This window comes from Crotalus tigris, unplaced genomic scaffold (genome assembly GCF_016545835.1).
Source record: "Crotalus tigris isolate CLP2741 ecotype Arizona unplaced genomic scaffold, ASM1654583v1 scf7180000024339.11422700, whole genome shotgun sequence".
Lineage (NCBI taxonomy): Eukaryota > Metazoa > Chordata > Lepidosauria > Squamata > Viperidae > Crotalus > Crotalus tigris.
Genome location: NW_024100509.1, coordinates 723,474 through 784,421, shown reverse-complemented (window position 1 = coordinate 784,421; position 60,948 = coordinate 723,474). Strand labels below are relative to the sequence as shown.

General features: G+C 36.5%; 2 protein-coding genes across 4 annotated transcripts; both read right to left on the bottom strand.

The window, feature by feature from the left end:
• Positions 1–1,122: 1,122 nt before the first annotated feature.
• On the bottom strand, positions 1,123–16,643 carry SLC25A31 (solute carrier family 25 member 31). The gene is made up of 6 exons (XM_039326029.1): positions 16,329–16,643; positions 13,806–13,933; positions 9,704–9,821; positions 8,586–8,740; positions 3,454–3,579; positions 1,123–1,949 (listed from the first exon to the last, which is right to left on the bottom strand). The coding sequence occupies exons 1-6, from the start codon at positions 16,543–16,545 to the stop codon at positions 1,749–1,751; spliced, it is 945 nt and encodes a 314-aa protein (XP_039181963.1). The 5' UTR covers positions 16,546–16,643; the 3' UTR covers positions 1,123–1,748.
• Positions 16,644–19,407: 2,764 nt separating this feature from the next.
• On the bottom strand, positions 19,408–40,868 carry INTU (inturned planar cell polarity protein). 3 transcript variants are annotated; one of them, XM_039326092.1, is made up of 16 exons: positions 38,945–39,147; positions 36,716–37,299; positions 35,464–35,549; positions 34,090–34,290; positions 33,036–33,154; positions 32,252–32,341; positions 31,861–31,938; positions 30,719–30,899; positions 28,341–28,394; positions 26,809–26,871; positions 26,151–26,369; positions 24,456–24,746; positions 23,468–23,565; positions 20,861–21,050; positions 20,487–20,635; positions 19,408–20,155 (listed from the first exon to the last, which is right to left on the bottom strand). In XM_039326092.1, exons 1-16 carry the CDS (start codon positions 39,079–39,081, stop codon positions 20,044–20,046), a joined length of 2,652 nt encoding a protein of 883 aa, XP_039182026.1. In that variant the 5' UTR covers positions 39,082–39,147; the 3' UTR covers positions 19,408–20,043. The 3 variants fall into 3 exon arrangements, with proteins under 3 accessions (XP_039182026.1, XP_039182025.1, XP_039182024.1); XM_039326091.1 differs by lacking the exons at positions 24,456–24,746; positions 38,945–39,147 and adding an exon at positions 40,607–40,868; XM_039326090.1 differs by lacking the exon at positions 24,456–24,746.
• Positions 40,869–60,948: the final 20,080 nt, after the last annotated feature.

Below are 60,948 nucleotides of genomic sequence, written 5' to 3'. Positions count from 1 at the left end.
GCAAGTGATGCATGAAGATTTTCTTTAAGCTTGTTGACTGGCGTATATGACTTTTCTATCTATCAAACAATCAAGATTTTCTTTCCTCATTGCCATCCTATTTGATGTTGAAATTAGAAATCAGACATCCCAGTTATAATGCTACATAATTTTTCATACTAAATTTAGGAGAAAACAATCCCAGCCCTTATTAAAGTGAGTTCTGCAATATTATTCTCCCTATTTGATATAGAGGTAATGCTTAGCCTGATTATTTGGATCTATATAATTTTCCTACATTATTAAACTCTACATAAGGGAGTTTACTAAAACGTGTGGATGAAATTGACCAAATTAATATTATTTCCTAATATTTGGCTAAGAATTTAAGGAATCTTTTCTGGCAATTCTCTCATCAAGTCTGATTCAATTAATCTATTCTATTAATATCCAGGCTAATTTTTTCCAGATACTTGCTTCTGAAAAATCTGGTGCAGAAGTTAACAGTAAGTTATTTTGTTGAATGAGTATATCATCAACAGATTTTAAATGTTTTAAGTTTTAAACTTTAGAGGCTCAGTTAACTACTTAAACAATGTTCTTTATTCTTTTCATAAAATCTTCTGAATACCCTTTTTTTGAGACCAGCATAAATGGACATTAAGCAGGATGTTACTGAAAAGATAACTTTGGTGACAACAAGCTTTCTCTGCAGATTTCTTTTTATCTGCTCAGAAACCTTTTTTTAGCATTGGTGAAATACATTCTTTTTCAATAGCCTTATAGATTTACTAGTAGATTCTTAACAGAGAATAATCCTTTTAATTTCCTTGCCTATGGTTTTTAGATTTTAATATTCGCTTTCTCTCTTTTGTTCTGATTTACTGTCTTTTTCTCTGTTTATTACATTTTACTGCTCTCTGTTGTAAATCACCTGACAAAAGGCACACTGTGGCTTTCATTTCTACAATGTATATCCTATTAACAAAATCATTAAAGAATAATAGATTTAGAGATTATAATCTCCTGTTTTACACTAATGACTTTTATACACAGAGTTAATTTATTGCTTTGGAAAGACATAACTGAGATTCTTACATAATATTAGATTCCTTTACCTGCCCAGTTTTTGCTTCAATACACTTTTTTTTTTTTTTTTACTTCTGTGATACTGGAAAAGATTAAGAAAACAGTTTCCTAGCAAGAAACTCTTATTATTACTTTGCTGCAGAACATTACAGTACATTCATTCCAAGACACCCTTAATTCAAACTGTTGAACAAAATAATCTGAATAAATTTGCACTAACTGGGGCTATAAGCTGTCTAAATTTTGTTTAGCCTTGCATGGAAAAGCTCTTATTTCTTGCTAATAAAAAAAGTTTAAACTCTAAAGTAAACTACTGGGTTTGGATTGGAGCAAACTGGATTCCAGTCCAAGCTCATTTATCAACTATGATATACATCTTTGACTAGGCAATTCAATGTTTCTCTCTCCCTCCTAAAGAATCGCTTGTCTTCAAGATGAAATCCAGGTATCTTGATTTTGAAGGTAAAGACAATGAATGACTCAAGGAAAATGAAATAATAGGCAGAAGTCTTTTGAAAGTAAAAGTTAAGTAAATGTAATCTTTAAATTGCTTTAAAATCATAACATTAAATACTATTGACTTGTTACAAAGTAGAATACTAAATAGTAAACCAATATTCAAAACAATAAGACTTTTATCTCTACATGGGCAGCGCAAGTAAAATAGATTATTAGTGCCTTTAGTCAGATGCTTGGCCTATTGAAGGATCAATATGAAGAAATTCCTTGATTTTGTCATAAAGGACTAGCACCAAGGCACCTCCTGTCCCACGAAGAACATTTGAAAAAGCCCCACGAAAAAAGGCCTTTATTCCTTCCTGGCCATATATCTTGATAAAGCAGTCAATAGTTCCTTTATACTGACGTTCAGTCTCTCCACTCTGAATTCAAAAAACATTCGAATATAACCAGAGTTAGTGCAAACTATATACATTTGATATATAGTAAATAATTATTCTGTAATATTTGTTTTACCAAATTATAGCTATACTACCTCAAACGTTGCCACTGCTAAGAACTTAAGGAGGAAATATTTTCCTGATGTAGGTCTCTGCTATTACGCTTAAAATGATTTTCCCATAAAGTTTCCTGTAAACTTCAGACTTAAATGAGGTCACTTCAAATGATATTTTAAAGATTGCTAGTTTTTAAATGTCAGGTTTTGGTGCAATGTTCTTTACTGAATCTGCACTCTAAGGTTTCTCATTATCAGTAAATATCAGTCTGAGACTGACTGTTTGAATTATAGATTCTCATAAATTTCTGTTGATATAAATGCAATTATTTGAGGGGCTGCCACAAAGAAGATAGAGTCAACCTATTTTCCAAAGAACCAGAAGGCAAGACAAGAACCAATGGATAGGAACTAATCAAGGAGAGGAGCAACCGAGAACTAAGGAGAAATTTCCTAATGGAGACAACAATCAACCAGTGGAATGGCTTGTCTTCAGAACTTGTGGGTGCCCCATTACTGGAAGCTTTTAAGAAGAGACTGGACAGCCACTTGTCTGAAATAGTATAGACTCTCCTGCTCGAGCTGGGGGTTGGATTAGATGACCTCCAGGTCCCTTCCAACTCTGTCATTCTATGTTCTATGATTTTGCACCAGGTGATTATAATTCTACAACATATATTAAGATGTTTTAAATGTTGGCTCTATAGTAAATAAATAAACTAAAAAAGACAGTCCTGTTCTTTTTTCTTTTACAAAAACAGATTTCATCAAAATTTATGTATTTATGTATTATGAATCATTCATGCAAAATACATATACATATATATCCTTAATTTCCTTCTCTTGCATACTAGCTTAGTCCCCCTTTCAAATATTTCAAACATATACAAAAAATATTGAGGACAGAATTTACCAATTCAATAACATGTATTATTTGCTAATGTTTACTCCTATTGCTTTTATCCCAACACTGTTGATAAAGAATCTAATAACTGCCAACATAATTGAATACAACACATGACAGAACATCATATTTTATTTTGCAATTTCAATGTTAACTATGTCAAAATTGTCTAGAAATCCTAGTTAGTTATAAATACCAATATCCCCATTTGAAATTGTAATTGCATGCAGGGTATAAACCAATGGGTATCTCTTATACAGAGGCTACTTAATAACAGAATACTTGCTTGTAGAAGGTTCCAGAATCTCTGTATGTGTAGAAAAGATTACTAGCTGAGATTCTGAAGAACTGTTGCTCAAATAACTAGACAATATGGAGTTAGGCCAGTGGCTTGATTCAGCATTATATTCTAAAATCACATTTTCTGATTAAAGAAGAGAGATATGAAACAAGTAGTATCAAAACAGAACGATGTAGCCCAGACAGTCACAAGGACACTCACATGTTTTCTAGATGGACTGCTTACCTGCATCATCATACGTCTTCTGACAGTGTCAAATGGATACGAGAGAATCCCAGAAAATACTGTCACCACTTGAGCAATTGCAAAAGATAAAATGAATGGGGTTTCTTTAGGATTTGGTAGCATTCCCTAAGAAGTGAAAAGAAAAATTAGTCATTGACTTGTCTTCAAATTTAAGCATGAATGAAGTCATGAATGAATGAACTTTTTCCATAGAAAAATTTTCTATCTGTTCAGAATATTTTGATGAATCATTTTACATTATTGAAGTAATTTACAATATTTTTCATCTTATGTTTTAGAGTACACATGTCAAACTCAAGGCCCACAGGCCAGATCTGGCCCATGATGTGTTTAGATCTGGCCTGCAAGCAAACTACTAGTAGGAGGTGATTATGTAGTGTGGGGGGGGGAAGGGAGGGAGCTGAAGCGAGAGCAGTACCAAAGAGGCCTAGGGGAAAGTTAGCTGGAACTGCGGTATTGCTGGGATTCTGCTGAGGCCCCAGGATCAGCATGCGTAGCTCCAGCTGATTGAGGCTTCTGGCGGCCAAGGGGGTGGCCGGCAGCTGCACGCAGTCTTCAGGGAAAGAGTCAGCTGGAGCTGCTAGACTTCCGGTGCTTGGTGGGGACCCCAGAATCAGTGCATGCAGCTCCAGCTGATGAGCGCTGCAAAAAAAGGCAAGCTGGGCAGTGAGTGAATGCATGGGGGAGGAGAGATATAAAGGGAGGGGTTTCGGCGGGAAGGAGGAGTGAGGGGGAGAGAAGGCAATAGTGAGAAGAGGAAAGATGTCAGTGGGGCAAACCTGAGAGAGAGAAGGGGACAGGATAGGATAGGCTTCTGTGGGGCAAGCCTGAGGAAGAGAAAAGGACAGCAACTGATCCTTTGAGGACAACCATAATGCTGATGCGGCCCACAACAAAATTAAGTTTGACACCCCTGTTTTAGACTAGAGTATCAGACAAATTAAACTGGAAGAATATTTCATATAAACAATTAAGACGCAATATAACTAGATGCCCAGATGGTAAACTGTGGTCCACTGGTGAGGCCAAATCTATAATCACATTTATCCAAATGCAATAATCTTGCCAATTAATTTAGGTAAAAAAATAAATATTCATCAAGAGTAATTTTAAAGGTTGAATCAATTTCTTCTTTTTTTTTTTTTTTATTAAAAGTTTTATAAATTTTACAAAAAAAACAAGAACAATACAGAACAAAAAACAACATATACAAAAGAGAAAAAAAAATAAACAATACATATAAAAAAAAACCCCACCCCACACCCCTCCCAAAAACCCTCCCTTCCCCCCCCCTGAGCTTCCCAGAGCAGAATATAGGCTTAAGAAATAATAAAAAAAAAATAAAAATTAAATTAAAAACTCTATATTTATATATATAAAAAAGATATCTATAATATATATAAAAATAAAACTTATGAAAAGGCTATATAATATTTTTGTATACCCAATCTAAATTGTATAAATTTTATCCATTTGTCCCAGATAGCAAAAAACTTCTCTTGCGTTTGTTGCTTTAAGAAAGCCGAAATCTTTGCCATTTCCGCCAGATAAGCTACTTTAAAAAACCATTCCTGCAATGTAGGCAAAGATTCCTTCTTCCAATATTGTCCAACTAACAGCCTCGCGGCTGTGATCAAGTTTAACATCAATACAACCTCCTTTGTATCACAATCTGTAACAATACCTAACAAAAATAATTGCGGAGTGAATTTTACCCTCCTTCTAAAAATTCTCTGGATATTCCACCATATTTTGATCCAAAATGCTTTTATCTCTCTGCATGACCACCAAATATGATAATAGGAAGCCTCCTTGTAACCACATCTCCAGCATTTAGGTTGCACGTCAGGGTACATGTAAGACATTTTTTGTGGATCAAGGTGCCATCTATAAAACATTTTATAAAAATTCTCCCTTAGATTCTGTGCTTGAGTAAATTTGACATTTCTCACCCAAATAGTTTCCCAGGTGTCCAATGAAACTGGCTCACCAAAGTTCTGCGCCCATCTAATCATACAATCTTTAATTAGTTCCGTTTCTGAGTCCAATTCAACTAAAACCCCATAAATTCTCTTAATGTGGGTTTGTCTTTGATCCTTCAGTTGCTTAATAAGATTTTCATCTTCTCTAAGAAAACCCACCTTACAATCCATCTTCCATCTATCTAGTAGTTGCCTATATTGGAACCAAGAATAAGTAAAATTTTCTTGTGCTAATTCTTCCCGTGATTTTAATTGCCAGTTTTGTCCATCCCATTTAAGTAACTGTCTGTAAGACACCATATCCATTTTAACCCCTCTTTTTATTCCTTCTATCGCATGCCAAGGTATAGCCCATAATGGTACTTTAAAATCACTTTTATAATATTTTCTCCAAATCCTAAGTAAAGAAATTCTTAAAATATGAGATTTAAAAGCCCAATCTATTTTTTTATTAAATATTAAATAGGCATGCCACCCATAAAGTAAATCCCATCCCTCTAGATAAAGTATCTCAGAATTTGTCAAATTTACCCAGTCACTAATTAATGTTAAAACCACCGCATCATAATATAATTTCAAATTTGGTACCTTGAGTCCACCCCTCTCACGGAAGTCTTGCATAATTTTGAACTTAACCCTTGGTTTTTTCCCTGCCCAAATAAATTTATTGAGACCCTTCTGCCACTCATTTAAATTAATCTCATTTTTCAAAATTGGTAACATTTGAAACAAAAAAAGAAACTTGGGTAGAATATTCATTTTTATCACTGCAATTCTTCCCATGAGGGATAATTGCAGCTTTTCCCAGTTCTTCAAGTCTTTCTGTACCCCGACCCACAACCTTTCATAATTATTTTTAAATAATTTTGCATTAGAAACAGACAGCATCACCCCCAAATATTTTACCTTATTAACAATCTCAAAACCCGTCGAGTTAACCAAAATCTGCTTCTCCTGACTCGACATATTTTTAGGTAAAATTTTAGTCTTATTTACATTAATCTTAAAACCCGAGACCAAACCATAATGGTGAATCAACTGTAATAAGTTTACTACAGAATAATCAGGTTGCGACAAAGTAACAACCAAGTCATCCGCAAAAGCTCTCAACTTATATTCTTTTTTATTAACATATATTCCTTTAATTTCCTGAGACTCTCGAATTTTAATCAATAATATTTCCAATGTTAAAACAAACAACAATGGCGATAAAGGACACCCCTGTCTAGTACCTTTCTCTATTGTGAAAACCTCCGACAAACCTCCATTAACAATAAGTTGTGCTGTTTGTTTTTGATATATTACCTTAAGGGCTTGTAATATGTTTTCACCAAAATTCATTTCTTCCATTACTCTTAGCATAAAATGCCAATTCAGTTGGTCAAATGCTTTTTCAGCATCTAAAAATATGAGCCCTGCAGGAACTTGGTTGTTCTTATCTAAGTATTCTAATAAATTAATAATTTGTCTAACATTGTTTTTCATATACCTTCCTGTTATAAACCCTGATTGATCTTTATGCACAAGATGATGCACCACCCTCATAAGCCTATTTACCAAAATTTTTACAAATATCTTATAATCCACGTTTAAAAGAGATATAGGCCTATAGTTTTTTGGTAAAGTAAGATCTTGATCCTCCTTTGGAATCAATGATATAAAAGCACTACGCCATGAAGGAGGAATCTCTAAACCCTGTAGGATACCATTAAAAAGATCATTTAATGGTTGAATCATCTCCTCCATTAAGGCTTTATAATAAACAGCTGTTAACCCATCCGTACCCGGTGCTTTCCCTAATTTCAATTGTTGAATTGCTGAGGCGATTTCCTCCTTAGTGATTAAACCATTAATTTCATATTTCTGATCCTCAGTCAGTTTAGGAAAACTTGCCTCAGCTAAATATTTATTTATATCTAACAGTTGTACATTAGTAGATTTGTATAGGTTTTGATAATAATCCAAAAAAGATTTTTTAATTAATTCCTTCTGAGAAACTAGTTTACCCTTATAATTTATTTTCTCTATTATTCTCAGTCTCTGTTTCTTTCTTAATTGATAAGCCAACCATCTCCCCGGCTTATTAGCATTACAAAATGTATTTTGTTTCATAAATAATAAATTGGTTGCAGCTTGATCTGCTATCAACATATTAAATTGTGACCTTAATAACTTTACAGATTCTTTAGTACTTTCATCAGAAGGATTTAGAATCAAAGCCCTTTCTTTTAGTTTAATTTCATCTTCAAGTTCTCTACGTTTCTGAATCTGATTTCGCTTATAAAGGTTGAATCAATTTCTATACCACACACCCCTAGAAATGCTTCTGATATATTTTGGGATTCCTTACAAAAGTTTGAAATAACAGCAACGAATTATGCATATACACTATAATTTTGAAAACCCAAGTTTTCTCACCCCCTAGAATATTGTCTCGTACCCCCGGTTGGAAACCCCTGCCTTAGAAGAATCTCTAGAACAGAAGAAGTTAGATCAGTTCTCCAATTGTTACCAAATCAAAAGGCTAGAGGAAATCACAAAATATCTACAGAAATATGACAAGCAGCAGCGGAAGAATTAATCCAATTTTAACTAAACTATGCCAGAAAATATGGACCACAATCCAGAGACTAAGAGATTGGAAGATGCTAGTCTACATACCATATGTCAAATAAAGATTTAACAAAACCTGCAAACCATCACATAATATCCTTACTTAGCAAAATAATGCTTATGATTCTTCAACATAGTTTAGATCATATACTCAAAGGGAAATATCAGAAATTCAAGCTGGTTTTAGAAAGGTCTGGGGAACATGAATAAGCGAAAAAGCCAAAGAAAATGAAAAAGAAGTCAAGATGTGAATAATTGATAATAGATGTGATTGATTATCGAAAGTCTTTCAGTTGTGCCAACTACAATATATCAAGCTGTTGAATTCTCTTAGAAAATAGGAATGTAGAATATCTCATGTAGAACTAGATTGAACATGTGGAACAGATTGACTCCAGGGTGGCAAAGGAATAAAATAAGGCTGTATATTTTACATAAATTATGATATAAAACATGTATAATAAATATAGCATATCAATACTCAATATTTTTGGGAAAAAAGTTCAAAAAACTTACTTTTATGGTGTCATAACATCCAAAATAAGATGCCCGATATACAATAATTCCCTGTACTGAAACACTAAATCCTTGGTATAGACCAGTAATTCCATCTTTTCTGGCAATTTTAATAATACAATCAGCTAGACCTCTGAATTGTCTCTCGGAGGGACCTTAAAAATGAAGTAAAAAAAGCAAGTTTTCAAAAACATGTTAAAATACTTGAAACATAAGTAAAAACATTTTGTAAACAATTTTCTCAGTAGATGTTTCTGTCTCTATCTGGACAGATTGCAAAATATGATGACAAATCAGAGTTAATTTTGTAGATGAATCAAGTAACTATAATTTGTTTGGTCAATTTGTGGTTTGTTTATTCCATCTGTTCTGCCAATTTCCAGAGGAAACATGTTGAGCACAAAAACAAATCAGAGGTAATTCAGAATTTATTTATTTATTTAATCCAATTTAAAGGACAACCAACTTCAAGGTAGATTACAGATAAAAGAAAAAAAGAATACCAATGATTGGAAGAACACCAAGCCTTAAACCAAACCAAACCAAACCAGGTTCGATAATCACTCTTTCCACAACCACTCAATCCCATTTATTGTTCAGATCTAATAATACAAAATGAAACAAGCCATAAAACAAATTCAAACCACCTATCCCCAAATTAATCATGTTGTTTTTTTTCTTAGAATGAGTTAACATGCCATGGTAAACTAAAAACAAATATCCTATAATATTTTACATAATGTGTAAATGAGGCAACTAATTTATATTTGGATAATATCTTTCATTTTTAAAGTGACTTGGCACTAAGTCATCCAAATTTAATATAGTAAATAGATTATTCCACGGAATCTCCAAGTCCAGAGCAATTTGTCACAGAATGCTTAATAGTAGGAAAATATTAAACATAATGCATAGTTGTGAACTTCTTAGAGATATCTATTGGTTGTTGAAGAAAGTAAAAGCTAAATGTGCTTTATCTAATAAGCTTTGTGTACAAACAATTCAAAGTTTAAAATACAAGTTTTGATTATGTCTTGAATATTGATAGTAGAGCATATAGAAATTAAAATAGCCAGGTGAGCACATCTTTAAAATATTTTTAATATGTAGCACCTTACCTTTGCCAATGTCAGCACCCAATCGAGTTCGTGCAAAGTCTAGTGGATATACTACACACAATGAAGTAGCCCCAGCTGCTCCACCAGCAGCCAGATTTGAAATGAACCATCTCATAAACTGTAATAGAAATAGTGTGCTCTGTTCAAAATCAAAGTTGCCTTCAAGCTCTTTTTTTCCTGATGAATATCTCAACTATTGTAAACTAATGTTGAGATGACATTGATTTTATATATGATCAAATACTAATAAAAGCAAATTACCAATTTTTTAGGGAGTTTGGATGGCAAAATTACTAATTATACATACTCACAATATCCTCTCACTCCAATCTATGTCAATTGCTATAAATAGAAAATGGTGCCCAAAATAATTTGGAGTGTAGGTAACACGGCTTTTACCTTATAACACATTTTCTTAAAGAAACCATCCTGAACCTTATGTATTAAAGTGTAAGTAATCTAGTTGTTTACTTGTTTTGAAGTATTACTAATTAACATTTTTGAAAAGTACTGTGTTTACAATTTAGATTCAAATGTACATTTCATTTATGCTGTTAAACAAGACAACTGTTATTTAATTCAAATGAGTGTGGTAGTTTTGCAATTATACATATATTTTGTTAAAATATAGTGTTCAGTGATTTTATTTATGCACTGAAGCTTAGTTATTTTAGTTTTCATTCTTATATTATGGAGTAAATGGCAACTTGGCTGATCTCAAAAGCTAAGCAGTGTAAGCTCTGCCTGTACTTAAATCTGAGATCAAGAGAAAACTAAGGGCTGAGAAATCAGAAAAGCATTTTGTAAGAAGTCAATGATAAATTGCTTCTGTGTTGTTGCCAAGAAAATAGCATGGGCATGTTCATATAGGAATCAAGAGTTCTGTTCACTGGAAAGAGACGGCGCCACAAGGTATTTTAAAAAAAATATCACGTTCTTTAGCATAATGCAGTCCTCGAGGTACGAGTGTAATGGAGCCTGCCCATTCCACTTGTAACTCAAAAACTCGTAGAGTGAATCTCGTTCCTTTAGCGAGATCACTCTCTTGCTCGTTAAAACGGACACGGCTTATTAAGTAAACATGAAATATCTCAGGGTGGCGAAGGCCATGGAGGGCCTAGTGATGGAACAGGGCCCCAAGGCCCCCCAACCCATTAAGATACCTCATGTTTCCCCCTCCCTTCCTGCCACGTGGGACTCACCTGGAAAAGGTCTGTCTCCTCTCTGCCGCAGTTCCTGCTACTGCTCCAATCTGAGGCCAGGGGACACGTCCACAGCCCCCCGTGTCCCGATCTGGGCTCCAGAGGCCAAGGCCTCCGGAGCCTGGATTGATGGCTGCAGAGAGATTTCGCAGCCCCCCAGCAGCCCAATCTGGGCTCCAGAAAACTTTTCCAAGCCTCCAGAGCCCAGATCCATGGCTGTGGAAAGACTTTGCGACCCTGGTGACCCAATCTGGGCTCTGGAGGCCTTTTCCGAGCTTCCAGAGCCTGGATCAATGGCCACAGAGCAATTTTATGCCCCCCTGCAGCCCAATCCGGGCTCTGAAGGCCTTTTCCAACCTCTGCAGCCATAGATTCGGGCAGCAGAGGCCTTTTTCAGGCCTCTGGAGCCCGATCCAGCGTCCGGAGGCACATCAAAGCGTCCCCCAGCTTTGGTTTGCTTCTCTGTTGCATGAGATCATGTGAGAACAGTAGTGTGAGATCTCACTCCACTGATCTCGCATCATCTTGCGTTATTTTAGGCCTCCATTCTCTGCAAATGCACTGAAGGCCTAGAGCAGCCAAAGTGAAGATTCTGCATCTTCGCAGGGTGAGTCCTGAAGGCCTGCTGCCTAAGTAAACCTGCAGTGGGGACGGGGAGGGAGGGAATAACCCGGATGAGTGTTGCAGAGCCACTCCGGTCGCTCGTAAGGACAAACGACTGCTTTGGTGCTACAATACTCATAATTTCGGGAGTTGCTTGTAAACATTAGGGGGCGCTCATCATGTAACTTTCAACGAGCGTTCCTAACTCGGGGATTATCTGTAATTCAAGAATTAACTTGTCTCAAGTTGACAGAAGATGAACATGTAATATAAAATACGGAAGACTAAATAAGGTCATTTGCAAGTGCTCATAAATAAAAGAACCTTAAATGTGAAATAGGTATTTGCTAATTCAGAAGATATTAAAATAAATGTAGACAAATTGCCTGCTGGTGAAAGGAAGTTTTAATTCTCCATGACATTAATCTTATTCATACATTTGGGGCACTTATGTAAATAAATATATGTCTTTTTTAAAACATCCTTTCCTCAAAGATTGACGAGCTCAATAGATATAAAACTTTGTATACTTTCTCTCTATTCTCCACCATATAACTTTTAAAAAATAACTAAGAATTTATTTACTGTATTTATATCAGCATAATTTAATCAAGATTCCCAGTGGTTTACAATTACATTACATTAATTAATTACATTAAAATGAATCTAAAATATTTGGAAAGCAAATTACTTTCCACTATTGTACTGCACAATTGTACAGTAGATTAAAATTATTTATTTTTATTATTACTTCCTAAGGAATGGAATGGTGTTAATTGTTAAGTGCCTTTTCGAAATATATTCATTTAAATATTTACAGATTGAAAAGACAGTATAGGGCAGTGGTGGCACTCAGAGCCCTCTCTGTGGGCATGCGCGCTGTCACCCCAGTCGTAGCCCTTCAGCTGGGTTTTATAAAACCTTTTTGCTTTAGGCGTCCGCCGCCGTATGCAAAAAAAAAAAAAAAAAGGTTCAACCAATCAGTCAATTTCAACTTCTTGCAGGGAAAAAAAAGATCTTGCAAAGTTGAAATTGATTGATTGAACTTTTTAGTCCCACCCAGTCTGCCGTTACCACCACAGCAACGCCCACCCAATGGGCCACACCCACCCGGCACCTGATGATGAATAAGTGGGTTTTGGGTTGCAGTTTGGGCACTTGGTCTCTAAAAGGTTTGCCATCACTGTTATAGGGGAAGCAACAGCCAATAATCTATATTACTGCAGATAATTATTTTTAAAAGCATCCATACCTTCAAGTGATTGATCAGTCAGGTTTCAAACGATTAGATAATGCTGAAATTTGTTTGCTTAATGTAACCTAGCCCAGGGGTTGCCTACCCCTGACCTAGCCAAAGCAAATACTTTCCAGATAAATTTGGACTACAGTTGTTGGAATTTACAACCTGGGCTGGGATGATGTCACAGCATAAACATTTCAAGTTATGAGATTGCATAAGACTAACTGAAATTCTGACCCCCCTTTTTTTGGGGGGAATACTCATGCCTACATACTTTCTCACAAATTTCCTTCCTTCATTTTCAAGTGGTCAGCAAGTATGCTATCTGGGATTTCTAGCTTGTTGACATTTCAACACATCTAGAAATGATTAAGTTGAGTATTGCTGCCTTAATACAACAAATAGTAGAACACTGAAAAAATAAATATTGGGTCTTAAGTGGAGGCATTACAAGCAATAAGCCTCAGCATTTCCTCATGTAACCATTGAATTAATCCTTCATTAAATATATTTTGCATTTTTATGCAAAAGTCAATGGTTTGAATCCTAAGCAGGATTCCACAAAAAGAAGCTAGGTTCAAATCCAGTGGAGAATCCTGCTGATGATAGGAATACAATTAACTTTCAATAGTTCTCCTTTCCTACTATGACCCTTCTCTATAGTTTCAAGGGATCCTTCAACAAAGGTATTTGGTTGGCACAAAGGGCTGCAGGAAAAGACAATCACAGGTGGGCTTGACTCGTAAGTGTTAATTAACTCAGGAGATGCTTACAACAGTAATAGCCAACAACAAAATCCAGCCAATGTCTTCTATAACACGGGTTGTCAAACTTGCTGCATCATATGACGTGTCACGACATATCACAACTTTTTTCACATTGCCGGAACTGGGGTGGGCGCGGCCTCTGCATGATGCAATCGGCCCATTGGCCAGCAATTTGACACCCCTGTTCTATACAATGCCTATAATCATCCAAAAGAATACCCACATTTCCAGTACTTAAGATTAAAACAAGGGAAAACTTTTGGAATAAATCTATATTAAATCAGACTTACCTGTGTATCTTTATCTACTCCAGACATGAAAATCTGTTTGTATTTGTCCTTAAAGGCAAAGTTTAGGGCTTGAGTTGGAAAATATCGGATAACATTGGCAAGATTGCCACGCCAGAAACTGACAAATCCTATAAATAGAAGATTTTAAAATATATAGGGTCCCTCATTTTAAATAATTTTAATTGCATGATTATACTTTATTACTGAAACTTTTTCAATTTATTTCAAGTTTAAACACTTGAAATAAATTTCAAAAATTAACATTACTGAATAACTTTAAAACTTATCATAGTGTTTTCCAAAGTCAATGCTTAACTTTCAAATTATAGATTATACCAGTGTTAACTATTTGATAACTATGCAGTGGAAGCTTAGGTCTAGGAATGAGATCAGAAATAGCAACAAAATTAATTGATAATTTGTTGAGATCAATTTTAGCTTTTTTTTTTTTAAAAAATAAAAGCTACTATAGTAAGCAGAGGCAGGTTATATGAATAAATTCTATGAAACGAAATGAATCCTTTTGATTTGAAAATGATAGCATATTGGTTCTGAGCTTCTTCACTTCATGCCTGGCAAGACAAATGTCTTAAACTATGGGAAGAATAGTTATGACCTAGTGGGTATTAAAATCCAACTACCATTTTTGTATAGATAAGTATTTTGGATTTAAAGTCCACGAGTAAATCTTCTTTGCGGGCAGTTGATTCTTCAGATGTGTAAAAAGGAAGTTTGCTTTATTTTGGCAATAACTTACAATGTAAAATTACAGGCTTTTAAAGAAGCATGTGATAATATTTAATATACAACATTGTTCATTAAATATTTTATTAATATTTATTGAAAATGTATAATTGCATTTTATATGTTTGAATTTTTAATAATTCCTTATCTCCTTCAGCTAAAAAAAGCAGCTCTCATCCAATTATATTTGCTAGCTTTCAAAAAGTACTTTATCCAACAAATTCAAGAGGATCAATCAGCAGAATAACAATATCTGTCATATATATATTCCAAGTCATAGTTGTCAGATGTTTAAAACCTCTATATAAATCTGTATAGTACTCCAGTATTTATTTCCCCATAAAATGTTACTGGATTTATTCTGCTGCAAATTACTCCCAAACAGCAGCAGCTCACATCTAGTCTATTTGATTCTGTTTGCATACTAAATTAAGACTACAGTCTAAAATATTTAGAATTTTAATTATTAGATTAAAATTCCACATAAGATAAAGACACACACACACACACACACACACACACACACACACACACACACACACAGAGAGAGAGAGAGAGAGAGAGAGAGAGAGAGAGAGAGATATGGGGAGGAGGGAATGTATTGGCTTAGACATGGAAAGAAAACCTTATTATGTTTCAAATTCAGTATATTCCAACCATGCAGATGAAATATTAGATACTATTTACTATAGCTTTAGATTTATTATTTTAAATCATCAATGCAATATGAAACTATAAAGACAAAACACTAAGCACTTAAGTATATATAATCACAGCATACATAGACAGACAAACACACACACACACACACACACAATGGCAGAACTTCAAAAAATTCCCTGAGGCCAAAAGATATTGTTTTCTTGCAGTCAAACATGCTGGATGGGATATTACTTGAGAATTTACATATTCTTCTTGAGTTCTATAATGGAAAAAATATACTAAATAACATATTTTAAAATGAATAAATTCACATTCTGTTAATTCTGTCACAACACTACTTGGAAAAACCAACTGGTAATTTAGATTGTAAGATCTAAAAGGGAAGAAAACACAGTTGTAGTTTTTAAAAAAAATCACTTGGTGGTAAATTTTATTGTACTTAGTGGGCCTAACTTTCAAACAGAAATGGCATCAGGTTATATGGATATGGCAATGGGAAATTTATATTGTTATTTGTAGAATTAAGTAGATCACTATATACTACTTAACAGTTAGCATACATACTTAATATACATACTTCTAGTACAGACTAGCAATCAATCCCATGCATTCATGGCAAAGATTCAGTTGAAAGCTGGTAGGTAAACTTAGATATATTTAGAATTGTTTCAATAAGATGACTGATGCTTAAAGAATTCATATACATTCAAACTAATCCATTACCACTAGGCTAAGATTATTGCCATTTGGAGAAATGGAATTGAAGCAAGCAAGTGTAGGCAACCTAGGTTTTGCTGGATGTTTTTATTATAATTTTCACCATCCCTTTCACAGATGGAGTGTTGTGTATAAATGACACTGTAATGCCAACTAACTAGTGGGAATCTCCTGCAAATATTACAATGCCTGTGCTACTCACTAGCCACTAATCAAGGATTCTGTTAAATTGTGGTTCAAGAATTGCCTTGCAGAGATGATGACAATTTTTTTTCATAAATAATAACATATCTAAAAGAAAACTAAAACCCTTAACTTATTGTCTTCATGGCAGAGAAGGATTTAGAACATAGGGATCTTGGCCACCATAACACTGAACTATTTCTAGGGCTAACAGACCTTGCTCCCGAGGAATGCGTATAAAGCAATCTATCATGCCTTTGTATTGCTGGTCAGCACGGATCTGTTTGGATGAGGCCTGAACCTGGAGTAGGAGCTTCACCCGTTCAATGGGTGCTACTGTTGTTTTGGAAATAGCAGCTGCCACCCCACCTATCATGAGGTCCTTTCCAAATGAGACAGGATCAAACAGCTGCTGCCCCTCAGCAGCCTGCATGATGTCAGTTGGGTAGAAAGAAAGATGTTGGTGGAACTAGGGCCTGCAAGCAGCATCACCCAGCACCAGGCAACACTTCTAACTGTCACTGCTCACAAAGAGCTAATGGAGTTCCCCTCCCCTCTCCCCCCCATTCTCAAGCCACATGATGCAGAAGCACCCAATCACAGCAACCGTCCTCTCCTTTCCTTTTATAGGAAATTTTGGGCCTTTTGAAGATGGAGGTAAGTTCAGTATAGTGAGATGAGGCCTAAAATGAAGGAAGAAAGTTTGCAATAGAGAACTTGATTCGAAAAAGGCCTTTCACAGAGCTTAGTTAATGCAATCAACAATTACAAAAGGTTTAAGTATTCATCCACATTTCACATTAAAAATATAAATTTGGCTGACTAAAAAGCACATGGGGGGCATTAATTTTAGGAAGAAAATATTGGAAACCACTCCTGCTCCCTCTTACACTGAATACTTGCATTCATGAGTGTCAATTGTAGTGTATAATCACTATTTATAGACATTTGTATATTGTGAACCCCAAAGGAATCAAGATACTTTATAGGAAAATAAAATACAAAAATATAAATATATATTCAAGACAAAACAAATGATCAGAATAAAAACTTTCTGATAGGGCAGTTTTATTACAGTTAGCACCCATAGAACTAAATGGTATTGCCCTTTTAATACTATAACTATTTCCATATACCAAATCACAGGAAACATAAACAGAAATAGTAATTTAAAAAACCTAATTACGAAAGAAGACAAAAGAAAACAAATGAGGCAGCCCATTATCACCATTTTTGGTGATTTTGATGAGATGGTGATATCACCCATCTCAAAAAGAATTTAGATTTACAAAAAAATAGCAGTGCGGGAATTAATTGCACCTGAGGTTAATGGTCCATAATATTTGATTTGCTGCCAAAATTGGGCTTTGCACTACCATTTCCTTCTTGTGGAATAGAGACCCTAAGCACATACACCAACACAGGGGTAGGCAACCTTGGCTCTTTTATGACTCAGGGACTTCAACTCCCAGAATTCCTGAGCCAGGAATTGCACAGGATGAGCAAATTCCTGAGCCAGGAATTGCACAGGATGAGCAAATTCTATTCAGAATAAATGGTCCAAAGGTAAAGAGGGGCTGAGCCATGTAAGGTTTACAGATTAAAAGTAACACTTTAAGTAGACCTGGGAGGTTTTTGCAACCAACGTAGCAACTATAGGTTATATTGGCAAAGTGTCTCTCAACTACCAGCATCCACACCATTGCTGTCTAAATGAAGTTTCTGAATTATCTTCAAAGGCAGCCCAAGTAATGTGCATTACAATTATTGTTTGGCAATAAATACATGAATTTTCCAAGGACCAAGTTGGACAAGATGCTGTTCATTAAAAGTAATAAAAATTGAGTCAAGGTGGCGCAGCAGTTAGAGTGCAGTACTGCAGGCCACTTTAGCTGACTGTGTTCAGCCGGTCAGCGGTTCAAATCTCACCGGCTCAAGGTTGACTCAGCCTTCCATCCTTCCGGGGTAGGTAAAATGAGGACCCAGATTGTTGGGGGCAATGTAAAAAATATATATACATTATATAGATATATATATTATTATATATATATATTATATATATATATATATACAACAAACTTTGCCTTACTTGGTGTAGTACACCGCTTAGAGAGTGCTTGCACTTAAAGCGGTATATAAGCCTCATAAATAAATAAATAAATAATAGGAATAAATTTACATTTTGTTTTTTGTATTCTCAAACCAATCTCTCTGATTGGTTGTTGCTGTTGGCATTGCAATAAAGTCTCTGTTTTACATAAGAAGACATCAATTTTCCAAAAGAAATTCTATGCATGAAAACTTTCCTGTATTGGAACGGTAGTGAGGAAAACCAGATTCCAGATTTAAAAGTCCTTTAAAAAGCCTACATTGGCTGGTCTATATATCATACTGAACATATTGTATGTTGCCTTTGGCTTAGCTTCTATAGCTGCTTTATAGCTTCATGCCCTAACCCAAGCCACATGATTGTTATATATGATGTTCATATAGTTTGGTCCTTACTTTCAAAAAGCTAGTGCTAACTATAGTTCTCTAATGTATGTTTATATGTTCAAGAAATTATCGATATGGATATGTGACATGATAGTTCTTTACCTTTTACTATAATATTTTTAAAAAGCATGTCTAACAATCAGGAATATAATGAATCCATAAAAAGATATATTTTAGTTAAAAATTAAATTAAAAAGAATTAAATTATATACAAGACTATATGAAGAATATTCCTTTATTGTAACAAAAGTCATATAACATTTTCTGAAATGAAATGGACAATTCCCCCATTTACTTCAAAGTACCAGGAAACATTCAGTTTTATTTTATAACAAATATTTTCTAAATATAAATATAACTTCTTTTTGTATCACAAAGTACTATATCCATTTAATGTAAGGTAAACTATCTCTCCTAAGAATTTGCATATAAATTTTCTGCAAGGCTTAAGGAATCCATTTTGTTAAGGCCACCAAATCTGGACTGCATAATCTGGACGGCTGCTGGAATTGGGTATGTCTAGTTTAATGAAGAGAAGGATGAGGGGGGACATGATAGCAGTGTTCCAATATCCCAGGGACTGCCACAAAGAAGAGGGAGTCAAGCTATTTTCCAAAACGCCTGAAGGCAGGACAAGAAGCAAGGGGTGGAAACCAATCAAGGAGAGAAGCAGCCTAGAACTAAGGAGAAACTTCCTGACAGTTAGAACAATTAACCAGTGGAACAACCTGCCTCCAGAAGCAGTGAATGCTCCAACACTGGAAGTTTTTAAGAAGAGACTGGACAGCCATTTGTCCAAAATGGTATAGGGTTTCCTGCCTGAGCAGGGGGTTGGACTAGATGACCTCCAAGGTCTCTTCCAACTTTACTATTATTATTATTATATGCCCGCAAAAACTAAGCTTTTTTTTTCTTTATCTCTGATAAAACAATGTTGATCATCTGAAGTTTTGAATTCTAGTTTTGGTATCTACCTATTTTGATCTTAAACTCCATACTAAACTGAAGTAAAACAGTTCCCTGCCTTGGACATAATATGCAAGCATTACATTGTACTCTTTAAATAAAGTCCAAAAAGGTGCATACATAATAGAATTCTCTGACCTAACTGCATAATGAATGAGATTGTTTGCAAATTCTACAGGTGCATCTTCCAAGGATATAGCTTTAAGGAAAAAAAATGTGGGTGTGTATATATTTTGATCATTGATTCTATACGTAATATTTACATATAATGTATAATTAATACATAATACCATAACACCCAGTCTTCTGAAAGGAATGACTTTCATAAATAGTGTTATAAATGTTTGAATTTTTTTCTATTAAATAACTGATTTTAGAGAATATTTCAAAGTGTACCCCAAACAAAACCACAATGTTAATACTTCTGTTTTGTGCGACGTGGAAAATGAAAAATTGCAGATATGTTTATCTATACAGCTAAACCAAATGATAACTTAAAAGCCAATTCAACAGCAACCTCTGTGACTGAGTCATGAAAACAGACATAAAATTCCCGAGGCTTTGGATCTAGGAACAGCCTCCTGCAGAAAAAACATAATTCAGTGTCAGCACAAGATTTAAAATATATTTGAAAAACAGTATTTTTGCAAGAGTTTACTAAAGGATTAAAACAGACCTATCAAAATTAGATACAATTCTAAAGGTCCAGTAGAGATTATTGAAACCTTCAATATGTATGAATTCAATCTTTGCTACATTTTTAGTATATTACAGATTCTACTACCACTTGTTGGATTAGGGAAGAACCTAAAAGACTATATAGATTATTTTTATTAAACAAAAGTGTTCTGAGAATTTGGACACTAAATAACAAGTATTTAGACTAAATTAAGAAAAAAAAGTATTACTTACCCTACCACCCAGTACATTATAGTGGAATCGGGTTTCTTTTGGTCAGTACAGCTATCAGGAACACACTCAAACAATACACCATGTTCTTTCACTTGATTTAGGTCCAAATTTGCTTTTTGGGATTTTAATCTTTCCCCAGACTTTTTATTCTACAGTAGAACAAGGGCAACAAAATTAATATCTGCACTGGCAATATGAAGAAGTATAGGAAAAATGTTATATTGTATGTGATAATTCTGAGATATCTGATAAATGGGGACTTTTACAAATAGAAATCTGTCTAAAGAAATATATGTTTACCCAGCTGTATCTATTATGTTGTTGTAACAAAAGAACTCCCCTCTGCCCCTTCCCCAAAAGATAAGGATTTATACTTCTCTCAGCATAGTTTGTTGAAAAATGGAACGGATGGAAAGACAACAGCGATGGAAGTTCTTGATGAGCTGAGGATGGATAGTTCCATTGAGTTGTGCTACTTCAGCATGTGTTGGAGTAATAAAAATTCCATGCATTGTTTCTAAACAAATATAATGAAAGAGGGTATTTTCTGGACCTGAAGTCAACCTTCAAAAGCAAAAGAAGGCAACCGGATAAATACCTAATAATAAACATTATCAGTAATAAATTATATAAAAAGAAAAAGATCAGGACTTTTGATTTTCTATATAATGTAATAGTAAACCTATGATAATTCTGTATTTTAATAACATAGTTAATAGTTAATTCATTAAAATTTATACAGAATTCTAATGATGTTCAGAAGGTCATCTAATATACCATATCCCAGCATTAGTAGACTGCATTAAAAAATTGAGTAACTTATACATCACATATGCTTGAAAGTATCATTAGCACTTATCATTAGAAAATAACTTACAATGTTCTTTAGTAACTAATATAGGTAAGAAATTACCAGTCTTAATATTCATGAGAGCTAGTTTGGACTATGACTTCTAGTCCCATTTAGCCACAAAGCCAGCTGGGTAACCTTGAACTGTTCACTTTCTCTCAGCTTTAGGAAGGAGGAAATGGCAAAACACTTCTGAAAAACCCTGTCAAGAAAACTACTGGGGCTTGTCCAAGCAGACTCCGAGAATTGGATATGATTGAACAGAAGAAAAAAAAACAATAGTTTATGTCCATATACTTCTCAGGTTCAAGATATATATTTACTATACTGTTGTGAAACATAATGGGATTGACTAAATTTGAAGAGAATTCAAATTACATTAGCAGTTATATAATGCTAATAATATGAACCATATATGTTTAAATTTATTTAATATGGGAATAATAAATACTAGAATTTAATCCCATGCACTAAGATAAATGTTGATAAGATTTTTTTTTACAAGTTTACCAGGCTCAACCAGCTTTGCAGTATGTAGTGATAGTTCAAACCCAATACTGGTACAATAGTAGACTTTTTATTTTATTTTAATAAAGGTAATAAAGAATGAAAAAATGTATCAGCTTCATGTGCAGCTTTACTTGTGCACGCGAGTGGGTGAATGCATGGGGAACTTTCCTCTCCCCCCCCCATCCGCAAAGCTGGAAAGGTTGGAGACCGTTGCTGTAAGTGGAGCAAATAAAGAAACTGAAAATGAGTACAGAACTTATATACATTACTGATTCAGTTTCCTGAGACTCAGGAGGATAGGGCCTGCATTTCAGGATCACATCTTACTTCTGTTACATCTCTAAAGATCTCCCTTGCCAACAATTGACAAGGTCCTTCCCCCCTAAATGCCAATCTCTACCATCCATACAAAGAGGACAGTGGCTTTAGAGTTATAAAATAGAGCTGCTACTAGCCAGCAAGACCTATCATTAAGGATCACTATCTAGCCGCAGACTCCTCATTCTATTACAGTGTAAATTTATATCTTGATTCAACACTGAAATACATGTAGGTGAAAATAATAGAAAAAGTCCTTATGCAGCATTCATGTTCAACATGATTTGAGGATTTGTTTGTGGAAATACACACGGTATCAGGAAACATCTTAATAAGAAAACAAAGATGGACTGCCACCTACATAATGTTATTCATTCCCCTTTGTCAATTCAGCGATTAAACCTTTAAAAGACATGGTATCAACAATATTTGATTGGAAACCTAAACTTAAAGAATATACAGCAATGGCAAAATCTGGCAATATGAAAGCCATTCTTATTTACATTTAGTTAAGCTTCTGTTAAATTTAGGCAAGAATGGTTTCCATATTTATTCTAAATTATGCAATACTATGTTATTTTTCTTTTTTTCTTTAATATTTATAGCATCTATAACATTTATAAATAATGTATGCATAATAATTTACATTTATATATAATCATACAGGTAGTCCTGGATTTACGACCACTTTGAGCCCAAAATTTCTGTTCCTAAGTGAGACAGTTGTTAAGTGCGTTTTGCCCCATTTTATGACCTTTCTTGCCAGAGTTATTAATTGAATCACTGCAATTGTAAAGTTGGTGATACGATTATTAAATAAATCTGGCTTCCCCACTGACTTTGCTTGTCAGAAGGTCGCAAAAGGGGATCATGTGACTCCAACCGTCATAAATATGAACCAGTTACCAAGCGCCTGAATTTTGATCATGTGATCGTGGGGATGCTGAATGGTAGTAAGTGTGAAAATGGTGATGTTACTTTTTTTAGTGCTGTTGTAACTGAACGGTCACTAAAAGAATGGTTGTAAGTCGAGAACTATTTGTATATCACGCGAAAACTATATATTCTGTGTAAGTTTGTTTTTTATTAACATTATACTGAACATTGTGTAAGTTTAGTAATTATCCATTCAAAGATAATGCCTTTTTTGAAAATACTTCATTTAAAAAAGGATTTTTAAAAAAATCAGCAATGAAATGTTATTTTTGATGTGTCCATCTGCACATTTTCTAGGAAAATATAAATGTAGTCAGAAAAGAGATTTTATAAATACTATAAATAAACTATAAATAAAAACCTTTACTTCATAGCATTATATAATTCAGTTTCCTTATCTGAGACATTCTTTTTCAGGGTTCCAAAAGTAAATGGGTTTTGAAGAACAGGCTTCTTTTTAGTGATCTGAGAAAGAAAAAAGAACAGCTTACAATAAGAGTAAGCAAGCCTCAGAATTTACAAATGCCAAATGGTTATGTTTTCAAAATACATTAAACTGATAAAATAATCTGTTTTGTGAACAATGTTGAGTTTTTAAGTATTGGTGAACATGTCATGCTAGCTAGGAAAAAGGGCTGTTTTTATTGAAAAAACATTTTTATAAACTAACACTTGAACAAAGCTGTTATTTATTAAATGATTTGTATTTGGGAAATATACAGAGTTCACCCAAAGTCTTAAACTGTATGATTAATAAACTATGCTGAGTGCATTCAACTCTTATTTAATTCTTAAGTCTAGAATAAAAAATGCTTATTCTTATGGGAGAAAAGACCACAATAGGAACTGACTTGAATATGGGAAGAAATGGCAACAAATAATTACCTAATTTTGCAATGATCATAGTCAGTTCATTCTAGAAACAGAATGACATAGCTATATCAAAGCTTTTGATAATAGCTGTATATATACTATTAGTACTATCTCCTACAGATTAATTTTTGACAAGTCATATTTGCTCTAGTTGTACATATAAGTGGGGAATAGTATAAAACTTTAATGAAACAGAAATACTGAAAAGATACATGAACATTTTTTTCTTCTATTAAGTACTCCTGCAACTTCTTTTTTATAAATGCAGAAAGTAAGCTACATTACTTATGGACATCATTAAGTGCAGCAGTTCGGTAAATAGACCATTATTTAAATAATAAATAAATCCACTAAGATTTTTCGATTATATATGGTATATGGATTAAATTCCATTTCTTCCTTCAGGAATGTCATGACCATTGATAGGACACTCACTATTTCTCAAGGGACTAAACCTAGGTGTCCTTAAGACCAAAACTCACTTTTTTGTTTGCTGGAGAAGGTACGATAGTTGACATATGATGCAGTTTGCTGAGAACAGACAAATTGGAAAAGTTCTCCAATTTGTCATATGATGAGGGGAAGAACCAATCTATGCAACACACCAATGGAGCAGAAGCTGTTTCTAATCTCTCATCTATGTTAAGAGCTATTCCATCCAGCTGAAGGATAATTGATTTGACCTGGTCAACATATATGTAATCTGGTCCAGGATTTCCAATAGCTTTGGAAGAACAACCTCCTGCTTCCAGCAATGCACTCAGTATAAAATGCTTATAAAAAAAAAAGGAGAAAAAAAAACTTTCTGCCAGTGCATTTAGTTTACATATGTATACTGAACCTATCAAAGATCCATTGTGCATAATAGGTTATATAAAATAAACAAACTCTAAAACTAAAAATCAGCACTCAAGAAAACACTTGAGAAAGAAAATTAAAAAAAATAAGTTTGAGGGTAAAAACTTTTTCGGATTCAGTATTCTGAAGACAAATGAAATGGTCTATAACACATATAAATAAACTGTACTTCTACTTCTGTACTAGAATATGAAATGCATTTGTGCTCATGGGATAGCTGATAACCCTTCCCTTGTCAACCTTATGCAGATATTTATTATACAAGTTTAGTGACCACAATAAGGACCAGCAACTTGGTTATTAAGTGAAGCAGTTGCTAAATGAAACCACAATTGTGTTTATTTTTTACTTCAACTTCCCTTTGCTTTACAGTCCTGCGAAGATTATAAACGCAAGAGTTGGTCACAAAATTATTTTATTATTGACATAACTGTGAATAGTTGCTAAATGAGGCAGTTACTAAACAAGGTCTACATAGATACTTAAAGCAACATGAATAGACAAAAATTACTAATTTTAATTACCATTGTACAAAGTATTTGATGTGTATATCACAACATGTCCTGGTATGGGCAAAGAATCCCTCCTTGAAGTATTATAGGAGCTACATTTCTCTTATAACATCTTATGTTAAAGATTTTTTCCAATTCTTGAATGTATATACATGAGGCCCTTGCTTAACAATTGTCCTTTTTAATGACCACCTAAAGTTATGATGGTGCTGAAAAAGTAACTTTACAATTGGCCCTTGTGCTTATAACCATGGCAGCATCTCTGCAGGACCAATATTAGGCACTTCGCAATTGGCAGGCATTTATGACCATCACAGCATCCCATTGTTACATGATCACCATTTGCATAGTTCACAGTTGGCTTCCAAAAGCAGGGTCAATGGAGTAACTGGCAGTAAAATTGCAAGTTGTGGTTACAGGACCTCTCACTTAATGCCCATATCACTTAGCAATGATCAGTCCAAATTATGGTCATTAAGTAAGATTACCTGTACATACAAAGCTACTTCACTCAGAGACAGAGTAAAGTGTTGACTGTGCATGTGCTCATGGAGGAGCCATCAGAGAAGCTATAGTGAGTCTTCTAAAGGACATAATTGCCTTAATGACTTGAGGAATGGTACTCTGCTTGCCTTCAAAATTCTCTGCATCCCTTTGAAATGCTTTGCACAGCATTATGTAGACACTTGAAAGCTTGGCACAGGATTACATAGGTGGAAATTTACTATATTTTCACTACAAGTTGCATTGCATAAGTTAGGAATAGCAAAGACTACACAAAGCAATATTCATGCTATAAAAACCTACCAAGCCAACAATGAGTAAGAAGTATCTTGCTATGGGTTCTTGGAATCCCTCATATGAAGTTTGAGAACTCTGAAGATGATGTTGCGGAAATACTTCTCTCCATATTACTAACTGACCAATTCGTTGTTCTGCCGCTAAGGGCAAAAGGCAATAATGCCTGCTGTACAATGCAATATCAATAAGGTCCTCCTTCGGCAAGTGACTACTAATTAAATATCCCTAAAAAAAATACATTATTATATAGCCATGCACCATTTTTTAGAACCTCTTATATTGTAAGTATTATATTAGTTCATATTTTTTTTTTTAAAAAACTACTACATATTATCACAAAACTCAATCCAAACCAATTGAGTCATAAAAATTTTTAAACTAAGAATTGTCAATTTTTCTGATAGTGTTGGTAACCATATTCAGATAAATTGAGTTGTACAAAATTAAAAATCATTCTTCCACAGCTCAGATATCTCAGAAAGACAATAGGTTTGACAGTATATACACAGAATAAGACAAACACCCAAACCCATCTTATGTCTTATTGTGATTTAAAAATCTTTTTTTCCTCGATTAACATCTTGTATATGGTTCAGTTAAAGTTGGTTTTGTTGTTTTAATGTAATCAGTTTACCAGAAAGCAATAAAGTTTGCAAAAGCTTACCTTGTAAAACAGACATGAGCCTAAAAATGTATACTGTCGTCTCACATCATAGTAATCTTCAGACTATAAAAAGAAAGATAATGAAGTAAAACTTTTGGATTTTAACTGATACAGTGTATAGTTTTAGAATATTTTAAGAATAGAATATTTCTAATTTTGCCTTATTTACTTGACCAGCAGAATGTATAATTTGTCACAGAATATGATGCGGTATATTCCACACCAACTGAACAAATACAGTGAATATGCCTAGGACAGAGTTTTGTATGGTTATCTGGAAACTTGTATCCCTGTGAAACCTGAGGAAGTAGAATGGACTTCAGGATTGTGAGCTCAACCTCCTGTTTATAAGATCCAGATCCTATCTCTGGGTCCATGCTGTGACATCTACTTCTTTGAAGGAGGATATTATCAGACAGCCTTGAAGTGTGGCCCTTTCTTAAGAAGGCACTGCTAGACCCAATGATTTTGGAAAATTTCTGTTTGGTCTCCAACTTTCCCTGTTTAGCTGGGCTTCAACTGCAGAAAATCCTAGAGGAAAATCATTATCTGAACCACTTTCACTCAGATTTCAGACTGGGTCACCAAATGGAGACAGGAAATGCTTGTGAATGACCTGGAGCAGAGCCATGATGAAAATAGTATGTCCATTCTTGTACTCCTTGATTTCTCAGAGGCTTTCAATACTATTAATCAGTATTAAGGGTACTATTTTGTGGTGGTTCATTCCTTGTGCCCAATTTCAACTGGTGTTAATAGGCGAAATCGTGCCCTTAGCCCTCATTTGCAACGAGTCTTGATGCTCTCATTCCTTTTGTTCACCATTTACATAAACTGGGGGATTAAAATGAATTTATGATGACCCTACAATTCAAAATTGTACTTATGACTGTTATATAGGCCTAACAGTTGTTACTGTGTATGTTTGCAGTTAATAACAAGATTTGCAAGTAGATAAATGACCCATATGTTGGAAATAAATATTGAAATGTTTTAAAAAAGTAATTCATCTACATTTCTTTAATCAAAACATGAATGATTGGTATTCCATATTTTAAGACAGTCAGCCTATTTGGATTATCTCATCTTTTCCTACAGTAATTCAGCTTTTCCTATAGGTCCAATTCTTATTAAACATGCTGTAATTTGCTGTTTTCCTTACTTTTTATCTCACTTATGGAAAAACAATTAGGAAAAAAATGAAAATAATAGTAAGCAGGAATAGCAACTATGTGGAATTTGGATCTAGGAAGAAGATGAACTTTTTTTAATGTGCCCCATTCACCGTTAATTCACCCTCTCCCTTTGAACTACATGACCAAAGCAAGAGTAAGGAAAAAGAGGAGCACAATGATATGAGCAGTGCCTCCATTGTAGCACTGATGAGCTCCCAGTGGAGAATCCCAATTCTGGCTCCTATATGAATAACTGGCATACTACTGAAATTAGCAATTTTAAACTAATTTCTCTACTAAATAGATGAAGAACTATCATGAATGCACAAAACACCCAGTTAAAAATAAAATCTTTACCAATTCTGCAAATTCTGCTGCCTCCAGGTCACTCAGGGCTGCATCAATTTCTACCTAAAATAGATAAGCAGAAAACATTCATATGCGTTCATATATGTTTGTGTACTTTGTGTTTCCCTCCTCCCTATCTTTTAATAGTATGTATTACTGTTGTTATTTATTGCTTTCTTATTTTAATGTGTACTAGTTTTAATCTTTATAAGCTACCCAGAATCATCTGTGGACAAGATGGGAGGCACATAAATTAAACAAACAAACAAGCAAGCAAGCAAGCATGACTTTTGTTCCCAGTCTTGAAAAAGCTTCTTAATGCTGAACAATATCTCATTATACACAATCACATGTGTTAGTCCAGAATAATTAACAAAGTAAGTATCAGCAAAGTTTTGGAAACTGCTGTAAGCTGAATCGAAAGAAAAATATACAATAATTATGCATTGCTTGTTTTACAGATAAAGCCAAAAAAAATCATACTTTTTAAGCCTCCAATACATTGCTTAATGTAAGACATTGACTCTCATGCTAATGAATTACAAGGTACAATGTTTCCTTGAAATGTGGCATAGCACCTAAACAAGTTATTAGAAAAATCTTTTTCACTAAATCTTTAGCCTTTGTCTCTATGGAATGTTTTTCACAAATTCTCACAAAGTATTTTAATTCTGCCTAAGAAATCATTTTTATTTATATAACCTAGTAATTATCCCCCAAATGTAAAAATATTGTCCATTTTAAAATTTGTCAGAAAGCAGAGACACTGTACAGTAGTCTGAAAAACAGTTTTTAACCAATGTTGCCAGAATTGTTAGCCACAGAGCTAGTGCTTATATTATTCATTTCCTCTGTTCTTTTATGTCTGCAACTGAAAACAAATGACATTTCCTTATTCTGGGAAGTCACTTTTTCTTACTTCTTATTATAGATATATCATAACCTGCCATTTTATAACAGAATAAGCCACTTTTCTGACATGGTCTGTTGTTTCTTGAAAACCAAAAAAACCCCAAATATTGAAATGTCATACCACAACAGATTCTGTCAGAAATATATGAGGCCAGGAAAAGCTTTAAATAACATTTTAAATTTGTCCCAGTCTTGAATAGCTAAAACATCAATTGCTTCAAGAATGGGACCTATATGCTGATTCCAGCTTGTCAGTAATTTCTATGTAGAAATATATTATGCATACATAGGGAGAGAAAGAGAGAGAGCATTGCAATAATATAGGTTTAAAAACATAAACTTTTGAAAAATATTATACGGATCATGTATTGTTCTGTGAAAAAGCATCCTGAGTCTGAGTTTTTACTTATTTTGCCATTGAATGTTAACATAGTTTCATGTGGATTCTATATAAAGAATCCAAGTAAACAAACAGCACCAACAGTTGTTAGTTCTTTCATTCCTTTCATAAACAAAGAACTGCAACATGGGATAAGCTAGCATGAAAACCTAATTGCCCTTTTAAGTCTATAATAGATTAACTATTTTAGCTGCAGTAACTACAACCAAATCACCTCATTATATGAATATTCTGATCTCTTCTTTCATTACGCAGTGCTTCCACTCAGTAATATATGAGGGTTTACTTGCATCAACTTATTCTTTCAGATCCTACAGCAACATTCCCACTTTGCTCAGGTCTGTGCTTGACTATTCCAAAACTTGTGTTTTGTTCTAGTTCATTCATTCTTTTGTATACTTTCTTGAATGCATGGGCACATAGTCATGCAACAAGCCACACTGGCAGTTCAGGTTCAACTGACAAAGGTTCTGTACAATTTTCTGATAAAAGGCAGATTGATAATTTCTTCAAAGATCAGAAATCATTTAGATCCCGAGGAAGCAAAGCATCTCCAAATGATGACACTATGAGTTTCATGCTCGACAGCTGTTATGGATATCTTATTATGGAATGTGTGCTTGCAAGACACAATAATACTCATGTAGTCCAACATTTTTAGTTTTGATTTGTCTGTCCATACATCATTCCTCCAAAGGTTTGGATCTGTGTGCTATTTGTTAAGCTTAAAAGTAACATTAATATTTTTCTTAATGAGCAGTGGCTTCTGCCTTGTAACTATCCTATGAATTTCTATTAAGCATGGCATGTGCTCTGCACATTACCAACTAAATATTCAGAAATACAAACTGTCGGGTACATGCTATTTGGAGCTACAATTCAGGAGATGTGATCTAGTATATTATGACTATTTGAATTTACTATGGTAATTCATATATATGTTAGCTAGGCAACCTGAGGGGTGAAACAATACTGAGTCAGAATATTTTGGCACACGAATGAAAATGTCTATGTGTATCTTGGTAATTTAAATTAGACTAATGTCCTATTTTTAAAAATCTATAATCAAACTTACTTTAATATTTGGGGGCAGCAACAGCCATCGTACTCCTGGAAAGTTGTATAAAAGTAATGAGTTGTTATCATAGTGGTGAGAACCAGGGTTGGCACTGGAGTTGGTATGCTGAAGAACTTGCTGGAAAAACAGGCTGAAGAAGTAATCCAATCGAGAAGTATTTTCTGCCTGACAAAAAGCACTGAACAAGCAAACAAAAAGTTGGAAAAAATGAGAAATATGCTAGCTCTTGCTATAATCTGTCTACCTAGCAGAATATATTTTATGACATGATATAGGAAGGTTTGAGAAATCAGAAAACAAAAAAACAAAGAAGGAGAGAGGTACTGGATAGGGCAGTATGAAAAAGAAAGGAAGGAAAATTCAGTTGTAGACATTTTTAAAATCAGTACAAGTTATTTTAAATTTAATCATTCTCCCTTGTGGAATGCTCTAATTATTGTTGTTCTGGTAAAGGTACAATCTTTATAAGTTAAATATATCCATGCTCTTTTATGAGACAATATTACTTAATATGAAAGAATATATACATGACTTTCAAGATGCTTTCACTTTTACATTGTTTAAACTTTGTTTAGTGGCTATGGCATAAAGGATAAAAATTCATGTATTAGATGATGTTGAGGTTAGAAAAAGCTTCTTGTTGAGAAAAATATTCTATACACAGGTCAAAATGTGCAAGAGCAGATCTCTTTCAGATTCTAAATGGAGGTTCTGAAACAGTTTGCGATTTCAATAGGAAACTGATCTTTAAAGAATGTAAGGGGAAAAAAATTACAAATAAAATGACTGTGAGCAACTTGCTTTATTATGAAACTGTGAGAAAGTATAATGAAATATTTAACTTGGTATATTCAGAAATTCATCTTTATGTTGCTATTTAAAACAGAAGTATATCTAGCAAACAAAGCTACACTTTATCACCTCAGAGTTTAAATAATTTGAATTTGATTTTTAAGTTTCCCATTCTGCAGAGCAAATCACATGTGAAACCGACAGAATTTTCAAGCATAATTCAAATATAACAACTAGATCTGTCCATTAAAATAAAATCCTACAAGTACATTTTAAACAATGTAAGTATGCAACCGAATCTAAAATGCATAGGCTTAGTTATCATGGTCCAGAATTGGAATGCTTACCTATCCAAGGAGCTGTACATGAAAGTCAATGTGCTCACAACATCTGTAATCATGTTCCTTAGCTGAGAGAGAGGTACACTAGAAAACCATAATAATCCTTTAGATAAATTTTCTAACAGAATAAATGCATATAAAGGAGAGCATAAAATAGGATTAGCACACAATCCAGTGTCATTAAAAGCAAATAAAAGGACATGAACTAATTTTGGGGGTTCTATTTTTAAAATATTGTTATCCAGTAATAATTTTGTTACACGCCATAAGAGACCAGTTATATTTTATAACAATCATCTTAGGATAGTCTTTTGATTTTAGTAAATATTTATGAATAATTTTAGGGACCAAATTTATGTAGCGAAAAAATTAAAAAGGGAAAAATATAGAAATGTACCTTTCAGCTGGAAGGCCAATTATGAGCAGCTTGTCAGCCTTCTTCCAATAAGCCACATGAATCAATTTCCCACATAAAAACATAGATGAACTATAAAAAGTCAACAAAATAATCAAGAAAATATGGTCATGCAATTTATATCATTACAAAAATGTGTCAGCACCATGCATAAAAACTCAGTTTCTTTTCTATTTTAGTTTTTAGACAATACAGTTAATTGCTAAAATACTTCCCATCAGGTTTTTTTTTTATTATTCTCCTACATGTATATTATCTTAATAGGCAGCTTGGACTATACAAATAACATAACAGATGCCAAGCCAGTACTATTCTATGATTTGTCATATAATTCAGTGTTGACAACTTTTGATAGCCAGGGTCATATTTAGAATTCTAGGAGGACGGGAGCATGTACAATTTATTTATTTTACAATACTTAGCTTACAATACTTAACCAGCTCTTATGATTCCAAATTGTTAAAATATATAAAAAAACCCAACAATAAATATAAATAACAATAACTTGCCAGCCTATTAATAATGTTCAACAACATTCAACTTGATCTGATGGTCTTTTTTAAAAAAATGATATGTCTATTTTAGGGTATATAGTATATTATTTTCCTATTTCTCAAAAAACAGGTAATAGTTTTCAATAATCATGGTTTATGAAAGATCAGGACAGCAAATTTAAAGCAAAGATATAAACTTATTAAATTCTAAAGAAAAAGATCAGAAATCTGGTGGTGGTGGTACAAAAATGATAAATAAGAACAATACTTGCCTAATTATTTGTGTTCCAGTCAAGTTTTCCAGTATGTCACATAGCGTGAGAAATATTCCTCTTACACTTTTTATTTTCTGAGATGCTTCTGACATGGGATATTGGTAAAGAATTTCTTGCTGTCAAAGAAATGTCAGTTTGTGTATCAATTAAGAAAATTATGGGAAAATCCGTATCCATAATTAAAATTGATCTTTCTTGATTTTGTCTAAAAATCTTCACCAGAGAAATCTATTTGGCGTGTATTGTAAAAACCCAAATTCAAGAATAAAGGCAGCATTCCTTGGGAAATTTGTGAACACAATTTGCTAGTACATTTCGTTACTGCTGATTTTATAAATATATATTATTAGATGATTTGCTTCCTTTTTTTAAATTTTATAATACAGTCACTTGTAATTAAAAAGTTTTTAATTGAAAGCCATGTTAAAAACGTAACTGTTTTATGAAAATCAAGAGACTATACGTTATATTATTGAATTCAAGTTTTAATATGAAACTCCACTTTAGTGGACCAAACAGGTGTTTGCTATCCCCCAAACTCCCCAAGTGACACTACAAAATTATGTAAATCAATACTTATGATGTTACTCTCCTCATTGATGAAATGATATTTTTATATACTTTGTTCGGTTACATGTGAAGTCTGTTGCATCAAAATTAAAAAAACTGAGATTATAATACTGACATTTCAAGTTATAGAAGAATTCCTCCCAAACTGCCTAAATACAGTATAGTCAAGAATTTTAATCCAATTTAAAACCCACTTTGCAATTTTTCTCTTTTAAATTATAGATCCTCAAGCTATTTATAAGTTTCTCATGGCTACTTAGAGATTCTAGGCCGGTCCTTTTTTTAATTCCATCCCCAGGTTCTGCCACTCTTTTTTTCTTAAAATTATATATGATTCTTGCTCTTTTCCTAATTTCCACAGTTTCTTGATAAAGATTTTTATTTTCATTGCTTTTTTGTTGTATTTCTGTTTGTCTGATTATTGGTCACCTTTCTTGTTGAAAGGCAGGATATATGCACTATTTTAGAAATATATTCCTACCTCATCAGATGAATCAGATTCCAAGTTAAGTGAGAGATACATTATAATATGTGGTATACTTTGCAGAGAGAATTGCAGATCATTATTATGGTCTCTCCACAGCAGCTTCACCAAGTTGCTTTCAGAGGATTCTGTCTGTTTATTCCTTGACTGAGATGTTCCTGTTGGTTCAAATGCTGCTATTTCAAATGTAAATTTCACCTATTAAAAGAATTAATAATATTTTCACTGGGAATAATTTGGATCTTTAGAAATGTTTTCAAGACAGGTAGTAGGTTTAAATATACACAACAGCTAGGATTAGTAACCCATGGTTTTCATAAATATAATGAAATAATTAATCCAAATTATTCACTATTAACTACAAAAGTAAAACCTGTGATAGCAAAGACTTGAAGTACGCACAATTGTATAATTCAAATGTAATCTACTTTCAGATTTTTTTAAAATAGAGTATAGAAATTTTTTAAACAAATTAAATTGGAATCACCAAGTGATATTCAGTATTATGAATTACTGAATGATATCTTTTTTGCTTTGCATTTTTTGTCTCACTGTGATAAACATCTCTTAATGTAATTATTATTGGTTCATTAACTTTATGATTTGATTTTCTTCAAATAAAAGTTGCCTTCAGCGCCTATGCACCACCAATTCTTATTATTAATCTGTGCATTTTTCACATTTGTCCCTATATTGTTATGATTACTTTTCAAATCTTCATGACATTAAGCTTTTTAAGACTCTATATCACCAATTCAGAGAATACAGTGCCATATTTTCAAGTTATATAAGAGTTCCTCCCAAACCCTCTAAATATAATTGTTGTAAATCATGTTTACAGCTGCATTTGATTATGGAACTATGTCAAGTGGTAAAAAAGGCATCTCTCCACTTTAGGAGAGTGAAATAAAGAAAATAATAAAGATCATACCTTAACTGCTCAGGCAACAATATGTCTGTCCAATCTTTCAGCTTAGTGCTAAAAGTTTTAATGCCTCTCCCTGACCCTATTCCTGTCTTATTAAATTTTAATCTAGGTAGGTAGACAGGACCAGTTGGAACAGAATACAATCATTGTTCTAAACATACATACCTTGAAAAAATATATATGAAATATATATTTTATTTTCAAGATCACCCAAATTTTATCCTTTTTAGTTAAAGGAATATGACTAGAAAAGAGCGTAAGAGAATCATGACAGTTAGCAACTAAAATATGTGCTCTCTTCTACAATCAGTGCCCTGGCAACAACTTACTTTTGTCAAGGATTACAAAGCAAGTTGTGTTTCATGTATGATTCATATAGAAAACTAGTATAAAAAAACTTCATGTTTGCATGCTTGTCTAAATTAAAATCAACTGAAGTATACCTGCTTAGGACCAGGAATACAAGACAAAATCCTTTCTATATTTTCAGAGTTTACATCAACATCATTTACGGCAACAAGGACATCTCCTGAAAGCAAAAGAAAAAGCAACATTAAGGAAGCAGACAAAATAAAATTCCAAACAATGAGTAGAATGTTTCTAAATAACATTTAGGCTGATTTATACACATGCACTGAAGATTAATATTTATTTCATTTGAGACACTTATATACAGTATGTAATTATCTGCTCTCCTTGCTTCCATTTTCAGCAATGTATTTGCTCTAACTGGATATGAGTAACCATCAGTTCCAAATACTTTAGGTCTAATAAGAGGTTTCCTCTTTCAGCCACAAAATCTTCTAATTTTGTCCTCAGACACCTGCCAGGGTTTTTTTTTCTTTTTTTGTGGGCTGGGAATCATTTGTCAATTTGGAGTCAAAAGGACCTTACTAGAGCAGAAGTAAAAACAGATTGGCCTATAAAAGAGCAACTGCTATATTAGAGTAAGATAGTATGCTTTCCAAAGTGCTAATCTGGATTTAAATAAAATTAGTTATTAAAAAATCTGCACTACTCAATTTTTCCTTTGCCTTAGGTCTTTATGAACATTCTATAAAAGTAGAATTCACTGTCAATAACGTATGTTTATTTTATATCTCAGGGGTTTAAGGATTTAATTCTAACTAGCAATCAAGAGTTAGCCTGTTTGCCAAGAGATACCATATCCTTACAAAATAGAAGATAACATACTGTATCCTATTCAAAATATTTTCAGCTATATATGCTCTTCCATTTTTGTCAAAGAAAATAAATAGGACTTTTCCTTTCTTCCTGCTATCCTACACATCTTACCTATATCTAGGTAGGTAAGAGCTGCGGTGGTGCAATGGTTAGCAATAATATATCCTCCTGCTCCTAATACCTATTGCAATTACATTAGTTGCTTTTGTGTATACTATAAACTGAGAGTTAACAACAAATTTCTGATTAGGGAAAAAATATTATTAAGGCCCAGAAAAAACATCTATCAGGTATACTTCTTGTTGAAATTAAAAAAAATGTTCAAGATGTGATTTGACTTCCTAGTATGTTCTTGTTGTATTATGTATAACATGTGAAATGTTTTATTGTTCAAGTAAGACTAATATCTCTCAATCCATGACATATTTCTTAATTAGAAGACCAATGCCAAATTTGAAATAAGCCCTTCCATCTTGGTTTTGTCAGAAGTGTGTAAAATATTAAACTTACCAATTAAGATTTGTCCAGATTTTATTGCTGAGCTTCCTGGGATCAAACCATGTACTATAATTTTTTCTTCATTAGTACTTCTAGATTCAGTAGCATGACTATATTTTTCAGCTGTTGTCCATGGTGATTGGTGGACAATTCCTATTAAGGATTCTAGAAGTTCAGGTTGGTTCCCTTTTGTAGCATTTGAGGCTTTCTGTGGATTTACATAAATGTAGATGTCTTTGTATAGCTGTTGCTCAACATCCCCCATCTTATGACAAGAATGGTGTTTCAGTATGGATGCTGCGCCATAATTATGGATACAGTTTTTACTCCTTGCTTTCTTCTTTTCAGAATGCCTCAGAAGACCTTTATTCTTTAATAAACTAGTAAATTTTTGCAATCTATGTTCACTCTTCCTGTCTTTTATAGCTTTCTCGTGAAAAATCTCAGCTTCATTTTCACTAAATGTCACATGGTTCATCATAGATCTAGCAAGAGAACCGTTGTGAAGGATGGTTTCCTCTTCATCCACAGTTAGTTCTAGGTAGAATAATTCTCCATTTTTCTGTACACTATCCAACCACTCAGGTTCAATGTCACTATGAACAAGATGATTAAAGACATTTAATTCATAATTAACATAAAACTGTAATGAAGTGCAGAAGAAGACCAAGAAACTATCACTCAAAAGATTTACTACTTGGATGCTTCAAAAGCATTGGATACTGAAATCGACACTTTTGGCACAACATACAAACAGATTAGTTATCATAGCAATGGTTTTGAATATTGATCATGATTTTTAAAATATAGAATGTGTACGTGTGGAGGTTGGCGGATTCTAATCTGAGGGGTCCTTGGTGGTCTCTGAGTTTGTTTTTTTGCAGATGTTTCATTACCCAAACAAGGTAACATCACTGAGGAGCACTGGTGATGTTACCTAGTTTGGGTAATGAAGTTCTGGAAGAAAACAACCAAGCTCAGAGAGCACCAAGGACCTCTCATTTCAACCCTGAACTACATATGTTCTCTTTTATTGGTTATAATCTATTCTGCTGCACTGGGCATTATAATAACTATGTCATTCGTTTTAGTGAAATTCACCATAACAAATCCTTTTTGCAAATTAGGAATTCAACATTATTACCTATCTGCATACTTCCCAATATAATCAGGAATTAGCAGTTTGTCTAAATGCCAGCAGATTGGTTCTGATCTAATCTTGGATAGAATGCTGTTCAAAGGAGGAAGCAGCAATGGAAAAGACTTACCTTTGTGTTCTAATGGAAACAAAGTTTCAGTTAAGTTAAACAACACTTAAAAGGATACCTTCCCCACTAATCATATTGGATGGGTGAACTGAAGATAGCATTCCCTATAATCCAATAGTGAATTCAATTTTAAATGTTCCATATATTATATGGAAAACATTAAATCTTTGCAGATTGCTAATAATTGTCTGAGAGAGATGCAGCACTCTTTTTGCTGCATCAGATCAAATATTTCTAATTGTGTGATGTGTGAACAGAACTTGTATTTGTTTAAAACTGGACTAGACTGGTATCTGAAGGTATAGGATTATTGATGCATACTTCTATTCGGATGAAATGTTTCTACTTTATGCTTTTAGCCGCCCAGATATGCTTGACAGTGAGATGGGTGGCATGTAAATTTAATAAATAAAATGCATTCCTTGCCACCAGCAAAATTTCAAGATGGACAATTGATAAAAGGAGAGAAAACTGGTGCTCTGAGCATGTAGATTTTTTATTTAATATTTAATTATTGGTTTGAGATTAAAAGTGAATATTTCCCAGCTAACAAGCCAGGACACTTCCCCATTCATTCAGAATATAAATGGGGCAAATTCTCACTCACCCTTTCAGATACAATAAGCTAGAGAGAATGAAGCCCTTCCAGAAACGCAAAAAATGACTTCATTATCCTATGCTGACATGTCAAGTTGTTCGTTGGGAAGAAAAGGGCCAGGGTATAAAACAACCTAAGACATAAATCAGTAAAGTTCCTAGATGGAGGCAAATGAAAAGCATTCCATTCGGGAAATTACAATTCCACACTTTGCGCGAACTCTGTTTCCAAAAGCAACAAAGAACAGCGCATTTGGAAAGTTGTCATCTCAAATCACTTATTTCTAACTCAACTCCCTGCCCTCCGGGAATCAGCACATGCGCAGACAGGAGGTCTTAATCGGTCGCAAAAGCGGGAAAGAAGCTTTCTCCTTACTCGGAACTGCTGGACCATGACGGAGCGCAGGAACCTCCACTCTGAGTCGAGTCACCGCTCTTAGACTCGTCATAATCCTCAGCCGACGGTTCTCGGGGAATCTCAAAAGGCCGGCGAGGCAGCGCCGTTTTCTCCATAACAAGGACAACTCAATTTCCTCCGAGATGCCTACAACTCTCTGCCGCCATGACACTGACATCCGAAAAAAGCAGGACGTCACCTTCTGCCGCGTCTTGATTGGCAAAGGCTGGGGAAACCATGGCGACCAAAGACGCGCTGAGAGAATTGAGAGGATACGCTCCGCCCCCTCTCCAAAAACTCCCTGAAACTCCTAAATCAGATAGTATTTAAACACTAGCAGCGTTTAGCTTCTCTTCTTCGCTTGGCATTTTGCCTAAATTTTTAATCACCTTGCAGGAATTATATTGCATTCTTGGAATCTCAAAAGCCTGCACACTGGTTTGTAAGCATTCAGCCTGATAAAAGAACTGTCTTCAAAACGCAACTCTGCCCTTATGGTGACCATGCCATCATTTGTTTTTGAAAGCAAATATTATTTATTTTAATTCTTTCTCAAAAGCCATCCTACCCCGATACCCACCTTAAGAATTCCTGTTCAAGAATATGCATGTTAACTCAGAAGTAATCCCAAGGAATCCATTTATTTATAAGGGATTTCTAATAGTCAAGTAAAATTGAAGACTACATTTTTCTGGCTTTAAATCAGTGTCTCAATTAATTAACTTCTCTGCTTTTGCGGGTGGTCATGGTAGTTTATTTTCAAATCAGTCTTGAACTTTAAATACCTTGCTGGCTTCCATTCTATGTTCATTGCACAGGTCCCTTTGGATTTTAAAAAAAGATTCCATACCTTAAATCATATTTTATTTGGGACTATTTCTTATTAGCTATCCCCAGAAACACAAAGTAATCATTCCCTGACATAGAAAGAGTTAGGAGCTGTCTTCTGCAATTTGAAAATGAATGTGATTTTTTTTTCTCCCTCTGGTACTGAATTTTGTTTTGCATTGTTATTATATTAGGGCTTCATACTTTTAACCTTATTTATGTAATTCATCTCAGACATATTTTGATTAGAGCAGCATATTAGCCTTGTAAATCAATCAATCTCCAATTAATATTCAAAGTATACATTTAGAAACCTCTCCAAAGTGCTCACTGGTGTAAATTGTGTTACACGCATGCATGAATATGTACAAGAGTCTATCTTAAAATGTGCTGTATCAGGACAAAAATTAACATTCCAAAACTTGTCCACTAAACAATATTATGTGATACTTAGATAATAAGCATTACCTTTTTCACTATCTGAAAGGCAAACAATTCTGCTATTGAAGAAATCTTTTATGTGGGAAGTTTAGTTGACAGTTTAAGATTTACCACATCAATTCTGTGTGGAACTAAAAAAGAAAGACGCCTTCTGGAATTAGCGTAATATGATGTGTAATGTAAATAAACTCAATTGCAAATTGGAAAGGCAAATTCTCCTCAAAGCGGCATTGAAAGACTCCCATTGTTTACTCAGAGTGTTGTTATCCCCTTATATCTGAGACCAACTAATGCAGATTAGCAAAGTAGAAATCGGAAGCACAGCTTTTTTTTCACTGTCAATCTCCTTCTTTCACGAACTTTCACCTTTACCTGTGAAGCAGGATGCTCTGAACCGAGTCTAGGTCTTCTAAATTCCGTGTTACCGGCCTGGGGATTCTCTGCTTCGTAGCGCGGAACATGGTGCTGAAGAAGCAAGCGCCTCTTCATTACCTGCCTCCAAAACGGCGTCCGCAATATTCATCGAGTTTCATGTAGGACGTTGCAGATCATTCCCCTAGGAAAATAATAACAGCTAAGGGAAGGACCAATGTGGAAGTCGAAAGCTATAAAGCTTAACAACCCCTGCCGGGAGAGTTGGAGAAAAACTACGCTCCTGTGTATGGCGCCTCCGGTGAGCTCCTCCTCCTTTAAAAAATCTCGATTTAGCACTTTTTGTCGAAGATATCAGACTCTTTGTAAGTACGAAAGAAGCTTAAGCTTCCGCGCTCGCACAGAAATTCTTCTGCAGAGATATATATATATATATATATAAAAGCCCATTGCTCTAGCTCAGTGTTTCTGAACCTTGGCAACTTTAAGACGAGTGGACTTCAACTCCCAGAATACCCAGCTGGGGAATTTTGGAATTGAAGTCCACCCGTTTTAAATTTGTCAAGATTCAGAAATACTGCCTCTAAAAAAACAGGTGGAGCCTTTCAGCCCTGTCCTTCTTATATTATTCTCCTGAGTCTTACAGGCTTCCCAAATCTTGTTAACTTAGTACGTAGTGCTTTAGGATTAGAGTAAAAAGATGCAATGTAGTTTAACCAAGTGTCAGGGACACTCAGTTATAAATAAATATATCAGAACCTACAGAAATCATTTCTTTCATTTCACTCGCATGGCATTGTTTAATATTATATACAAATATTGAAACTTTACTGATTTTAGCACGATACAGCGATGTGTTTTATACAGTTTCATAAATTACCATATACACAGGAATAAATATAAACATGATAGAAATCCTTGACTAATTTCGTTTCACCTATGTATGTTCTCTACTGATTAATTTGCATTTACACAATTTATTTATTAGATTGATACTCTACATTTCATTCAAAAACTATAGGCGGTATTTACATCTCTCTCTTCTACTTTATTCCTTGGCAATAATCTTGTGAGAGGGAGCAAGGACTACCATTCTCCCCACTGCATGCTTCTGAAATTCTTGAAGGCTTCTAGCTAGCCATTATATGCCAGATTAAATTTTTTTAAAAAAATCTAATTCAATGTCTTTCTTTCCTTTTGATCTTTAACACAAGGCCCTTATTCAAGTAATGCATTCAGATTTAGTAATGCATATGTGAACATTGTGAAGGTGCCCCTCTAATATGCAAATTATACTGGTGAAGCAATGAAGATTTGATTCAAGGAATAGTGTATTCCAGGGATGTCAAACTGTCTGCCCACGGGCTGGATGCATCACACCAAAACCATGCCCAACCCATTGCCGGCAATGGAAAAAAGTCATGATATGTTGCGACACATCACGTGACGTCGCAAGTCTGACCACCCGTACTGTATTCCCTGACTGCAGTGAAAGTGGCTTCAAAGTCTTCACTGTGAAAGATACTAGCTCATGTGGAAGTTTTTGAGATCTTCTCCATGCTTGATCAAAGTGCTTTCTTCTCTTCTTATTTTTAAGAGCTAAAAAAAAAAAAAGACATATGAACCAACAACAATATGTATAAACCAACAAAATACTAAGCCAGCATAGATCTTTCTGTCCCCATTGCCAGTTTCAAACACTTTCAACCTGTCCTGCAGCCCATGGATGAAGCATTCATTTTCTCTACAGGGAAGTCCGTAGAAGGAATACCATCCTTCATAGTTTTGATAAAAAGTAAAACCTGCAGGTTTACCCATTTATCAAAACTTGCTTCTAAGGAGAGCTGGACAAGTCTTTTAAAAATAGTCTCATTCAATAATTTTTATCTATGTGTAAGCAAATGAGACAGGATTTCAATTCCCAAATAGCAGAAAAAAATGTTAAAATTACTTTGGTTTATTGTTCTTTTTAGTAGCAAATTCTATAAATTTAATTACATGTTGTATAAAAATATTTTCTTTTGTCTGTCCTGATTATTCCAAGATTCAGTTTTATTGGGTGCCTTCTGATTCTAGTATTTTGGGAAGGGGAAAACAGCTTCTCATTGCCCATTTTATCTGTACCATATATTACTTAATGCATCACTGTCATGGTCCCTCTCATTCGCTTCCTAAATTAAAAAGTCCCAAATGACACAAACTTTTCTCATCTCTTCATCTCTTTGATCATCTTAATTGTCCTTCTCTGGATCTTTTCCAGCTCCACTACATCCTTTTGGAGATACGGTGACCAGAACTACATACAATATTCATGAATAAAGTCATACTATTGATTATATCAGAGCATTATGATATTGGCACCTCTCTTTTCAACATCATTCCTCATTATCCCTAACATGATCTCTTTTTTGATCAGTCAAGGCTAGCTCTAATCCCATTAGTTGTATGATCCCATTAGTTTATGTGGAAGGATCTGGAGGTGTAGAGGGACAATGGAAAAGTCTAATCTTTGACTTGCTCTGCCCTTGAAGAAAAATTCTCTTCTTGCATCATGAGATAAAACTTAGACCATTTTCTTTAGCTAAATATAGGATGTACTCTTTGTATAATATATAGCATATTGAAGAGTTATATTTTTTCTCCTATATGTTTCAGAGCAAATGATTAATTTTTCTTTTTATTTAGAAGTAATTTTACTATTATCTGCTCAACAGAAATATGGTGTCTGGAGACCTTCAATATATATATATGTATATGTACTATAAAATGCATGCCCCCAAAGTGCTAAAAACAGATCTAAAGCAATTAATCTACAGATTCAAAAGATTTGCTATGCTTCTATTTTTCTGCAGGGTTAAAACTTATTTACATTACTTAAGCATTATTGTTCCACTCTATCTGAAGTAATATTCAACCCAAAAGGGACTTGTTCATTGAAAAAAATGCAACCAGTGAATGTTTAGTAGAAAGTAAACTTGTTTGGACTCACATTTTGTGCACATTTGAGATATGTCCACTATCCAGAGATAATTTAGAATAAAATCACATTTTTCTAATTTCATGCAAAGTTGATTGCAGAATCATAAGCACATGTGGGAAATTCAAATTTACTTTTTATGAATTAATAAATTCTTAACAAATGCTAGTGAGTTTTCTCTGTATTTGAATCTGTAGGTGTATCGGCTCCACCTAGTGTTGGAACAGAACAGAACAGAAAATAAAACTGTTACCTTTAAATTCTAAATTGTAAAAGGAGTATGAGATCAGTTAAATTTATTACAGACACATGATTATAAGTGAAAAGTTAGGGGTCTATTATTTCTTTATCAATGAATAAGATATAGGTTTAATGTAACTACTTGACAGCTAGTGATTAGTTGAAAATATATAGGGTGATATCTTTAATTGTGGAAAGAAACAATTATTTTAAAAAGTGAAATTATCTTTAAGAGTCTCTCCTCAGTTAATGATATCCCAGCTTCAAGATGGTTTTAGAAAAGGCTAAGGAATGCTGCTGATCCATTCTGGATAATTGAGAAATTGAGAAAGTGAAAGAAGAAGACACTATGTGCTGCATAGTGTCTATGGAGATTCTCAGTCATCCAGGTCATGGTTATCCCAAAGGTGCTTTTTCAAGCGGCAACTGGACTTTCTGTTTTTCTTTGAAGATGTTTTGCTTCTCATCAAGTAGATTCTTCAGTTCTGATGGATGGTAGAGAATGGAAGGATTTATATTCCTTGCAGGCAGCTAGTCATCTGCATTCTTTTAGAGCACGGGTTTCAAACTCGCCGCATCATGTGACGTGTCGTGACATATCATGACTTTTTTTGCATTGTTGGAGCTGGGGTGGGCGTAGCCTCTGTATGATGCAACTGGCCTGCGTGTCACCCCTGTTTTAGAGAGTCATGGAGGTCACTTGGAAGTTTATCTGTGTCATCACCTGAATAGTGCAAATGGATGTGGAGCCTTCTTGGAACTGCTGAAAGGACTCTGTTGTAGATTGGAGATAGATGATGTTGTATCCCTCCCCCTCTATTAAATGAGGGCTGTTCAGTTTTGATATAGATGACCTCTTTGATCCCTTTTTCAAACGAGCGGTCCTCTCTGTCCAAAATGTGGACTTTGCTGTCTTCAAAAGAGTGCCCTTTGCCTTTTAAATGCAGATGGACTGCCGAATCTTGTCCAGATGGGTTTGTTCTCCTATGTTGTGCCATGCGTTTATGAAGTGGTTGTTTTGTTTCCCCAATGTATAGATCTGCACATGTCTCACTGCATTGTACTGCATATACCACATTGCTTAGTTTGTGTCTGGGTGTTTTATTCTTGGGGTGGATAAGATTCTGCCTTAGCGTATTCTTGGGTTTAAAGTGTACACGTATATTGTGTTGGCTGAAGATCCTCCTGAGCTTTTCAGATATTTAATATCTGTGCAGGCCTGCTGAAAAGCCACTGCAACTGATAAAAATATGCACAATGATTGGTATTTCAGAAATGGAAAGGTTTCTGTTATGTCCCGAGCCTTTGCAAACGGCTCGGGCGTTTGCAGGCAGTCCCGGGCAGGTGCAAAGCTGCCCGGGACCAGACAGGCTGTCGCCAGCGCCGTGCGCATGCGCGGGTGCTGGCGCGGGAAAAGTAACCCATTTACCCGGGAGTTGCCTATATAAGAGGCCGCGAGGCGTTTGGGCGAGGCTGAAGCCATCTTCCTGTAAGCTGAACGCTGAATAAAAGAAACTGAGAACTCCAGCTGCTTCTCGTGTCTGTTTCCCGCCAAGGACGCAACACTGGCGACGAGGATGGGATGCCTTGCACTACCTGGAAAGGAAGAAGTGTAAGCTTACCCGAGGAGTCCTGAGCGGCGGAAGAGGAACGGCGTCGACTCGGCAGCTACCCGCCAATCCGGTGCGCATTCGGGGGTCGGCTGGCTGATAGACCCGTCTCCTGAAGATCCGAAGATGGCGAAAATCGGAAGGCTTTCGGAATTCGACGTCTCACATACAGAGCGGTGGGAGTCCTACGTATCCAGAATGGAGAACTACTTCAAGGCAAACCAAGTGAGGGAAGATAGCTTGAAGGCCGCCACCCTGCTTTGCGTTTGCGGCCAAGACGCCTTCGAAATCGCAGAAAATCTTGTAGCACCTGTTCCAGTAGAGTCTGTAAGCTACGCAGACCTGTAGAAGCTGCTGAAAGAGCACTTCCACCCCAAGGTGTCCGTTATCTCATGGCGCCACACCTTCGAGCAGAGGGATCAACGGTCCGGTGAAACAGCCAAGGCATACATCGCCGCGCTACGGAAGGCCGCCAAGCCCTGCGAGTTCAAGGACCTCGAGGAACGACTGAGGGACCGATTCGTGTGCGGGCTAAGGCATCGAGAGCTACAACAGAGACTTTTTGCCAAGGAAGAATTATCCTTCCAAGACGCCTTAAGGGAAGTCACCGCATAAGAAGCAGCAGGCGGCGCTATCAAAAACATGCGGCCGATCAGAAACAGTGCAGAGGGTGCGTCCGTGCACCAGGAAGACGTCCGACGAAAATCCGAGGAGGATCCGGACGAGGAAGTCGACCGTCTACACCCCGCGAAGGAAGAGAACCAGAAGGGAAGCTCTTCGGCTCTGCTCAAGTGCATCGGCTGTGGAGGTCGCCACAGGAGAACCGACTGCAAGTTCCGCTCCGCTACCTGCCGGGCATGCGGCAAACAAGGGCATATTGCAGCTGTGTGTCTGAGCCGACGAAAGGCACAACCCCAAGAAGAACGCCTGAAAGGTACCAGATTCCCCAGCCAGAATAGGGTAGGGTTTTGCGCTTCGCGAAGAAGCATCTGTAGAACAGGCACACACAAGCCCATGAAGAAAAAGCTGTCACTCAACGTGAAGCTACAAGGGGTTCCATTATCTATGGAACTAGACACAGGGTCTGCCCTGTCCATCATTTCATTGCATACATTTAGGAAGATTTGTTCCAGTAGTGGGTCTAAGGCCAAGTTAAGGCCTTCTGATATTGTATTAACAGATTTTCAGAACTCAAGAGTGTGTGTTAAGGGGGAGGCCACCCTTAACGTGCAATACAAGAGCTTTGAAGGTCCACTAGACTTATTAGTAGTAGGGGGTGAACGAACGAGTCTCATAGGACTCGATTGGTTTGAGGCCTGGGGATACACGTCACAGGACTCAACAGCTTACAAACACTCGACCTACAGGAAGTCTGCAAAGAATTTGCAGATGTTTTCAGCCCCCAGCTGGGCACATTCAAAGGACCACCTGTGTCCTTAAAGCTAGACCCCACTGTCACTCCCATTAGGATTAAAGCAAGAAGGGTCCCTTTGCTTTAAAAAGTAAGATTGACACTGAATTAGACAAACTAATCCAACAGGGAATCCTAGAACCTGTTGATTCCAGCCCATGGGAGACCCCCATTGTCACGCCTCTAAAGGCAAATGGGGACATTCGCATTTGTGCTGATTACAAATGCACACTCAATAAGGCATTGCAGCAACATGCCTATCCTGTTCCTGTGGTCAGTCACATCCTGGCCTCTCTCAAGGGGGGGCGTGTTTTTGCAAAGCTTGACCTAGCTCAAGCATATCAACAGCTGCCTGTTGATGATGATGCTGCCATAGCTCAGACCATTGTGACCCACAGGGGAGCCTTTAAAGTAAAAAGGCTACAGTTTGGAGTAAATGTCGCTCCTGGGATTTTCCAAAGCGTAATGGAAAACACACTACGAGGTATACCAGGGGTCTGCCCCTACTTTGACGATGTCTTGATTGCAGGAGACTCCACACACATTCTAGCTGAAAGACTTAGGGCTGTCCTGTTAAGATTCAGGGAATCAGGCCTCAAGCTCAGAAAAGACAAATGCAAGATTGGGGTGCCTTCTACTGAATTTCTGGGATTCAAAATTGATGCTGCTGGGATTCATCCTGCTGAATCCAAACTAACTGCTATTTTAGAAGCACCCAGGCCAAAGTCTAAGGCCGAACTTCAGGCCTTCCTAGGCCTCCTGAATTTCTACAATTCTTTTCTTCCACATAAAGCTAGTGTAGCTGAGCCTCTTCACAGGCTACTAGACAAACAAGCTGTGTGGCTGTGGTCACAAGCACATGAGGCTTGCTTTAAAGAAGTCAAGGCCTTGCTCACTTCTAACAGTGTTCTTGCACATTTCAACGAGTCTCTTCCTGTGTGCATCGCTTGTGATGCATCCCCCTACGGGGTTGGAGCTGTCCTGAGTCACCTCAGGTCTGATGGAACTCAGGTTCCTATTGCATACTACTCCAGAACACTGTCTTCTGCCGAGCGCAACTACGCTCAGATAGACAGGGAGGCTCTGGCTGTTGTTGCTGGAATTAAAAAATTCCACGATTTTCTATATGGCAGGCATTTCACGGTCTTCACTGACCATAAGCCTCTGCTGGGACTGTTTACCACACGTAAGCAGACTCCCCACATCATTTCCCCTAGAATGCTTAGGTGGTCTATTTTCTTGTCTGCATATGATTTTTCATTACTCCACAAGCCTGGGAAAGAAATGGGCCATGCTGATGGCCTCAGTAGATTGCCTCTGCCAGTAGTAGAAGCTGACCCCGCGCCAGCTGTCAACATTCTATCAATCCAAGCCTTGCCCGAGCTCCCTCTTAGTGCCAGGGATGTTACCGCTGAAACAGGTACAGATCACACACTTTCACGTGTCCGCTCCTGGGTCCTGTCCGGGTGGCCTGAGCACTGCCCTAGTCCTGAGTTTCAGAGTTTCTGGTCCAAAAGGAACGAACTGTCCCTTTCTCAGGGTTGTCTGCTTTGGGGAAACAGAGTTGTCATTCCCACCTCAATGAGGACTAGGGTCTTAGAATCCCTCCACGAGGGTCATCCTGGCATTGTTCGTATGAAGGCTCTTGCACGAAGCCACTTGTGGTGGCCTGGTTTAGATAAAGATATTGAAGCTAAGGTACACGCATGCCACCTGTGCCAACGATCTCGCCCAGAGATGCCCCAAGCTCCTGTGCATAGATGGGAGGAAACACAGTCCCCATGGTCTAGGGTGCACATTGACTACGCTGGGCCCTTTCAGGGCCAGTTCTTCTTGGTCCTTGTTGACAGCCATTCAAAATGGCTTGAGGTTGTGCCTGTCTCATCCACCACCACTGCAAAGACTATTCAGGTACTGAGGGGGATTTTTGCTGCACACGGGCTGCCAGATGTCATTGTGTCCGACAACGGCCCTCAATTCACCTCCTCCGAATTCCAAGCTTTCTTACAGGCAAACCTGATTCGTCATGCCACGTCTGCGCCTTTTCACCCGTCCACCAACGGTATGGCTGAACGCATGGTGCGCATCGCAAAGGACGCCTTGAAGAGACTCACCTACGGGGACTGGCATCACAGGTTGGCTGACTTTCTCCTTTCTTATCGCACCACACCATCCACTTCTACAGGGAGAAGTCCAGCTGAACTTCGTTGGGGGCGCCAACTTACTACTAGACTTGACCGGTTGCATCCGGACAGACTGCCTTCATCTACCTCACATCCTAGGGCACCTAGACAACTACTTGTGGGTGCCCCGGTTTGGGCTCGCAATTACGGGCCTGGTCATACATGGGTCCCCGCTTCTGTGTCCAGGATCACAGGTCCTCTCTCCTACGAGGTTGCCCTGGACAACGGTCGTGTCCTGCGTCGGCACATCGACCAACTTCGCTCTAGGCGAGACTTTTCTGCTGAGACTCCTGGGTCTTTTCCAGGGGGGGAGGGGGACCCTTTGGAGCAAAGGGAAGGGCAAGAGCTACTGCCCACCTCCACTGAGGGAGCCACAAACGGCTCGTCCCAAGGTTCTGCAATTGCTCCGAAAAGAAAGTCATGGAGCTTACCCACACAACAGGCACTCACGCCTACTCCAGCCAGGGAGTCACCCCGGGGGCATACTCACTTTCCACACACATCACACAGCACTCCAGCAACGGAGGATACCCGGGGGCATCCCAACAAATCATTCCCCGCAAGAGAACTGGCACACAATTCCCAAGGTTGGCCTGACCTTACCCCAAATCCTACAGGGGGTCAAACATACACAGAGTTAGTCGAGGAACCAAGTCCCGACTACAACAACCCTAGCACAAATCAGGGAACACCTGAGTTTTGGGAAAGTACAGAAACCCACACGAGCCCGAACACAGAATGGGGTTCAGGGAATGGACAGCCTCCTGACAGGTCTTGGACTGACCTAGGAGGTTCTACAGAGACGCCCAGCAGCGGCTATCACTTCAAGGGGCCTGAGGGTCTACAGCTAGGTAGGTCAACCAGGTCACAAAGTAACAGAAGCCCTGGCCTGACGAGCCCGGTGGGCAAGCAAGCAGGCCAGGCATCGGGGCACAGTCCTTGGAAGACACCAGGACACAATAGAGAGAACAGGCTCACGCCTCCCTCCAGTCAGGGGACTTATGCCAGTAATCCACAGCTAAGAAGGTCACAGAGAGCAAAGAAATCTCCCAAGTACCTAGAAGACTACATAACATTGCTGGCAAGGCAAAGGCCAGTAAACAGTGGGAGCACTGGGGAACAAAATGTCATATAAAATAAATGTTGTATGTTGGTAGTAGTTTTAGCCCGGGGGAAAGGGGTGTTATGTCCCGAGCCTTTGCAAACGGCTCGGGCGTTTGCAGGCAGTCCCGGGCAGGTGCAAAGCTGCCCGGGACCAGACAGGCTGTCGCCAGCGCCGTGCGCATGCGCGGGTGCTGGCGCGGGAAAAGTAACCCATTTACCCGGGAGTTGCCTATATAAGAGGCTGCGAGGCGTTTGGGCGAGGCTGAAGCCATCTTCCTGTAAGCTGAACGCTGAATAAAAGAAACTGAGAACTCCAGCTGCTTCTCGTGTCTGTTTTCCCGCCAAGGACGCAACAGTTTCCAATATAGACTATATCAAATTCTCCTTATTATGACTGTTTCAGAGTATTTTGTAAGTGTGGGGGAAGGAATGTTCAGCTTAAGTAACTTTAATGTCCTTAGCAATAAAACATTTAACCTTATAGAAAAATCCAGGAAAAACAGATTGAGAACTCAGTATGAGGTAAACACTGATCTCACTGCAACTCTATAGGAATTGTATTTATTCTGGAATGTCACATGAAGAATATTCACTACTTTCCCAAGGAGGTTTAGTTATTTTTGTTATGAAGATATATTTTCATTGCTGGTGATCAAGCTGTTCTGCACTCAATGATTATTACATGCAGATGCTAAGCATATTACACTTCTATGTAATTGCAGTCAGGGAGAAGTGCACAGAAACACTGTTCGTGTTTAGATCACATCTAATGGATTTCGTCATACAGTACATCTACAAAAAGGCAGATGAAGTAAAATAAATATTTTACATGCTGTGCACAATTAAATTAATAAATATATAAGATACTATTTGAAAGTTAAGGGAATTCACTAAGATATATGATTAAGACAACGTGCATAGAATTGGGATGTGTATGCAATTTTTCTACACATTACTCTTAACAAACAGTTTGAAGAAGAAATTCATATTAGGGCTGATTTATAACCACAACTGAGCCCAAAATTTCTGTTGCTAAGCAACATAGTTGTTAAATGTGTTTTGCCAAAAGTCACCTAGGTGGTTTTATACCTGAGGTGGGACTAGAACTCAGCACTCTATTTCAGGAGTGTCAAACTCGCAATGTCACGTGACATGTCAGGATGTATCGTGCTTTTTCCCCCTTTGCCAGCAATGGGGTGGGCACGGTTTCACTATGATGCATCCATAGCAGTTTGACACCCCTGCTCTAATCACTACACTAAACTGGCTAAAATAAGAGTTAAACAAGTTCTTACAGGCCAATACTTAGCATCTGGGTATCAGAGCAAACATAAGTGAAACATGTAGAGATCAAGGGTAGCAAACAAAACTACAAGACTTGGGACAAAGGATTGTCTCAGATTGTCAGAAAGGTAATAACATTTTCTTTTCTCCTTTCTCCTATAATCATCTCTATGCCCTATCCTGTGTCTGTTTCCCACTTTCCCTTTCAGAAAAAATTACACTATCTCTTAAAGTAATACATTAACAATTTCCACTATTTCAACCCCCTCAGCCTTTAATTGTTGTACGTGGAGAAATGTTATGGACCATAGAATGTTAGGAGGAGATTATTAACCTTTCCCAATTCAACTCTTGGAAATAATCTCAAATGACAATTAGAAAAATATATTGTGTTGTTACTAGTACAATTGTGTTCCCTTCCCTAGGTTTGGTCATGGGCAGGGGAACTAAAGAAGGTGGGAGGGTCACATCTTCTAAGCTGCCATTTCTCCTGAAAGCACTCCTGGCATGGCAACTACACTAAAAAGAAATATGCCAACAATATTAGCAAACACTCTGGTTATGGGAAATAGTTCCAGGACCTTAGGAAATAGATACAGAGCTATGGAAAATTGATTTAGGGATAAGACTTTTTTGGTCCAAAACTCATAGCACAAAAGGGAAGGTCTGTTTGAGAATGATTACACAAAGCAGTAACTGAGATCCCTGATATTTCACTACTAAGTAAAAACTATTGAAATGTTGGTCCAAACAGTACAAGTAAAAAAAAAAAAAGAAGAAATGCATATAATTCTGAATCTATTCCCTATAAAGGCTAAGTTAAAAATTCCAGATTTTTGTTCCACGACGATGGTATGATATATGTCCTAATGGGACATCCACCTTGTTTCTCTGATCATTTCTAAAGGAGCATTTAATTCATGTTTAAATCTACATAAATGGAAAGCTCTTTAACATTGATTTAGAATAGAATAGAAGTTGCAGTCAGATATGAAGAAAGTACAAGGGCCACTTATGGACCTCTATTGTTAGGCACTTTATCTGTATTTGTGATATACTTTAGGCAGAATAGGTGGGGTATTTTTGGTAAGAAATTAAGGATATAGTATAAGTACCAGGATATACTAAGCACCTGAAAAGGTACTTTGGAATATGTGGAATCATAAATATAGCACCATCTACAACTTTTTAAAGCAGATGCTATGTGACTATAGGACAAAACATTTTAAAAGGCAACATAAAGGTGTTATATTCATTCCTTAACATACTCTATAACCCCTCAAAATGTTGCAGAGTCTTCATAAGTTTTTAATATGGATAACACTAGATACAACTTCTAAATCATAAAAAAGTAAAATTAACATGACTGAGAATACTATGCCCGTCTTGCTATTATTACTGACACATTTGGTGCAGTATTTGATGGCTAAAAGAACCACAAATTTTTAAGGTGCATGTCTGTATTATGTTCACTCCCATGTCTTGTCCTGCCATATTGATTTTGAACTCATTAAAAGAGCTTATTTTACATCAAAGACCCTCTCATATTATTCTCCTACATCAGGGGTGTCAAACTGTTGGCCCATGGGCCGGTTGCATCATGTTGAGGCCATGCTTATCCCATCTCCAGCAATGTAAAAAAAGTCACAATAAGTCACGTGATGCGGTGAGTTTTACACCCGTGACCTACATTCAATAAAGCCTAGCATACTATACATGAAGCATACTATACATGAAGTTCTTGTAAGGTGCTGTATATTTAATAAATTGTGGAAGTTGAGTTCCCCAATTAACTCAGTTTCTTAGGCTTGAGTAATCACATGCAATAAAAGAAATAAAGCTATTTAAAATAAAATGTATTTGGCTATTTGTGATTTAGTGTGTCATCTGGACACAATTGTAATTTTGATCATGGAAATATCCTAAACTCTTTTGTTTCTTCAGGATTTTTTGACCTTGCTTTGGGAACAAAAACTATTCTTGCTCCTACAGATATTTGCCTCAAAGCAACCAGTCCTGCATTCTGTCTCCAACACCTACTAGGCAAATAGTCCAGGATATTTCATCATGTTGGAAAAATTAGGTAGTAGCCATTCCTTTGTTGCTTGTTACTAACATCTGGTAATCAGAAGTATACAAACACTCCACAGGAAGGCTTCATATTTGCTTTCCTGGTGAATATCAGTTCAATGATTCTTCCATGGCGTATCATATTGTTACATATATTGTTTTGAATGAAAAAACTACAACTGCATAGTTTTTAAAACATAACTTTTGTTTCTTTGTAATGAAGTCAGTGAATTTATTGTGTTTTGCAACAGTTTCATGCATTTATGAATATACTAACTGAACTTGAATAAAACTCATGTTAATAAACCAAATTGATATAGTGCACTAGGGAGAAACAGAAAATGGCTGTACAGTATACCTGTATTGTAATTCTTTCCTAACATATGCTCTTTCTAGTGCCTATTCCAATTTTTGCCACGGGGCCAGCAATACAACAGGGTTTTTGCTCTACTTTCAATTAATTATGTTGCACAGCCATTATGCAAATAAGAGGGGGAGGAATGTCTCTGAAAAAAAAAGTTACTCAGTCAGCCATTGTAACAAACCATTGATGGAATTACCACAAAATTGGACCAGGAATAAATTAATGCCTCAAATGACATGTGCCATATATTTCTGCAACGTCATATTAAAATGCAACATATTTAAAACATATGTTTTTATTTTTTATTAATATATTTTATTAATTTTTACAATAACAATCTTTAGTGCTTAGTGAACAATGTGTTGTCTGTGTTCATATATTTAAAAACAATAATAATTAATTTCTATAATTGATCAATATATTAGATGATAATGTATTTCCTTGAACCTCTCTTCTTCCAGTAATCTCCTTTTATCTACATTAAACAAATAATAATTCTTAATACTTTCAATACATACAGAGTTGGGTATAAACATTTTTCTAGTATTTGTACATATAACAACATCAGCATATAACATCTTTTCTAATCAGTTTATGTTTCATTTGTATTTATAGAAGTTATCTTATTAAGTCATTATATATCCTGTTTTCGAGATTCTAATTTAAGCTTAATTGCTTCTCAGTATTGAAACCACTCTTATCAGTCATAATTTTCTCAAAATACATTACCTTTGAATATCCAAACTTTTCATTCAAATACATCTTCTCAATATTTTTAAATTTCATGTATTATAAAAATATTATACTACTTATATATCTTATTCCTCTTACTATAGTGCCCCTTTATGTCCAAGCTTTGTTTATTCTTTTAACCATGTTCAAACAAGTATTTAATCATATATTACACCAATTAGCAATCTTACTATAGGACCTCTTTATAGCCAAACTTTATATTTTTTTAATCATATTCAAACAAGAGTTTAGTCATATAGTATTCCATCCAGTAAGCTGAATCACATCTCTTAAATCTAATTCTAATCTTCTTCTTTTGCCAGGTCGCTTTCCAAATCAGTAGGTTTAGCTTGCCAGGTTGTATTTTTGTAGATATTGTTGGGGACAGAGAAGACAAATTAAGTAGAATATTCATTTTTTATCTCCCATGCTTTAATGATTCTCCTGACAGCTCTTTAATCCATTTTGTTAAATTCTTTTTTGTCCTCAAGTTTGTTTTGAAGTCCTGGAAGGTAAAACATCTTTTTTAATTTCATTTGTTGTAGCAAAATTTTGCAAATTTTCTTTTGTTTGTATTAAGTTGTAATTCTCTTCATTGGTAGCTTCCATATTTAAGTCATTTTCTTCTGATTTATATTCTACTGTCTGATTTATTTGTTCATTCTTTATTGTCATTTTTTGAGCATTATTTGTGAGTTTAGGTTAGAGATATGTTCATTTATGTTATTAAAGTTGTTTTTAATCTCATCATGATTTAAGACAATTGTCATTTGAATCTATCACAGCATTGCATATATTTTCTCCTGGAATGTAGTTGCTTTGTCTTGAGTCATTGTTCCTGCAGATCTCTGATGTTCCACGCTGGGGTCTTCAGCAGGAGGTGTTAGGTGTGGTTTTCTGTCACTTTTAGATAAATATACAACATCGATGTTGTCTTCCTCCTTTAAGCAGTTTTTCACTGGTACCATAGTCTCTTTAATTAGCTTTAACAAACCAGCCCATCTTAAAATCCAAACAACCAAATCTTGTGTAGTTCTTATCTTTCTATATGGTTTTTGTAATCCAATGCATTTCCAATTATCAAACCACCACTGAAAATAGTATTTTGTAATAGTTCTTCTTTTCAGGAGTTTTATGATTATCACCAGTCAACATATATAATTTCACTCTGTAGTAGATAGCCCAATGCTTTGTTCCCAGCTGTTTTTTTGCTATTTCTGGGCGTCTTGCCAAATTTTGAGTCAATGCAGCTATAGTTTTCTCTAATCCTCCACTAGGTGTCAGTAGCTGTTCCTTTTTCAGCTTTTAAAGCAAATAATTGTTGTTGTTGTTATTATTATTTAATTTCATCAATACTTTTCCAGGTATGGAATTTTAACAGTTTTCTTAGTTTTCAAATTTATCCAGACTGTAGTATTTTAACCTCATAAGAGTTCCCCATAAGAGTTTAATTTGTCGCTTCTGTCTATGGAAGGGTGGGGGTGTAGTCCCCTTCCTTCTCACTTTGGGAGGATTTTTGCTTCTTGGGAATCTTTTCCAGGAAATCAGATACAAAATAGGAGAGAGAAGATCAAATTCCTCAACCAGTTTCAAGCATGCTGTTCACCGTTGTTCTGGTTGATGCCTTTGGACTTTGGCTGCAAGTAGCTTGGGCTAGTCACCGAGGTGTAGCCAGCCTTTTTCCTGTCGGGTTAGAAGGCTTCCCCTGGATCAAGCAGGATAACCACCACCCCTCTTTCTTTGTCATCTCTCTGGGGTGACTTTAGACCCATTTAGGGACCCCTGGCAGAGCGAAACTAGCTGTGGGGTATGGAGCTCCGCAATCCCTTGATCGTGCACTACAGCACAAAACTGGAAGTTTAAAACATATATTTTTAATTCGAAACATTAAAAAGTAAAGTAAGAACAAATATATTGTAAGCCACCCAGAGTCGCCTCCTGATGAGATGGGCAGCAAACAAATTTAATATTAAATAAATAAATATAACATGTACCAGAATATTTTCTTCATCAATTTTAACTCACTTAAATAGGCTCACTATTTTTTATTTCTTATTTATTTCTTTAAAATTTCTGTGTATTGCTTGCTATTTTTAAAAAGGTGAAAGCACTTGCAGTATTATCTGATTTACAATCTACATGTAGAAAATATTCTTAATATGATAATTTTAACTTAAAATAATGTGAGTTAGCTAGTTAACCTTTCACTTTCCTTTAATAACTATGATTTAATTGCTAATTAGAACTTTTCCCTCTCTCTCATTTATATTCAAGATGATAAAGGAGCATTGCAAACTTAATTTTTAATATGAAATGTGAAATCCGTTGGGACTTTGACTACTTTTGCTTTTGCTCACAAAATGCGCTAGGGCAAACTATGTATATAATTATATTTCCTTGTTTTTGTGTTTCCTGATTTTGCTTGCTTCAATAAAGTGATATGCATCAGGAATCACATTTATCGGCTTAGCATTTTATAGCTGTATAAATGTTATTACTGATAATATTGTCACTTTTCAACTTGCTGTTTTAGAATTTTACATAGTTATATCATTTTACTTCTAAGAACTTATTTATCTTTATTGTGTTCTGTTTTTTGAATATAGTATTATAGTATAGTAAATAAAACCAGATTCCCCTCCCTCCCTCTCCCCCTCATTTAATCCTGCAGACCAGTTCCTGAATCTTCTCACATAACTGGGGAATGTGAAGAATATCATCATATTTCTTTCTGTCAGTTATGCTCCATACGCAAAAGCCACAATATTCTCTTTGTGTCCAATTCTTTTTTAGTAAAGCTGGAAGACCATAAATCTGGCACCTGTCATGTATTCAGAAGAAACATCACCATAAGGGCCACCTGAATAACTTAAATGATGGAGAGTTGTTTGGCACATAAAATATGGAAGTGAAAGTATTTGTATCTTCTTTTTACATAAGTACTTCATGATTTGTGATCTGTCTCCATTTGAAAACAAAGCTAAAGAAAGACTCTTACCAGAAAATGTTTGCACATGAGTGAAATATCATTAAAATATAATATATTTTCATTTAAAAGTCTTAAATATGTGAATGACAAAAAAATGTTTTAGAACAGGGCTTAGTTAGATCCCCTCCTACTCATTCATATTCATGTTTGTGTTTTATCTTAATGTCCCAATTATATTCTACTCTGAAGTTTCTACTAAATTTATACGTCCTTTCCTTTCAATTAAACAATACTGTCTAGTGACTTCTGTGTCATGGCCTCTATCCTCTGAAATTGCATCCATCCAGAGACCTGTATGGCCTCTACCTTGGTAACATTCCCCAAAACACTGTAAAACTGGTTATTTTCCCAGTCCTTGGGCTAGGCTGGTTGGTGAGACCCAATATGTTCTGCTGTTTGTATGGTTTTTCTTTTTCTTTTATTATTATGGCTTTTTATAATGTAAAGTGCCCAGAACTGTTGTGAGCTGTGTTGTATACTTCGTTCGCGTGCGAATGATGAAGACATATGGCGATGCTGAACAAACACTTTATTCTCCTTCTACAACAACCAAGCAAAAGCAAAAGGCTCGCAGGCCTTTTTATATGGCCCGAAGCCCGGACAGTTACAACCAATAGGAACAGAGCGTTTTCGCGCCTTGCGCATGCACACAAGGCCAGCGCCGCTCTGTCTGGTCCCGGGCAGCTTTTGGAATGCCCGGGATCAGCAGGCTTGGACACAACACCCCTCCCCCCTAGATGGAACATACTTTGCATACACACATGTATGTCATGCATTGGGAAGAGTGGCATACAGTTGCATTATTCAAATGCAAAGAGTGTGGAATACTTGAGTCTGCCCTCAGGCAAACCCCCTTCAATATTTATTAATAGAAATAAATGTATCCAACATCAAAAAATAATACAAAATAATCTACCCACGAGTTACTCCCTTTATTCAGGGGCCTCATGAACAGGTCCCTCATGATTTGACAGCAACCTCACAAAGTCTCTCAGATGTTTGGGTGGGCACTTGGCCCGCTGCAACCTTCTAAGGCCTGGAGAGATTGCCTGGCCCACCTGCTCACCTACCAGGCTGGCAGGTCAGGGTGTTGCTGCCCTAAATCCCCAGGTGACCCTGGTGAGGGTGCCTGGTCTACCTGCTCGCCTACCAGGCTAGGCAGTCCAGGACTTTGCTGCCCCAAATACCCGGTTAATCTGCCCCGCTGCTGGCTGGCTGGATCCTCTAAGTCCAGGCCAGCATATCTTGGAGGGGTGGAAGTCCCTGAGTCCATAATGGACCCCTCTTGGGAACACTGTTCCTCGAGCCCAAGGCCAGCAGATGGAGAGGACTGGGTAGCGAAAGTGCCCCAGTACTCTGTGGCCCCCAAGCATGTGACAGAGGTGCCAGAGTCAGGAGTTGCCTCCATGGCAACCCCCCTTGCTGGTGACTTCCTTTTGGGAGCAATTGCTGAATTAGGCAAGCACCCCTGATGGAATTCCTTTTCTCTTACTGCTAGTGATTTGTGTGGATACCCCAGGTCAGTCTCCCTGTCTGGAGCAGTATCTGACATATGTGAATACTGTGAATACCCCCGGTGTGACTCCCTGTCTGGAGTAATTATTGATGTGTGCGATGACCCCCTATCCAGTGAATTCCTGTTTGGAGCACTTGCGGAACCTTGGGATGAATCCCCAAAAGCCTCAGTAGCAGTTAGTGAGGGCCTGTTAGGCCTGGGAAACTGTGACCCAGAATGCATATTATGGTCCTCCCCCCCAGAGCAGATCCAGGAATGGAAGGGTGAGAGTCCAGTCTCCAACGCAGTTGGTCTCTGTGTCTGCGAAGAACACCGCTGTCACCCAAGGCAACTTCGTATGACAACAGCCCAGAGACCTTGCAGACCACAGCTGTGACCCAGAGATGTCCAGGTCCATAGTTTCTTGCCCAAACCAGATCGCACACCTGGAGTCTCCTAGGTGCCCACAGTTGTGACACCTGTGAAGCCACCCGGTCAGGGTGCAGCCTGTCCAGTTTAGTGATGAGGCGACGACCCCAGCAGAGTTCAGTAGGGCTCTTCCCTGTGGCTGTGCATGGTGTGGTGCGGTGTGCAAGAAGGAAATCTGCTAACCTGTGATGCCAGTTACCATAAGTAAGTTTCTTGAGGGAATCTTTGGTGGTGTGCACCATTCTCTCTGCCAGTCCGTTGGAAGATGGATGGAAGGGAGCCGATGGTGCATGCGGATCAGATTGGCCTGAAGAAAAGCCTGGAACTCAGAAGATGTAAATTGAGGGCCATTATCTGAAACCAGCACATCTGGAAGACTGTGAGATGCAAAAATTCCTCTCAACACCTGGATGGTCCTGGCAGTAGTAGTGGAGGAAACAGGAACAACCTCTAGCCACTTGGAATGGCTATCAACAACCAGGAAGAATTGCCCCTGAAAGGGCCCAGCATAATCTATATGCACCCTAGACCATGGGGTTTGAGTTTCCTCCCACCTATGTACTGGGGCCTGAGGCATTTCAGGCCGAGACTTTTGGCACATTTGGCACCCGTGCACCTGGGTCTCGATGGCTTTATCGAGCCCAGGCCACCAAAGATGGCTGCGCGCAAGGGCTTTCATCCTGACTATACCAGGATGTCCCTCATGCAGAGAGATCAACATTCTAGACCTCAATGAGGCTGGAATCACTACCCTGCTATCCCATAACAGGCATCCCTTGAAAGTGGAAAACTCATGTTTCTTGTGCCAGAAGCTTTGGAACTTAGTATCTGGGCACTTGTCAGGCCATTCTGACAACACCCATGTCAGCACGCATGTAAGCATGTGATCAGTGGCAGTTTCTGCAGCCACGGCCCTAGCATTGAGGGGAGACTCAGGCAACTCTTGAATGGGAAGAATATTAATGGCTGGAGCAGGATCTGGCTCTAATTGGTTCAGGGGCAATCTGCTCAGGCCATCTGCATGACCCATTTCTTTTCCTGGTTTGTGAACTAATGTATAGTCATATGCTGACAAGAAAATGGACCATCTCAGTATACGAGGAGAAATGATATGTGGGGTCTGTTTGTTAGTGGTAAACAAACCCAGCAGAGGCTTATGGTCAGTATAGACCATGAAATGGCGGCCATATAAGAAATCACGAAATTTCTTAATGCCAACCACTATGGTCAAGGCTTCTTTTTAAATTTGAGTGTAATTTTGCTCTGCAAAAGACAGAGTCCTTGAGTAATAGACCACAGGGACCTGTGTCCCATCAACCTTCAGATGGCTAAGTACCGCTCCTACCCCATAAGGAGATGCATTACACGCTATGCAAACAGGCGGTTGCTCATTGAAATGCGCTAAAACAGCATTAGAAGTGAGCAAGGCCTTAACCTCATTGAAACTCTTGTCA

Bases quoted from the DNA above. Each gene is read 5' to 3' on its own strand.
- SLC25A31 (XM_039326029.1), bottom strand. From the start codon at position 16,545: ATGCAGGCTGCTGAGGGGCAGCAGCTGTTTGATCCTGTCTCATTTGGA. The intron at 13,934-16,328 runs GTCTGTTAGCCC...TTCTATTTATAG, and splicing joins ACGCATTCCTCGGGAGCAAG to GATTTGTCAGTTTCTGGCGT. The intron at 3,580-8,585 runs GTAAGTTTTTTG...TTCACTTCTTAG, and splicing joins GATGTTATGACACCATAAAA to GGAATGCTACCAAATCCTAA.
- INTU (XM_039326092.1), bottom strand. From the start codon at position 39,081: ATGGAGAAAACGGCGCTGCCTCGCCGGCCTTTTGAGATTCCCCGAGAA. The intron at 30,900-31,860 runs GTAAGCATTCCA...TTGCTTGTTCAG, and splicing joins ATGTACAGCTCCTTGGATAG to TGCTTTTTGTCAGGCAGAAA. The intron at 20,156-20,486 runs GTAAGTAATACT...TTTTTTCTGCAG, and splicing joins ATAATGTACTGGGTGGTAGG to GAGGCTGTTCCTAGATCCAA.